General features: G+C 49.7%; 1 protein-coding gene and 1 pseudogene across 1 annotated transcript; both read left to right on the top strand.

Moving 5' to 3' along the window:
• Window positions 1-13,246: 13,246 nt before the first annotated feature.
• Window positions 13,247-65,594, top strand: LOC149336790 (sodium-coupled monocarboxylate transporter 1-like). Its single transcript, XM_089554234.1, has 13 exons — window positions 13,247-13,582; window positions 43,764-43,829; window positions 43,937-43,988; window positions 47,445-47,512; window positions 48,496-48,647; window positions 50,320-50,460; window positions 51,270-51,399; window positions 53,663-53,751; window positions 56,901-57,010; window positions 57,079-57,146; window positions 61,630-61,716; window positions 64,439-64,614; window positions 65,468-65,594. Exons 1-13 carry the CDS (start codon window positions 13,247-13,249, stop codon window positions 65,592-65,594), a joined length of 1,602 nt encoding a protein of 533 aa, XP_089410360.1.
• LOC149336791 (uncharacterized) lies at window positions 60,354-61,381 on the top strand (annotated as a pseudogene).
• Window positions 65,595-72,089: the final 6,495 nt, after the last annotated feature.

Raw genomic sequence — 72,089 nt, 5'->3', positions numbered from 1 at the left:
TAATACGACCCACAACTATGCAACACAATGACAAAGCCATCCTGGCCCTGGATCTGAAAGGGGCTTTCGACAATGTGTAACCCGGAAGTATCCTGGCCAACTTCAGTTCTACCGATTGTGGGCTAGGACCTACGCGTATGTAAGAGATTTCTTGTCTAATCGCCAGGCTTTTCGTCGGATTGAGGACGAGGAATACGGCCCTTACATGATGGGAACACGGGGTACCCCTCAGGGTGCAGTGTTATCACCGCTCCTGTTCAACATTGCTATGATGCGCCTCTCAAGCCAATTGGCCCGGGTGGAAGGCATTCAACACGCGTTATATGCAGATGATATTACAATTTCGACCACTCAGGGGAGCCTTGGGGACATGGAGGACCGCCTTCAGCAGGCTGCTTCCACAGTCGATGCGTATGCTAATGACTGCGGCCTCCAATGTGCTCCAGCGAAATCAGAGCTTCTGCATGTCAGAGCGAACCCAAAGGATAGGAAAGCAATACACATCTCTCTGTCAGGAGGTCCTATTAGAGAGGTGGAGGAGCTCCGTATTCTGGGCCTTTTCATTCACCAGAAACTCAGACCGGACTCCACTATTGCGAAACTCAAGAGAGTAGGCGAACAGGTAGGGCGCATGATCCGCCGCGTTTCCAACAAGCAGGGTGGTCTGCGGGGCAGGGACGCGCTTCGGCTCGTCTATGCCTACGTGACTAGCCGGATCCTCTACGCCGTGCCATATCTCCGCACTACTAAGCAAGACGAGGCGCGAATAGACGCCATCATCCGCAAGGCAACTAAGCGAGCCCTGGATTTCCCGGTGGCTACCTCCAATGCCAAACTCAATGCATTGGGGGTGCTAAACTCCTACCAGGAGGTGCGGGAGGCCCACCTCGTGAACCAATACACGCGGCTCACGCAGACGGCTCCTGGGCGCCCCTTGCTAAACCGCCTACACATCCAACACTTCTGCACTCCAGAGGAGGCGGAGCGTAACCCAGTACTATGGCGCCATATGCTCTGGGTCTCCCCGCTCCCCCATAACATGGACACCGACATGCATGAAAACAGACGACTAGCGCGGGCTCGGGCTCTTGAGAGACAACACGGCTCCCGACCCGGTGTATATTATGTAGACGTAGCAGGGCCATCGCCCATGGGATTTTACTCGGCTGCTGTCGTTCACCAGGAAATGCACGTTGATGGACTCTTCTTTCGAGCCCCGAATTGAATGCGGGCCGAGGAAGTAGCGATAGCGCTTGCTGCCGCCCACGCCAATTCGAGAATAATCATCACGGACTCCCGAAAAGCATGTGAACATTACTTGGCAGGGGAGATCTCCCCCCTAGCTGCTTGTATTCTACGACGGACTTCCACTGATCCAACACCCAAGCGAATCATTTGGGCTCCTGGCCACCAGGGCTTACGAGGTAATGAGGCCGCTGACGCGGCTGCCCGAGCGCTTACTCACCGGGCTCCTCATCCCAGCTCTTCTGGCTCGGAGACTAACCAGCCGCTTCTGCGATTCAGGGAAATATTAACACATTATACCGACAACCACCGCCTATTCCCGGCCCCTGCAAAAGGGCTGAGTAAGACGGAGGAGCGAACTTTAAGGCGCCTGCAGACAGGTACTCTACTCTGTCCTGCAATAATAAAACATTACGATCCTAACACGGATGGGCGATGCCCACACTGTGGGGAGACCTGTGATATCTTCCACGTGGTGTGGGCATGTACTCAAAATCCCCACCTCCCCCCTTCCCCTACCGCTTCCAGAGAGGCATGGGAGACTACCCTCCTCAACTGCTCCTCGCTTGAGTCCCAAAGGGCTCTGGTGAAACGGGCAAGAGACGGGGCCTCGTCATGTGGTGTCCCGGACTAGGGACGCCGACCATGTAGCGGGGCCACTTTGTGGCTCCCAAACTCTTTTTCACAAAATAAAAATTTTCACCACCCACCACCACCACCCACCTCCTACATTTGTGGGAGGCGCGCCGGAGCTTAACTAAACGGTGGAAAAAGCAGAAAACTAATCGCAAATTACGCGACCGCATAGCCAAACTCACAGAGCAGGCTGCAGCGTATGCTGCCGAGCTCTCAGATTCAAATTGGATAGCACGCTGCGACGCCGCAGCTCATCAGATGAGCTCGAAGGGGACGTGGCGTCTCTTTCGCAGTCTAATCGACCCCTCCCAAACGAGAGGGGAGACGCAAAAGCAGCTCCGGCGAGCTCTGCAAGGGTTCCAAGGTACGACGGCGCAACTTGCGGACACTCTGTGCGACAGATATCTCTGTCGTATGGAGGACCCGCCTGGGCCAGAGTACATGTACTCTGGCAGGCCTAATGAAACACTCGATGCCCCTTTTGAGCTGCACGACCTTAAGGCGGCCTTACCAAAAATGCGCCGGGGTACGGCTCCGGGACGGGACCACATAACAGTGACCCTGCTGGCGAACCTACCGGACTCAGCCTACCTTCATTTAATAGAATACATCAACCAGATCTGGGACGGGCGTCCACTCCCTCCCGAGTGGAAAACGTCACTTGTGACGTTTATCACTGAAACAGGTAAGGCCGTGAATACGCACAACCTGAGGCCCATATCACTGACCTCATGTGCGGGCAAGCTTATGGAGACGATGGTACGGAATCGCCACTCTCCATACCTGGAAATTAAGGGCGTCTTTGCGGTCACCATGTTCGGGTTTCGCCCTAACATGTCTGCGCAGGTTGTCCTTCTCCAGCTGCACAGGGATGTAATACGACCCACAACTATGCAACACAATGACATTTCGGGGGACACCTCAACCGTGCCTCAAGGGAAAAGGTAGCGTGTGTGGAAATGTCACAAGGGTTCTCTTAGTGTAGGTGGGGTCCTCAATCCAGGGCCCCAGCGGCCTTTGCAGTCTTGCGAGCCCTGTCGATCAGCTTGAGCTGCTCTTCAGGCGTCGAGCTGGACAGCGCAGCCTCCCACTGCTCCGGTGTTGGTGTGTTGTTTATCGGCGCTGCCTGCATTATCTGACAGGCCCATGTAAGGTGGTAAAGCGTTGGGTGTTCACCGCATAGCGGGCATTTGTTGTAATATGCGGAAGGATACATTTTGCTGTGTAAACTCAGATTGGGGTATGTATTAGTCTGCAGTTGTCTCCAGGCAACCGACTGCTCTCTACTAAGGTCTGTGGGGAGGAGAGTAGGTCCTACGGAGGGCGCGTTGGTGTTCTAAGATGGCTCCATACCGTCTAATGACTGCGTCCAGTTCCCCTTCGGTGCGCGCCTCCCGGTTGGCGTATGCTCGGGCGTTGGCATCCGCATATTTTGTTCCTTTGACAGCCTCATGGCCTAGTGTCCACGTGATGAAGCATATCGTAAAGGTGATTGCCCTCGCCTTGAGTATGTGAATGGCTGCAGTGGATATGCGTCTACTGCTGTACCTTCTGAACGCCTCTCGCGAGTCTGTAATGATGTATGCATGGGGCTCGTCACTCTGCTGGGTAATGGCGAGTGCAACTGCTGCTGCCTCAGCCTCGAGGATGTTGTTGGTTTTTATGGAAGCTCAGTTTATTTCCCTGAGCTGGTGATCCACCACGCTGGCTACCGAGCCATGTCGGTGTCTGTATGTTGTTGTGTCAACGTATAATACGTCTTTTCTCCTGGCGAAGCTTCTTTCATGGAATTCGGATCTTGCCTTTCTTCTCGCCTTATGGATATCTGGATGCATGTTTTTATGCGAAGCATATTACTAGAGCTACACTACAGCCCGTCGAGCGCGGCGGTGGAAAAACCATGGATCTTTAGGGTGACCACGTGACACCACGTGACAACATGACGTCACAGCAGAGGAGAGATGGGCTGCCGGCTCGCGCAGTCGGCCGCGGTGGTGGAGGCTCCACATCAGAGGCGCTGCCTGCTGCTGCTGGGGGTACATCAATACAGTCTATAGGGAATGGTGGCGGTGGTGGAATAACTAAGGGTGTTTCCAATGTACTTTCCGTGGGTGCCAAGAATGCTGTTGTAGCCGGTGCTGGGGCAGCGGTTGTACACTCTGCATTGAATTCACCGATGATCCCGTATATAGCTGCCACGGCAATCGTTGCTACACTTCTAGTGGTTGTATTAAAATGAGCAAGTATTCAACCAATGAAAGCCATGTATTACCAAGCCTAGCCATCAGTATGCTTCGCATCTGACTAGGCTTAACCTTAGCTAAGCCTCAGCCATTTTTTGGAACCGGACTGATCTCAATGATCCTCCTGATTTCATTTGAAACGCTCGCTGTGCTATTGATTTCATTCAAAGCGTCCCTCATGCCCAGCAACCGCAGCGTGTTTCTGCCTGTTTAGGACAGCATCAGTCTTGTTTTCTGCGCTGAAGGTGGGCCTCGATATGTTCTTGTACTGTGTTGTTTATGCCAAGTTTAAGGAATTTCTCCGTCGAAGTGTTGACCGGTAGTCCGAGAGTGCATTTGTATGCTTTTCTAAGAATTGCCTCTAACTGCTCCTTTTCTTGCTCGAGCGGTGTTTGGTAGCGGACGCCGTATAAGATCCTACTGACCACGAGGACCTGTACTAGCCTACATGTGTCTTCCTCCTTCATACCTCTTCTTCTCTTGGAAATTCTTGCAATCATGCTGATGATCTGAGCTGTGGTATTTGCTAGAAGTGATTTGCTAGCTGATCGTGTGATCAATACGACGGTTGCTTTGGATCCACATGCCGAGGATCCTAACTTTCGATTCTTCTGGAACCTTCGTTCCCGCTATGTAGATATCTGTGGAGTTTTGCAGATCATAGCCTTTTTTGTAGACTCTGAGCACCTCGGATTTTTCAGGGGAGCATGCAAGTCCGCAGTGTCGGGCGTATGCGTTGACCGTGTCTGCTGCTCGCTGAAGAATCTCTTGGTTTTCTCCTAAGGATCCCCTTGTAACCCAGATTGTGATATCATCTGCGTAGATGGCATGCCTGATTCCTTCAATTTCTTCGAGCGCCCTTGCTAAGCCAATCATTGCAATATTAAAAAGCATAGGTGATAGCACAGAGCCTCGCGGTGTTCCTTTTTCGGGGGTGTTGAAGGTGTCAGTCCTGATGCATCCTATTCCAATGGTAGCGGTTCTGTTAGTCAGAAAGGCTTTCACATAGTTGAATATTTTCTGCCCGCAACCCAGTTTGCTGAGCCCGTCCAGCACAGCCCTGTGACTGACGTTGTCGAAGGCCGCTTTAAGATCGAGAGCGAGTAATGTGTTTTCTCTATATTTTGGACGGTAGTAAGCACTTCCTCCTTGATCTGCAGGAGAACGTCTTGTGTTGATAGGTATTTTCGAAATCCAAACATAGTGTGTGGCATGAGTTCGTTGTCCTCAAGGTGGGTCTGCAACCTGTGATGAACAACTCTCTCGTACACTTTTCCCAAGCATGATGTTAACGAAATGGGTCTAAGAGTTTACAGGTTTAGAGTCTTTCCGGACTTTGGAATCATTACTATTTCCGCATGTCGCCAGTTTTCTGGGAGCGTCCCCTGTTCCCAGTGTTTATTGACGAATTCCGTGAATCTTTTGACTGAATTGCATCCAGATGCCTTATCATGGCATTGGTGCTGCCATCCTTCCCTGGTGTTGTGTTCTTTGTGACGGACATCACAGCGTGTCTTACTTCTTCTATGGTAAGGAGTTCGTCCAGAGCGGGATTCGCTTCGCCCGTGTATGCCAAGCTGCTGTCGGCGTGTGCTGCATTGCCGATGTAATGCTGCTTGATGTTCAGTAGCATTTCCTCGTGAATTCCTTTGAATTGGTGCGCGATCCTTTGGGTCGTCTTACAAGGTTCGGATTTTGTCGTGGCTGAGTCTATGAGAGCCCTTAGCAAGGCCCATGTCTTGGCCCAACCTAGAGTTCCCTGCAGTTTGTTGCATTTTTGGTCCCAGACGCACCTCGAGAGCTCCGTCGCATATTCTTCGGCTTGTCGGGTGACCTCAGCGATCTTACGCTTGGGCCGCCTATTATGCTATTATGCTACAACCTATGCAGGTGATGGAAGTCGCCGAAGACGGCGTTGCGCCGGTCACGTTTCCAGCCTCACCACAAGCCTTGCCTACTCCTGCATTGCTGCCCAAGATGACTCCACTTCAAGGCGTTGATGACCCTACCCCATTCACCGCGGTTATGCACGGCCGTAGAACCCGCAAGCTTCCCGAGCCACCACGCCATCGACACACGCTCATCTCAATTGGCTTTCATCTCCCTGCCTCACTCATAGATGCACCGGTGAGCCATATCTTCCACCTGATCCCGACTGCCGCACACCTCGCTGACCACGCACGCGCCGTAATTACTGTCCACACCCGTTTGGACCAAAGGCTTATAATTCTTCGGACTAACTCCAACGACACTGCGAAACGCCTTCTCGGCGTTTCATCAGTCTGCAGCGTCTCAGCGGTCTTCGGCGGCTCATCGGGCCCCGGCGTCTCATCGGAAACCGGCGTCTCATCGCTTCTTAGCTCCACTACTCACCATCTAACCCCGTACGAACTCACCCCCGCAAATCCAGCCCGCGAAATATTCCGAATCGACCGCAGCGGGCTCACTCACTCGCAACTCCTGGCTGGAATCTCTTCCCGGACCCACACCATCATCGGTGTACGAATGATGGGATCCACAAACACTGTCCTGGTTACGTTTGAGGGCCGCACCGTCCCACGAACTATCTACTTCGAACAAATAGCGTACCGCTGCTACCCACACCGTCCCCGGGCATTGTGCTGCCTTCGCTGCCTTCAGTATGGGCACAGACAGTTCCAATGCCCTTCCACCCAAGCCCTCTGTCCGACCTGTACGACCACCCTTGTCCACCCGAACGCTACCCATCCCTGTGCGCCCTGGTGCTTGCACTGCCAAAAGGACCACGTTACCTTCGCCGACACCTGCCCGGTCCGCAAGCAGCAGGATCAAGCCCGAGCACAGCCCTCTACAAAGGCGAAACCCGGTGACCCACCACCAAGCCATCTGTCGGGCAACAGTTCTGAAACCCCCGCAACCACTCCAAACCACTCCCCTGGCAGGCATCTTCCCTTTACTATTCACACTGCCACCACCAAGACCTATGCAGATGTCCTGCTAGGACCTCCACGGCCACCATCACAATGCTCCCTGACGCCCAACACTGCCGCACCAAGACGACTCCAAGAACCTTCTTCCACCCGAAGCCCATCCTCCAGTACGGATGCCGCCAGTATCCTGAGCCAAGAACCACCAGCCTCGCGGCAGCATTCAGGTGGGCCACTTCCCACTCCCTCAACTCCCCAACCCGCACCAGCACACTTTGTCACCCCCCACAACAACCCGATAAACCCGATGCCGTAGCACAGCTTCAACTTGACATGCAGGCCCTTGAGACACACATGAACCACCTCACCTCCCACTTTGACACCATACCACAACGCCAAGACGCCCTGGAACAACAAATACAGGCACAAACACTGCAGATAACTCAACTCACAGCCTTAGTCACTACACTCTCCAACGCCGCCGCCAAGCAGGCGGAATTCATAGAACAAATTCAGCATACACTTACAGCCCTCTCCTCCCCATCTGACTCCCCACACCTTAAAAAGAAAAAGTCCTGTGGCCGTCCTCACAGCCTCCACCCAGAGGACATATCAGACTATGACACGCCCCCCATTCCATAGCCTTCTCCAGTGGAACTGCAGATGCATCCGCACGGCACGTACGCCCCTTTCCCAGCATCTCCTCACCCTTCCACACCCCCCCTCTGGTCTCCTACTCCAGGAAACCAGAGGCGAACGCACCCTCCCGGGATACAAAGCGATTCATGCGAGTTCTACGGATCGAACACCGCTGGTCTCAGCATAGATCCGAAGAGACCTCAAATTCTCAGTCCTCCAGATTCCTGATATACTCGCACAGAATCTAGTTGCCGTCGAGCTCTTCCTTGCACCTACATCCCCTCCCACAATTCTCGTTAACTTCTACAACCCCCCCAAACAGCATTTCCTTCTACCCCACCTTTTCGACTTCCTCCAAACCATCACTTCCCCGCTCCTTGTGGCAGGCGACTTCAACGCACCACACACACAGTGGGGCTACACAACCACACAAAAAGCAGGGCGTTTGCTCCACGATCATATATACTCTCGACACTACTCTTTGCTGAATGACTTTTTACGCCCCACTAGACAGGGTTCCTCCTATGACAGAGACCCCACACCCGACCTGACCTTCGCTCTATGCATTCCACATGTTACTTGGCACAGTACTGACACATACCTACTTAGCGACCATTCCATCCTTGTCATCAAAATACCCACAATACACCCCCGACGCAGGGCGAAGGTGCGACACACTTCGTGGTCAGACTTTCGCCGGTTCTCACCCCCACCCCCATCTAACCCCTCCGACTACGCTTCATGGGTTGATGATCTCAGAAACACCCAGTCACGGGCAACACGTGAAATTTCTCATCCTACTCCCCGTGACAACCCTGATCCTCACCTTCTACGATTGTGGAAGTGGAGAAAACGTCTCCAACGCACATTAGCTACACAACCACACAACACACAGCTCCGCGACAGAATACAAGCAATCCGCAACATTATCTCCCACTGCAAGACACTCGACACCGAACACTGGACACGAACATGCGACCGCTTAGACGGAACTTTACATCAAAAATCATCCTGGTACCTTCTCCGCTCCCTTCTCAGACCTCAACCTCATTCCACACCCACTCTTGAACGCCTCTTCGCCTCCCACACTCCAACAGAGGTTTTCACTGACCTCCAACAACTTTATTTCTCACCCTCACAATCCTCTTTAAACTCACCATATCAAGGTCCAGCCCATCCCGCACTAGACATCTCCTTCACGCACACAGAACTTGACACAGCACTCGCGCGTTGTAACACACACTCTGCCCCCGGTGCAGACAAAATCACATACAAAACTCTCAAGAACCTTCCCTCCGAAGCCAACACATTTCTTCTTAATGTCATCAACGACGCCTGGACCTCTGGCACCCTGCCAGTGGACTGGACATCGTCCCTGGTCTCATTCATACCGAAACCCAATAAACCCTCCAGCATCAGTAACCTCCGTCCTATTTCCCTTACCTCCTGCGCGGGCAAGCTCATGGAACGCATGGTACTTGCCCGCCTCACTTCCCATCTTCAAGCCACCGACTATCTCCCCCACACCCTTATTGGATTTCGCCGAGCACTATCCACCCAAGACCTTTTCCTTCTCCTTCAACACACTTTCTTTAACTCAAATGCGTCAGACGCTGCGCAGGTCAAAGCCTTAGTAACCGTTGACATACGCAAGGCTTTCGACTACATATCACACGACCACATCCTCACCACACTAGCTGATACGCAGTGCGGACACAGCATGCACAATTACATAAGAGCTTTCCTCTCCCACCGCTCTGCCCGTACCCGCTACCTCGGCAAACTGTATAACCCAATCCCACTCACTCGTGGCACTCCGCAAGGTGCCGTCCTCTCTCCCATCCTCTTTACCCTAGGCATGGTCCCACTCGCCCGGGCCTTAGCCGATATTCCCAACCTTCATTTCGTCTTCTATGCAGACGATCTCACCTTGTGGGTCACCGCTGGCTCACCGGGAGAGGTCCAAACCACACTACAACATGCACTTAACACCATTTCCTCACACCTCTCCCAAGCGGGCCTGCAACCCGCTCCGGAGAAATCAGAACTTTTACTCATAACACGAGGTAAATATCAAGGGACGATGAACCCCTCCATCTGCCTCACACTTGCCGGGCAGCGCATCCCGGCATCCTCTTGTCGCATCCTGGGTATGCCACTAAACTCCAACACTTTCACCTCTGCCATCAATCAGTCCATACTCACATGCCACTCAGTAACACACTTACTGCGCCGCGTAGTTTTAAAACATGCCGGCCTCTCCGAGACACACGCCAGCCGCCTTGCTCAAGCGCTGGCTCTGAACAAATTCCTGTACTACATACCTTACTGCCCACTTACAAGTACACAAGACAAACTAACCCTGGCCCTCAATACACTATATAAAGCAACACTAGGACTCCCCCCTCAGGCTTCTACAGACACCCTGTACAGAACAGGCCTCTTCCACCCTCTTCAAGCCCTCCTTAACCTGCACCGGGAGAGACAAATCATCCCCCTGTCCAGTACACCAGCTGGACAGTGGATACTTTCCCAGACTCCCTACGCACCCATCTCTTTCCCAGACCGACCGCAGTCTCCGATCTATCCCCCTAACCTCCGCCTCGCACCCATTCCACGCAACATGTCCGCACACACACACACGCAGGCCGTCGCCGGGCATACGCATACAACCACAAGCCACCTTTGGACGCTGCGGCGGTGGCCTACACAGACGCCTGTCTCACGGAAACCGCGGGCTCCACAGCAGCCTTCTTCCTCCACCCTTCCCTCTCTACAACCAGCACTTTCACAACCGGTCCATACACCTCCCCACCCTCCACGCTCGCCCTAGAAATACACGGGATCGCAGATGCCATCACACACTTTGCTACCCTGCCCCCCGCCCCCCAATACGTTGTCTCTACAGACTCGCAGGCAGCTCTGCGTGCCTTCCATGAAAGAGCCCTCTCTTTCCCTACTCGATCGGCCTTATATGCCGCCCTCTTAGCATTAAGCCCACGACCGGTGACCCTTCGGTGGATCCCTGGTCACATGGGCATCCCCGGCAATGAGCTGGCTCACCAGCTTGCCTGCGAAACTATACACCGGGCGCTTGGGATCCCATGGACGAGCCCACCGACGGAGCAGGCAGTCAGGGCTTGCAAACGTACTGTCGACGAATACTAAGCGCAGCAAAAATTGGATTTAGCTGATTTACCACCACCGCACCCATCCTTATTGATCCGTGAAGCTCGCATTCTTCGCCGAATACAGTTTAATCTCCTACATGCACCAGCCAAACTTTACCTATACCGGTACACTTCCACACCTCATTGCTCAAACTGTCCACACACATATGCAGACATAGAACACTGCCTTACACAGTGTCACGCAGCCTTCCAGTCCCCCGCCTATCCTTTCCCCCCACCCCCACCGTGGCCCATCTGGCTCGCCTCCCTGGAACTGAGACTGCAACGTGCCCTCGTCGCCTTGGCCCAGGATGTACTGAACGCCTAACAGAAAGGATGTTCGAATAAAAATGTCACACCACCACCATCGTTTTAGTAGGCCCCGTCTGGCGTCCCGAAGGAGTAAGAGATGTTTGTCCACCTCGGGTGTGTTGGTAGTGAAGGCGACCTTTCGGGTTGGTTGTTAACAGTCTGTCTTGATTCTTGCGACCCAGCCTTTTATGTCGGTGATCCGTGATCTTAGCGTCTTCAGACTGTGCCCTGGATTTCCTATAGGCCTCCCAGTTTGTCAGTCTAGCCAGGCCATGTTGTCTCCTGATCGGGAGGGTTTCTCTATGGATGCGCAAGATGCAGTGGTCACTGCCTAGAGTTTCGCCGTCGTTTTTCCAATCTTGCGTGCCTTACCCCTCTGACAAATGATAAGTCTGGACACGAATATCGTTTGATGTTGTTCCCCACTCGCGTTGGTTGGGTGGGGTCAGTGATGAGGATGAGCCTTCTACAATCAGCTTCTCTGACTAGATCCCTGCCTTTCTGCGTTTCCCGAACGTATCCCCAGCTTTTATGCCAGGCATTAAAGTCCCCCAGAATAACGATACCGTTCTTGCCTGCTGCTTCTTGTGCCTTGCCTAGCAGGTAGCTGATATTGGCTTTCCCATTTCTTGGCGGGCTTTACACGTTAAATAGCAAGGTGCTTTCTTGGCTTCTCCTTTGGGTAATGGTTTCTATGAGGACGTGGTCAATGTCCGTTCCGTCGATGTCGTGTCCGATTGCGGTGACTGCTTTCGCAACCAGCGTAGCGACCTTGCTTTCCCCTTGCCCCTCGTAGACGGAGTACCCCGCGAGAGCGAGTGAGCAGCCGGTTTCCTGTAGGGCGATTATGTCTGGCGGAGAGGTGCAACTTGTGATGTGTTGTTTAAGAAGACTCTGCTTTCGGCGGATCCCGCGGCAAATCCACTTCCTTTCTATTCTAGGACTATTCTAGGGACCATACCCTCATGTTCCAGTTCGTGAAGCCACCCCGCAGCCTGGAAGGTGTGGTCGCGCCATCTACATAAGGTAGCTCCAATCTGTACCGTGTCTCTCCGTTGCTCTTGGCGGCATTAACCACTGAGCGCCGGCCGCCACTCTGCACATTAGTAACAAAGACACTGCAGCTATTGTTCTCGTAGGGGAGACTCAGGATTCAAATCTTGACTCCTGCAAAGCTTCTCGCAATGCATTTAGAATACATGAGGCCTTGCCGGTGTCTTTACTCGTTGTGCCGTTACTCGGCACAAGGGAGCAGTATTCGTGGAGAGTCACCAGCAGTGACGATGCCGATGATGTCTACCGAGCCCTGTGATAAAGATGAATGGGCCCTCTGCTATTGGCAACCTTTCTTGCTTCTCAGCCAAATCTGACTAAGAGTGTACGTAGTGCGGAACAGGGCGATTTTCGCAGAGGGATCTTACAGACGTGCCTTGGCCTGCAGTTCTTGGCGCTGATGGTAGCCAATTTTAGAGTTGTAACTAAGGCGTTTCGTTCAAGAGCGCATTCCTTGGTTACATACAGTAAAGGGAACTTATATGAGATATGGGGTAGCCCTCTGTAGCTTCTTCAAAGCAGTCTCGCCCATAATTTACGTGCATCCAAGATGCACATATAAAGGTTTCCCCCCCACATGTAAAGGTGTGTCCCCGCTATCATTGCCCGTACACACTGCGCACAAAGAACAGATTGTAACAGACTACATTCTCCTGGTCGCAAATGGGTAATACTGCCACTGGGTAAGAGGCGAAAGGAAATAGTTCCAGTGTCACATACTACGATATGTGTACCAATTACCCTGGGGAAATTAAAAAGTGCATCTATCCACGAAATAGGGGACACGAGCTCCGAATATTTAGGTGTATCTAACTGCTTGGATACCAAATTGGGTCGCACATGTCAAACAGTGACGAAGTGTTTCCGCCAGAGTTATTTTATGCCGCCTTCCACTGCCGCAGATAGAGGGCAGCTGCTCGTCCGCGGCAATTAAGGCGAGGAAGGCAGACAGCACGTGCAGACGCAGCTGCTCAGAGCACTTCGTGGCGCCCCTATCAAAACATCCCCAGAGTCCGCAGCTCCTCCGTCTCTGCCAGGAAGCATGGCTAAAGTCGTGGACTACGCCGTCTTCTCTCTGTTGACGGGTGCCAGTCTGGGTGTAGGATGCTACTTCTCCATCCGAAGGAACAAGGCAGCCTCCGGACAGACTACGGACGAGCTCTTCCTCGGCAGCAAGTCGCTGCAGATGCTTCCTCTGGCCGCGTCTGTGCTGGCCACTGTGGGCTCCGCTACCGGCGTCGTCGGAATGCCGGCACACATGTATGCGTACGGACTCCACCTTGGCTGGCTTTGCCTGAACACCGCAGTGTTGATTCCCTTTGCTGTCAGCATCGTTGTTCCTGTTTTGTACCAGCTGAACATCACATCTGTCTTTCAGGTAGGTGAAATGTGGATTGTTCCTAGCGTACGAGTAGCACTAGAATATTTTTTGGAATGTTATCGCTGGCCCCAAAAATGCCATTTAGGCTTTTTGAAACGCTAAGACCATGTGTTCTACCTTCGTGAACAAAAATAACCTTAATAAAGTAAAATTGTAGACTCATTGACGTCCACAGAAATGACTGACGTGAACCAGGTCGTAATTGTTAAAAGGCCGATTTTAAATAGGTGTATAGATACTATTCAAGAATTGACGCAGCATTTACATCTGGGTAGAAAGTAAAAAGGCATGACAAATCTATGCACCCAGAGAACTGTAAAGAGAAAACTATACGCCGTCTCACGAGTACTTGCGGAGTAGTTTCTGTACTTGAAGTTTATATATACCTATACTGCAAGTAGTTAGTATACTTGAAGCGATGTTGTCAGGTTTATCCACAACAGTGATAGGTACTCCCTGTAGGCATAGCCCCAAATGCAGTCATTTCATCTGACAAGTTTGAGTTTGGCGTTTGACAAGTGCGATTTCAGTGTCTAATAGGGGAGGTTTTTGTCCTGTGATTGGCAGCGTCCCGAGGCTTTCAGCTGCCTGGTCATAGCAATACCCGTCTACCGCATCCTGGACGCTGAGTTGTGCAGGGGTGCTTTGCGCCGTGTTGCTTGCAGTGTTGATTTATAATTTATGGCCGTTCCCTTTTTGCTTCGGAGTAAAGTCTAAAGGTGCCGTGTGAAAATCTTACTGGAGGTGATGAAGTAGCCCCGATATGATCGCTGATGTAGATAACGAAACCACAAAGTGTATCAACTCAGTGAGATTCTGAGCCAATTGGTGCACATCTATATTATCAGACTGGCACAAACAGACCAACCTGAAGATAAGGATGTTTATATAAAAAACATAAGGCCAATAAGCGACGCATATTTCGCACAAGGCATGCCCACACAACATGCGCATCTTAAAGGCGGCTATCACTTTGATGCAAGATTAGAGGTGTGTCTCTGATATCTCTGACAGGGTCTTTTTTATTGCGAAAGCAATACTGCTCTCACTTTCGAGCCATTAGCGTGGTCGTGGCGCTTCCCCCATTGACCTTTAGCTGACCCCTGTGGTGACGTCACGCCAGACCGAGAGAGGCAGGGCCCCAGCTCGCGCGGTTAGCATGGGCGCGGCGGAGCTGCCGCGGCGCACTGCCCAGCTGCCGCGCGAGGGCGCGCGCACATACCATTGTCACGTGACCATGTGACGTCGCGCCAGACCGAGAGAGACAGGGCCCCAGCTCGCGCGGTTAGCATGGGCGCGGCGGAGCTGCCACGGCGCACTGCGCAGCTGCCGCGAGAGGGCGCGCGTTGCTATGACGTCACACCAAGGGGATAAAGGTGGGGGAGCAGCTTGGTTGCTCCCAGTGTCCGTGGTGGAGAGAGAAAGAGAGAAAAACTTTTATTTCAACAGGAATTCGGGGCACGCCCCAGGGTCCCCGCACGACCCCACTGCACTTAAGTGTTTATGTTCCTAAGGTCCATAACACTGGCAGCACGGCCGGTGGCGATGGTCTGCACGGCCGGGTCCTCCGAACGCAGCAGGGTCTCCCAGTCCTCCCAGGTCTTGAGGTTATCTAGGTCCCGTGGGGGAGGGTCCGCCGGGCAGAGGGAAAGGATGTGGAGGGAAGAAGCGAAGGGTTCCGGGCATAGGGCACATGCGGGGAGTGGGAAGTAGCTCCACCACGGCAGATGAAGAGCATTCAAGGTAGCACTTCATCTGCCGTGGTGGAGCTACCTCGGTATGTCGGATGATGTGTATAAGGCAAAGCTCCAACGGAATGCAGCAGTAAGGAAACGCCGGCGCGCTGAAGAAACAGAAGAAGCGGTGGTGGCTCGTCTCGAGCCAGTAGGCAGGCCCGTGCATTTCCTTTTCATCCTTCTCCCAGTCACAACAACAACAACCGTCGGCGTAGAGCGGCGGTAGACACGGCGGATGCGAGCTGAAGAAACGGATGAAGTTGCTTTCGAATTTCCGGGCTTAACCAAGCTGAGCCTCTGCCAATTTTTTTGTTCGAGAAAGTAAGCGGTCAGAAGTGCTCTCGACCCTTTATCACGGCCTCGTGCCATAGTGTGCATTATCTCACAGACATCGGTCATTCGAGAAAGACTTCCATTAGACCTGCAGGTAGCCAACACTATAGTGCTATAAAGTATGAACTGAGGTTCCCTTTCCCTGATGTTAATGCTAATGTGCCGGCTCATTTGTCCGCTGTAGACTTTTCCAGAGCGTAGTAACACCACAAACGACACCGAATGTGCAGGAAAAAGCTACCGTGTTTCTTCGCGCATGCTATAAGTGGGAGCTCACTTCGGCTGGTAGTAGCGCCCAGTACATAAAATAAACCGGCGATCATATAATGTGATGCGACAAGCCTGCCTCAGCCGTATGATTTATAGATTTCGCTTTTACATAGAGTTCCTTCCCGTTTTGTCTTTGAATTCGATTTTTCCGTCGATTTTTCCTTCCGCTACTGCGTGCGCATCTTAGCTGGACCTTCTGGAGAGTAAAAGTAGGTGGGTGGAGGCCTTCTGATGAGTGCGGCAGTCGAACAAAATCTCGGAATGTAGAAAAAATCAGACTCTAGAAGTAATTCAATAAAAGAAAATAGCCGGCACTGGGGTGCAAGCCCAGGCTCACTGCATGCCATGTGGGCACGCAACGCACAGGCCACGAAGGGTTTTTTTCATCTTTTTTGCCTGTTGCGACCAGCAGAGAAACACCCCAACCATGCCGGTTAGTTTGATGTCAAAATTTATGGGCTATCATTTTAATAAGAACATCAAATAACTTCAAAGACTTCATTACAGAAACCAATGGTTCCTGAGGATGTCACGGAGTTTACACACATTCTGTACAAAATAACTGCATACAGGATTACGTCAGGATCACAATTTCTGACTGCCATTCGAGACGCCAGATCGCATGCGAGCCATGAAGACAGCCTATCATATGAAATCAGCTCCTTGTTAAAAGCGTGGAACCGATACCTCTGGGTATGAACGGCGGGTCTTTTCTATGAGTACGTTGCAGGACGTCCCAGAAGAATACAGCCTCCCATCAATCGAGAAATGCTTGTTCGATACTCAGTGGTCTTCTGCATACCAGACAGTTAGTCCCCGTGACAGAAACACGCCTCTCTCTTGTAACCAAGTTTTGACAGGCAACGTATGGGGCTGTTGGTTCAATCATGTTACTGGGGTGCCTCGTTAACATGTTGTGGTGCTTATGACTTAGTAACATGTGTTTTGTATTTGTAATGACGTTATAGTAATTTAAAAAATATAACCAACAATAAATATGCTTATGAGGCGGCAGAAATTGCGCGGAATGGGAAGAGAAGGAATGCTTCACTGTACTGAAACGAATGGTGTGTATGTGCTAGAGTGCGCAGTGGCGTAGTGTGCCATGGAGCGAAACCTTAATAGTGATTGGTATTCGATATTTGTGATTGGTAAAGTTATAGGTAATTTGATTGCTGTCCAATAGTGTGATCGGCAATGTGATTGAGGATTGGTAATCAGTTAGAAATGAGAAAGAAAAGGAACGAAAAGAGAAGAAAACGAGGAGAAGGCGCTATCAAATCTGCTCATAAGGCGAAGCTTATGCATTCTCCTAATAGTTTAAGCGTCTTCCCAGTAGTTTTCAAACTCCATAGTGAATCTACAAACACTACTTTCGTACTTTCCAGAGGAAAATACGAAAGTAGGGAAGGGCATTTTGCAGATTACGAATTTTTAAAAGGCTGTAGTTGCCGCCGGACAGTCTGGAAACGTAGCCTGAAGTACTTGATACAAACAATACTTTCCAGAGCATTTTTGAATGTCACATTCCACCTATGCAGGCGGCTGGTCATTAACAGGTGGCGACTAGTTTTAAAAAGAGCATAAAAAAGCATGCATCATCATCCGAAGATATGTTTTTAAACCTCACGTTTTTTTGACGACGGACATACCGTCATCTAAGCGCTTAATCAGCTTGGTGCTTCTCCGAATTGCACAAGCTTCTCGTCCAGTCCGACATGCGGCTGCATACGATATTTGTTAGAAATTACAGCAGCTCAAATATGACAGCCAGGACAGTCTAGGTTCTCAAAATAGAAGTAATAATGCCCTGCCCGATGCAACTGAGACAGCTGTAATGGAAGGTAGCTTTCGGAAGGCATGATAAGCTAACCGTACACTATAGTAGCCGACGCATCCGCGGATACTACCGACCAATTCCGGCGTCCGCGAGCGCGCCGAACGTTTGCCAACACGATGTCGGTCTATATTTTCTTCAAGCCTTCGTAAGTCTACAGTCCACCTAGAGAATCTACGGGAGCACCTCAGGCTCCACGCTTCGAACACGTTATGCTCTAAAATCTTTCGCATCTTTGAATTTTATTGCGAAAGCAATACTACACCAGGTCTAACCGCTCGTCGCGTGGTCCGTGGAGCCCCCTGCTCCTCGAGGAGACGCCGCCATGACTAACAGGTGGTGTGACGTCAGCCTCTCCGTTACTGTGGCGACGCGTGACGTCAGCTTGCTCTCTCCTCCGCAGCCAGGAGGAGCCGGTCGTGCGGCGCTCCTCGAGGAAGGAAGGAAGGAAGGAAAAACTTTATTTTACTCTAGTCCTTTTTCCTGCGGTTTGGGAGCATCTTCAGAGACGTTTTCTCCTTGATTTTACCCCCAGGAGCCTTCTCTGTCGAAGTCGTCCGCCTCTAATCAGTGGTCGGTTGCCCTCAGTCCAGGGCTCCGCTGGCCACTGCCGCCCGTTGAGCTCGCTGCACCAGACCTTGTTGGTCTTCACAGCGGTCGCTGGACAGCAGAGTCTCCCACTGCTCCGCACTCGGGTTTCGTATTTTGGGGACCATGTGTATGTTTTGGCAGGCCCATGTGATGTGGTATAGAGTAGGTTTTAGTTGCACCAGGGACATTTGTCCGTGTATATCGTAGGGTGCATTTTGTTTAGTATATGTAGGTTTGGGAAAGAGCCTGTTTGTAATTGTCTCCAAGTGACAGCTTCCTCTCTGCTGAGAGAAAACTTCAAAGGCGAAAGGAACGCAAAGGCACGGGAACCGGCCCGGACGCCAATCCTCCTCGAGGAGTCTCGCCATGAAAGTCACCGACGAAGAGTCTATATCTTGAACAAGGTTCTCTACTGCTTCTTAACAGTTTAACTCTAAGGCGACAGTCAAGCAAGCTAGGAAGAATGCAAGAAAGAGGTTACAACGTGTTCAAGAAACGGAGGGACAACGAGAAGAACGACTGCGGAAACGACGAGAAGCCGAAGAAGCTAAACGAGCTGTATCGAGTTCAGAAAATGGGATTAGGCAGGCTAAACGGAATGAAGCTAGGAGAAAAAGACGTGCCGAGGAAACAGCAGAACAACGGGCCCAACATCTTGATAAGCGGAGGAGGAGAGGATTTCGCAACCGACCAGGTTTAGCCAGAGCTAAACCACACATATTTTTTTTGCCATCAGCACAGCTGAAATGAGGACCCCGCCCATTAGCTCACACAACTTCCCTTCACTTTGATAAAGTTTTCCTCGTCCTTTTTTCCTCCATTTCATACATATTTCGCTGCATTATTCTCGATTTAAGTTGAGCCCTTTTTTGTTAGCCTTCACGTTTATGCCTCATAGGTGAGTACCGTAAAACTTGGCTGTGGCTTAGCTAAGGTTTATCCTGGATATCTCGAAGCGAAAAGCTGCGGCAAGGCGGCGGAGGAGCCGCGCGTGTAGTGAATATGGTGCTGTCTTAGAAGGTTGCATTAGAGACTTGTACTGTGGCGTGCATTCCTCTCGGGTGTACAAGATATGAGACAGGCATTTGCTTTCCTTAAAAGCAATTTTCATTTCATTTCATTTTCTTTAAGGCCCTTACGGCGCGGTTCGGGTATCAACAGAGATATGAGAGAGGCAGGAGTCGTTTCCATTCCTTAAAACCAATTCTCTTTTCCTTTTCCTTTCCTTTCGGCGCGGTTCGGGTGTCCACCGAGATATGATAGGTTCCACAGGCACTTCTTGTCTTCTCTTTATTTTTTTATTTGTGCAGCGTGTGAGGTCACTGCTTTCGGGTGTACACCGAGATATGAGAGACAGGCGTCGTTTCCTTTCCTTAAAACCAGTTTTCTTTTCATTTTCCTTCCCTTAAGGCGCGGTTCGGGTGTCCACCGTGACGTCACGCAGTTCATGCATGCACACCTGCGGCTTTTTCTGACTAGAGAGAGAGAAAACTTTATTTCAAGAGGAATTCGGGGCACGCCCCAGGGTCCCCGCAAGACCCCACTGCACTCAAGTGTTTATGTTCCTGAGGTCCATAACACTGGCAGCACGGCCGATGGCGATGGTCTGCACGGCCGGGTCCTCCGAACGCAGCAGGGTCTCCCAGTCCTCCCAGGTCTTGAGGTTCTCTAGGTCCCGCGGGGGAGGGTCCGCCGGGCAGAGGGAAAGCATGTGGAGGGAAGAAGCGAAAGGTTCTGGGCATAGCGCACATGCGGGAGTGGGAAAGGATGGATGATAGTGGGCTAGGTTAAGGGGTGAGGGGAGAGTGTGTGTCTGTAGTCTGCGCCAGAGTGTTGCGTGTTTGTTATCTAGGGAGGGGTGGGGCGGGGGGTTGAGCTGGCGTGGGGCCCACGCTAGCGTCGGTGTTGACTAGCCTAGTTTATCTTTTCGCTTCAAAAAGTTACTGAATTCTTCTTTCACTCCTACCTTCCTCCCTTCCCTTACGGCGCTGTTCAGGTGTACGCCGAGACATGTGAGACAGATACTGCACCATTTCTTTTCCTCAAAAAGAAATTTATTATTATTAAAGGAAATGACGCAGCAAGGCTCACATATCTCGGTGGACACCCGAACTGCGCCCCGAGGAAAGGGAGGGAGGTGGGAGTGAAACTTGAAAGAGAGAAAGATGTGCTGCAGTGGAGGTCTCCAGAATAACGCACACTAGCGCCCTTTGCGCTCCGCCGCCATCGAAACGCGGCCGCTGCGGTTGGGTTCGAATCCGAGTACTCCGGCTTGGTAGACGAGCGCCTTGACAACTAAGCCACCGCGGTGGATAATCCCATCAACGAATTTGGAAAGTCTCAGCGATGACCTTGAATTTCTTGCCACACGCACACCGAGTATAAATATATTAGAGGGAGACCCCCCGGACACTTTACTTGTTCTTGGCGCCGAACATTCCGGACCACAAGCGCTTCAAGCCACTACATGGAACGCTCGAAAGCTCACTGCCGTCTCAAGCAAAAGTAGTGCTTTTTCATGGCTTACTCTCTTCACCAAGGTTACATGACAGAACCTGCATCTCACGTCGGGCATAAGCAAAGTTAATGTTTATATATTATCGGCCTATGTCAAAAAATTGAACGAACATTGCAAGAATGAAGAGCAGATTTTTATGACCACCTCTTTTTTTTGTTTTCGAGGAAAGGAAATGACGCAGTAGCTGTCTCACATATCTCGTAGAACACCCCAACCGCACTGCAAGGGAATGGATGGAAAACTTTATTGAGCAAGTGAGTTTGGACCGTACAAGGTCTCAGGGCCACCGCACAGCCCTCACATTACGCGCATGTGTCCAGGCCACGTAGGGCCATGGCACTGGCACCCCGGTTCACACAGCGAAGTTGCGCGTCCGGGTCCTGCGACGCAAGGAGGGCCTCCCATTCCTCCCATGTACCGATGGCGGGCTGTCCCTGCGGGGGAGGATCGGCAGGGCAGCCAAAGAGGATGTGGTCTAGGGTGGCGTGCGGTTCTCCGCAGAGAGTGCACTCTGGGGAAACATGGCGGAAGTGGGATAGAAGCTGAGGGGTAGGAAGAGTTCGGGTCTGGAGTCGCCTCCAGACGATTTGTTGGGAGTGGGATAGGCGGGGGTGGGGAGGGGGATAGAGTCGACGGGCAAGGCGTGCTTGTTGAGTTAGTTCCGAGAACGTGTGTGCCCAAAAATTTCACCAAAAATTTCACCACCCACGGATCTGCGAATGTGAGCGCTGCGCGCCATCAATTTTTGGCCCGCCTACGCCCTTTTTCGGGCACCCACGGCCCTTTCTTCTCTGTGACCACTCCGCCTGAGCTAGGCCTACTCCGACGGACGCTTCCGCCACCAACGCCATCATGGAGGTGCAGGTGCAGGGAGAGGTTCTTAACCCCAACGACTACGACCCAAGGGACTGGACGCACATTCTTAGTGTGCCTGCTCGCTCCAAGGACGTCCTTTCAACAACCCGACGCCAGGAGGGCGCAGCCTCTGCTACCGGTACTCCCAAGTCTCCATGCCTTGAAAAGTCAGCGCACCTGCAAGCAACGCGCACAGCTGCGCAGCGTTCGCGGCAGCAGCCACCGCTTCCTGCTGCAGATTACAAGATCGTTTTTAGATCACGAGGCGGGCTGCAGCTGGACCTGCTTCCACCCCGACAACTACGAGAGGCCATCCTCCAAGCGGCGTCCCAGCTTAAGGAGCCAGCGCGTACCCAAATCAGGGTACACCCGGTCAACAACACCTGCATCGTAAGCACGCCCCTAAAGGATGACGCGCTCGCTCTGGTTCGGGTGAACACCATCACACACCAAGGCAAGCAATTCGCCGTAGCACCTTACATAGCCCCGCCGGACGGAGCAGTACGCGGAGTCATCTCCAATGCTTATTGGAATGAGACCCCGTCAGAGCTCCTGCAAGACCTGCTCACCGGCAACCCAGACGCCCTCATCGTGGACGCCCGCCGAATGGGCTCCACGCGTTCCATCTTAATAACTTTCCGGGCTGGACCTGTCCCACGCGCCGTCCTTTATGGAGGAGCCCTCCACAGGTGCACACCATATCGAGGGCATATAGACGCCTGCACTAACTGCCGCGTCCCTGGTCACCGGGCAGACGTGTGTGTTCACCCAAGATCCCATAAGTGCCCCCGCTGTGGGCAGTCCCACCCAAAGGAAGATGTGCCCTCATGCACCCCCAGCTGCATTCTCTGCGGAGGCCCTCATATGACCGGCACCGGGAACTGCAAGGGACGGGGCCGCAAACTAGCGTCCCCGAAGAACGCTCTCTCTCCTCCGGGTGCATCGCGGCTTTCCCGCTGCGATCAACCAGGCACAGCCAGCAGACGCAGCTCGACGGCTTCCCGGTCGCCTTCTACAAGCCGGCAGAATGGCAGCAAGAACGCCACGCGTCTCACCTGGGCAGACCGCGTTTCCGGCAAAACCACCCGTCAACCCCCACCACCCCAGTCCTCCCAGGCAGACCCGAGAGACCAGGAACTCAAGGCCTTGCGTGACGAGGTAAGCCGCCTTTCCTCTCTCCTAAGCACCCCCGCCCCCTCCATGCCCCCTCAACCCGCACCCCCTGTCATTAATTCGAGCTAATCATCCACAGACACTTCGAGCACCCCTCCTGCAAAGAAACAGCGCACCACAGACGCCACACCCCCTCCCGTGCCCCCAGAAATAGACGCTAAATTAGCAGCACTCGAAGCAAAATTTTACCATAAACTAAAGGAGCTAGACGCCCGCCTCGAGGCCAGATTCAATCACCTTGCCGCCGCCCTCACCCAAAAACTTGAGCAGCGCATGGACGCTATGCTTACCAAGATGATGGAGCTCTTGGAGCATAATCTTACCCATCGCTTCACCCAACTTCAAACCCCCTCCACTCCCCCCATCCTACCTCCACAAGCACAAAACACCTTCCCTGAGCCACACATACCAATTGACACCCGTCTTAATACCCTCCTCAATCCCCCCAACATCCAATATGGCGGGGGGGAACACTAATTATCTCCCCATTATAACTTGGAACTGCCGCGGCTTCCGGGCAAAGCGCGCACCTCTGCAACTTCTCCTTCCCACCATCACACCCACGCCACACATACTTCTTCTCCAGGAGACTGCACACCGAGCAACCCTCCCCAGCTACACATCTACACACTCGGATACCACTAACACACCCAGGGCGTCCACACTCATCCACCGCAGCCTCACCTACAAAACTCATCACATTACGCCTGAGACGCCCTGCGTGATCACGGAAATTATACATCACACACATTCACTTCCTTCTATATTTATAGCAAACATATACCACCCCCCGTCCCTGCCGATGGCCCCGCTAGAATCACTTCTGCGAAAGCTACACCATATAGCAGGGAAACATCCCCTAATCATCGGTGGGGACTTCAACAGTCAGCATACTGACTGGGGATACACAGCCACGACACATCGAGGTCGCAGGCTCTGGCTGCTCCTGCAGAACCGCCAACTCACTGTGCACAACACGTTTCAGACGCCTACGCGGATCGGTAACAGTGTCAGCATGGACACAAGTCCGGACCTGACGCTGAGCCGCTGTGTCCGCGGCGTTACCTGGAACAGAACACAACATACACTGGGCAGTGATCATTACATTATACAAATCACTGTCCCATACAAACCACCCCGTCACGCAAATATGACACACGAACTCATTAACTGGGATGCCTTTCGCGCTGCACGCACCGCCCTCCCAGACACTCCCATCGCAGACATCGATGCATGGGTGCAATCACTCAAGCATGACGTTCACCACAACACACGACACATTGAAACTACAACCGAAACACCGACCCTTGACACACGCCTAGCCCACCTCTGGGAGGCTTATCACAGCATCCTGGAACGCTGGAAAGGCAACAAACACAACAGAACGCTTAAAAAGCGGCTGGCCGCGCTGCAGACACAAATCCAACAGCACTCTGAGGAGCTCTGTCGATCCAACTGGGGACAGATATGTGACGGCATCGCCGGAAACCTGTCCAGCAAACGTGCATGGCAACTCCTCTGACACCTCATTGACCCCACACGCACCAAATCAGCAGCACAGCACCACGTGACACGCCTCACACATGAACACATTGACGATCCCGACACCCTTCTAGACACGCTTCAAACCATGTACACATCTCCAGGCGGCCCCATACCTCTACCGCACTACACAGGACAAGCAAATCCAACACTCGACACCGACATCACGGAGACGGAAGTCAGAGCGGCCCTCCTGACTTTCCGCGCCAACTCCGCACCTGGTGCAGACCAAATCACAAACTCCATGCTCCGTAATCTGGATGACCAATCGATCACCCACATTACGAAATACTTCAACCAGTGCTGGAGGGAGGGTAACCTCCCGCAGTCCTGGCGCCACGCGAAGGTAATATTTATACCAAAACCCAACAAACCACTCACCATTCAAAACCTTCGCCCGATTTCGCTGACCTCATGCCTCGGGAAGCTCCTCGAGCATGTTGTGTTAGCGAGACTCACAAGTCACATGGCGGACAACAATCTCTACCCGCATAGTATGGTGGGATTCCGCCCTCATCTATCCGCACAGGATGCCATGCTGCAACTCACACACGACCTTTTTGACCCGCTTCTTCCAGGTCACACCAAGGCAGTCTTAGCTTTGGATCTCTCCAAAGCTTTTGATCGCATTGAACATCAGGCGATCATGACTGCTCTATCCCCATTGAATGTGGGTGTGCGCACGTATGCCTACATTCAAGCATTCCTGACTGACCGCACGGCTGAGATACACTTCGGGCCTCTGTCTTCCACCTCCTACACACTTCAGAGTATCGGCACCCCTCAAGGGTCCGTCCTTTCCCCCTTTCTCTTTAACATAACCCTCATACCCCTCGCCCGGAAATTGGCAACTATTCCCCACCTCAAGCACACTCTTTATGCCGACGATATCACCCTGTGGACCACCCACGGCAGTGACGGCGACATAGAGAACACCTTACAGGAAGCAGCCACCCTCACCCAAATTTACGCACGGACCATCGGACTGTCTTGCTCCCCAGAGAAGTCCGAACTGCTCCTCATCCGGCCTAAGAACCACCGCTGTCCCCGCTCCCCCATTGCATTGAATTGAATGGTTACCCGGTACCTGAGGTTGGCACCCTCCGTGTATTGGGCTTGCACATCCAGAAGGATGGCAAAAACACCACTACCCTCAAGAAACTCAAGCAGGTTGCAGGCGCGATATCGCACCTCATCCGCAGGGTTTCGGGACATCATAGAGGCATGAAGGAGCGCGACCTATGTCGCCTCATTCATGCCTTTGTCCTCAGCCGTGTACTGTACACTACCCCATACTTACAACTATCCAAACATGACATAAACGCTTTGGATGCTTTGATTCGCAAGGCATTCAAGGTAGCACTTCATCTTCCCCTCAACACACCCACAGACAGATTACTAGGCCTGGGCCTCCACAACACGATCGGGGAACTGGTGGAGGCCCACCGACAGGCCCAATACATCAGGCTCACAAAAACTTCCACAGGTCGGTATATCCTGGACTCCCTGGGAATCAAAATACCGGCCAACGACCCAACCCTTCTCGCCATCCCACGATCCCTTCACCGAGAGCTTCTCATCAGGCCGCTCCCGAGGAATATGCACCCGTCCCACCATGAGCAGCGCCGCAGAGCCCGTGCGAAGGCACTCAATCGAGCGTACGGCCCCCAGCCGGACGCCGTATGGGTGGACGCTGCCTGCACGGGTGATGAAGCGACAGCAGCTGCGGTGGACTCCTCTTCATCCACCCTCTTCACACTACCTCTCCCTCCAGATACGTCCCCAGAGGCTGCAGAGGAAGCCGCCATTGCACTTGCTATAACCCGCACGGAAGCCCGGTATATTTTAACTGACTCGAAAACTGCGATTCTAAATTTTGCTCGAGGCCGAGTTCATGTCCCTGCTTTTGGCATACTGGACTCGCCCGATGCACCCCGCCCCGCCAAGTGGAGCTGATATGGGTGCCTGCGCACTCCGGGAATCCCGGAAACGAGGCCGCCAACCTTTTAGCCCGAGGTTCTTTAAACCGGGCTCAGGTGGCCTCGTATCGGGGATTCACGAAGGATCGCATGCACTCATTCAGTGAGCTGACCCAGGCATACAGAGCCTCTCGCCAGCTCTACCCTCCGCCCCACCCCTCCCTAGATAACAGACACGCAACACTCTGGCGCAGATTACAAACACATACTCTCCCCTCGCCCCTTACCCTAACCCACTATCATCCCTCCTTCCCCACTCCTGCTTGCGCCCTATGCCCAGACCCCTTCGCTTCTTCCCTCCACATCCTTTCCCTCTGCCCGGCGGACCCTCCCCCGCGGGACCTAGAGAACCTCAAGACCTGGGAGGACTGGGAGACCCTGCTGCATTCGGAGGACCCGGCCGTGCAGACCATCGCCACCGGCCGTGCTGCCAGTGTTATGGACCTCAGGAACATAAACACTTAAGTGCAGTGGGGTCGTGCGGGGACCCTGGGGCGTGCCCCGAATTCCTTTCTAAATAAAGTTTTCTCTCTCTCTCTGTGCCCGCTCCCTCGAGAAATCCCGGCTGGGGTCGCCATTTGCCCGGCAAATAAGTCCTCGGGCTATGTTATCGGCGGCCTCATTTCCGGGATTGCCAGAGTGAGCCGGCACCCACACGAGCTCAATACGCCTATCGGGATTTAGGGTGCACATTCTCAATATCTGCCACGCAGGAGGATGGACGCGTCCGCGGGCGAAGTTAAGAATGGCTGTTTTGGAATCGCTTAGTATATAAGCCGCATTGGTTTGGGCAATGGCTATTGCTATAGCTGCTTCCTCTGCTTCTTCCGGGGTACAAGGTGGGTCTATGAAATGGGTAAATGGGGGGGCTGCTGGAAGATAAGCCACAGCTACTGAACGGTCTGTACCACACGCGGCGTCCACCCAGCGCCAGGGTTGCCAGATGGCACCGACCTCAGGTAGCCAAATTGACCTCCGTAGTAGCCCAAACGTAGCCAAAAGCGAAATTTTTGCGTAGCCCAAAAGTAGCCAAAAATATTTGTTTTTTTTTGACGACGTTTCTTAAGCATATTGAATTAATTTCCGGCAAGAATATTTACATATTAGATTTCTTTCCCACAGATGATGTCTGAGGGGGTACACACGGCGTGTTCTTTGCGTTGTTACGTTTCGCATCCGTCATGCGCGCTAACCAGTGCGGCTGCGCTAACCAGGTCCTAAGGATGGGGCCGCAGTTCCACTTTGCAGGCGCGGCAGTAGGCCATATCACCTGAGGCGGGTGACGCCAGCCAGTCTGCACGCGGAAAAGAACGGCGGCGCTAAAAAACGCAATTGCAGCTCTAGTTTAGGAATATTTCTGATTTTAAATGTTCGCGCAGATTAGACACATCGACAGTAAAAATACCTTACTGTATACTTACGCAGCCTCACATTTCAATTGTATGCTTTCAGAGAAAAGTTCTCACTGAGAGCGTCACCTCAAAGCATCGAGCATGCGCCTTCTTGAAGCTACATTCTACGATATGCATGAGCTCAGAATAAATCAAGGATATATGCCATTAGATGATAATCTATGTCGATTATATCTTCAGTCTAACAGCACGTTCACAATATTGAGGAAAACAATTACCCTTGAATTCCGGCTCCTTTTTCCATTTCTTTTTGTAGTTCCGGATGTACATCGCCCACTTTCCCATTCTCGAAGTTCTCGTAGCGACGGATCTAATGCCATGTCATGCCACTAACTTCCGCCGCCCTCATTTGTTACAGTGGGTTCCGCGCCGCGCCGAAAGATGGCTCCAAGGCTCCGCATGAGTGCACGCAGCTTACGCAACGGACACGGCGCTCTCGCGTCGCTTGCAATGAATCTCGAGGGCTGCACGTGTGCCGCTTGAGGCTGCAGAAAAAGCGTAGGCTCTTGCGAGTGGCGCGCTTGCTGTGTCCACCATGAGAATAGGAAGAAACAGAAAAAAGACCTTATTAATGCGTAAGCATTACTTGCCTCATGCGTATCTTGAGCAGAATGTGTCCGCAGAACAAGACAACAATACAATACAAGAAAAGAACATGCCTGGCGGTGGGTTTCCAACCAGCCACCTACCGCAGCCGAAGCGGACGCCCAAACCACTAGGCCACGTCTATGGTTAACGGTTAACACGTGAGGATCACGAAACCAGGCAACAGAAGCGAAATAGCAGCATTTAATGCTTACGCATTCACACCACGTAGGAAGACTTAAGTTCTCTTAATGTTTTCTCTCTATTCTGGTACCATGGTTGTCATGGTCACCCGAGGTACACCGTCAGTGGGAGAACGCTCACATGTGCAGACGGCAACAGTCTATATTCGGTGGCACGCGCGCGCGCGGGTGGCGTTAGTTTGCGGATTAAGTGGAATCCATAGGCCCTGAAGTGTTTCCGGGGGGCAACTTTCACGTAGTGTCCAATCTTTATAAAAGAAATCGAAAGGCCATGATCCTTGACCGCCTGAAATACAAGTTTTCTCGAACACAGTGTTTACAAATCGTCATTTTGTAGCAGACGCGCTCAATACTGCATTTTGATTCCAGCATGCCTTTTATTTCTGTCACTGTATAATTGTAACAGAGCACATTATAACTACTTTAACTTTTTTTTTTCACGCATGAAAAAGATATAGCCCAAAAGTAGCCACATAGCCAAAACGAAATTTCTGACGCCAACTCGGACGACAAGTAGCCCAATTTGGCTATTAATAGCCCAATCTGGCAACCCTGCCCAGCGCACATCCTCTAAAGTGCCATATTCTTTATGGAGAGCTTTGGCTCGCGCGACTCGGCGGGATTGATGGTATTCAGGGTGGACATTCTTAGGAAGGGGTTTCAGGATAAGCGCGGAGTGTATGGCGCGAGGGAGAGAGATGAAGTCTGTCGTGTGTGCCGGTATGCGAATTCCCAGAGAATCCAGTATATATCGTCCAGTTTCCGTGCCATCCAGACGAAGGTACTGTGTGTAGCGATGTGCATCTATAAGTTCTTGTATAGTGTTGTGCATTCCTAATTTTAAGAGTCTGTCCGTGCTAGTGCTCTTTGGTAGGTTTAGCGCTGCTTTGGTAGCCATGCGGATAAGAGCATTGATCTTGTCTTTATCCGAACAGGAGAGGTTTAGGTAAGGAGTGGCGTAAAGAATGCGGCTAAGCACAAACGCATGCAGCACCTTGAGATTATCTGCTTCATCTAGACCGGCTCGTGAATGTGAAACCCTTCTAAGAAGATGGATGACGGAGTAGGTGGACTGTTTTAGCGCTTTCAGTGTAAGGTTGTTTTTCCCCGTGTCCTGTAAATGCAGGCCAAGAATGCGGAGGGTAGGTGTTTGCGGTATGGGAGTGTCATGCAGGTAGATAGTGATGGGGGAGGTAGGGACGCGCCTCGGGCGGATTATGAGGAGTGCTGACTTTGTGGGGGAGCATTCAAGCCCAATGTTTGCCGCGTGAGTAGCGATAGTTGTAGCGGCTTCCTGAAGGGTCGATTCTATGTCGCCATCCGAGCCGTATGAGGTCCAAACCGTTATATCATCCGCGTAAAGTGTGTGTCCTAAGTGCGGGATGCGGCTGAGAGCCTTGGCCAGGGGGATGAGGGTGAGGTCGAAGAGGAAGGGAGATAACACCGCCCCTTGCGGGGTACCAATGTTACCAAGCGTGAAGGGGGGGGGGGGGGGGTCTGTATATCATCTATATGCAGTGAGGCTGTGCGACCGTTTAAGAAGGCCCGGATATAGTTGTAGGTCTTAGGCCCCAACTGCAGCTCTTGGATGCCCTGCAGGATGGCGCTGTGCGTAACTTTGTCGAATGCTTTGGTGAGGTCGACTGCCAGGATTGCTCTGGTGTGATGTAACATGTCATTGAGGATAGGGTGTGAAATCTGCAGTAGGGCGTCCTGTGCCGAGAGGTCGGATCGAAATCCTACCATAGTATGTGGATATAGTCCATGGGATTCCATGTGTTGCGTGAGACGGGTGAGGATGACATGCTCAAACAGTTTGCCCAAGCACGAAGTCAGCGAAATGGGACGGAGGTTTTGGGCGTTAATGGGCTTGTTTGGTTTACAAATGAAAATTATTTTCCCGTGCTTCCATTCAGCAGGTAGCGCCCCCATTTCCCTGCACTCATTGAAGTAGTCGGTGAGAAGAGAAATTGAACGGTCATCTAGATTTCTGAGCATGACATTTGTGATTTGGTCCTCCCCAGGGGTTGAGTTTCGGAGCTTGATAAGGGTTGCTCTGACTTCAACCTCCATAATGGGGGCGTCGAGGCAGGGTTGATCGGGGCCGGCATAGTCGGGATATGATACAGCTTGGCCCATAGTGGTATAAGTTGATTGGAGTTGGCGTAACAGTGCTTGATGATTTTGACGGTTTTATGGGTAAGTGTTTTCAGTGTGAGCCGAGTTTGCTTTTTAGCTTGAGTGGGGTCTATCATATGTCGCAAAAGATGCCAGGCCCTGGTGGATGAGAGATTACCTCGTAATCCGTCACATAATTGGGGCCAGTTAGACTTACTGAGTGCGGCACTGTGTTCTTCTATTTGTTTCTGTAGTTGCGCTAATTTTAGCTTAAGTTTCCGATTTTGCTTCTGGGTTTTCCAGCGTGTGAGGATACTGTTTTGAGCTTGGAGTAGGTGCGCTAAGCGACTGTCTGCAACGGGAGTCTCGGGGGTGGCGTCTAATGTTTGCGTGAATGCCTGGACATCCTGTTTCAGCTCTGTCATCCATGTGTGGAGGTTAAAGGGGGATTCTAATGTTTTGGCCTCTCTGTGCTTCCGAAGATTATCCCAGCTGGTAATCCTGACACGGTAGATTTTAGCTTTTTTGGCGAAATCAAGCTTTATAGTTATGATATAATGATCACTGCCCAGGGCCTCATTTGAGTTTGTCCACACCAGTGTGGGAAGGTTGCGACCAAAAGTAAGATCTGGGCTTGTGTCGGCAGTGACACTATTACCGATTCTTGTAGGTGTGCTCAGATCATTATATATGGACAGGCCGTGCATCTGAAGGGTGTTGCGCAATTCCGCTCCTCTCTTGTTAGTGCGTGTGTACCCCCAGTCTACATGTGCGCAGTTGAAATCCCCTAATATAATGAGGGGGTCGTTTTTTGCAGCGTTGGAGGCGGCTTTAATTAGGGAGATTAAATCTGAGACCGGTTGCCTCGGAAGGAGGTAACAGTTCAGGATGAAGAGGGGTTGAGATCTGTGAGTGGAGGGGATTAATTCTAGGAATGTGTGAGCTACCGGCGAGGTTAGTACATGACAAGTGTATGGTACGAAATGTTGGAGATACGTGGTAACCCTGGGGTTTGGAGTGGTGTCGGAGGGTACCAGAGCGTATCCTGGTAGCGATAAATTTGTGCCAGCATCCTGAAGTGCTACTATATCAGGGGGTGTGGAGGAAGCAGAGAGGAGCTGCTGCAGGGGGTCTCGTTTGAGACGAAACCCCCTGCAGTTCCATTGTAGGATGCTTAATTGGAGATTATTGCCCGTCAACTGGGCCATGCTGGAGGGTGGGGGGGGGGATGGGAGCAGCTATGGGGTTGCTAGCTGGGATATGTGAAGACATTCCAGCAATTATTTGTGGAATTTGTTGTAGAATAGCAGAGGTTACCTGACTGATAATAGTTTCTGTAAGCTTAGTGATGGCGGCTTCAATGTAATTTTGAGTCTGAGCCAGAATACTGGCTTCGAGCTGTTGGGCAAAGTTTTGTAATTTAGAATCCATGTCTGGAATGTCTTCTGGTCTGCGTTTCTTTTGTGGAGGGGGTGTGGAGGGTTGGGGAGTAGGGGAAGAGGTTTGGGGTGTTGGTGAAGGAGTGGGTGGAGAAACGGTAGGTGGGATGGAATTAATGGCTGCCCTAAGATGCCTTACCTCTTCCCGCAGGAGAGCTATCTCTTCCTCCCGCTGTGAGGTTTGGGGTGTACTGGTGGGTTTGGTCCAGGCTCGCTGGTGATCTTGATGAGGCACTAGCGGTGGAAAGTCCTTTGGCGTGGGCACTGGTTGCTTGGGTTTCGGCGCGGTCTGTCTACGAGGTGGAGGGGTCCTGGCTTTGCACGAGCCGGTACCGGTAAGGTGGGAACCACCACAAAGAATGCAGCTTGGCGTGCATGGGGTCTCTTGAGTGGTGTGCTTCTCGCCACACCGCGAGCAAAGTCCAGCCTTCGGGAGAGGGCACACGTCGTACCTGTGTCCAGGCTTCCTGCAGTTTGTGCAGGCATCGGGGCTTCCCTTGTATTTGGTGCAGCGGTGTACCACACACATATATTTAATTGTGTGAGGCACGGGACCTGAGGCAAAAGTTATTAAGATGGACGTTGTTTTACCCATGCGTCGGGCCGCTATAATGTTAGCGTCCGGGTTTCTGTACTGTAAGTCAGTTAGGATTTGTTCTGGTGTCTCGTTCCAGTAGGCCCGGGAAATTACGTCCTTGACTGCAGCTGGAGGGGCCGCGATGTACGCGGCTACCGGGTATTCCCTACTGAAAAATCCGGTATGAATTTTAAACCGGAACCGCATACCGGGTTATTGTACAGGATTTGTGATACCGGATTACCGGAATATCCTGTACAAAACAGGACAGTCCTGTATAATACAGGACTCTCCTGTTTTGTACAGGACACTCCGGATATCCGGTATCGCAAATCCTGTACAATAACCCGGTATGCGGTTCCGGTTTAAAATTCAGACCGGCATACAGGACAGTCCTGTATTCTACAGGCTAGGCCCGTATTATGCAGGAGGGCTCTGTATCACAGGAAAAAGGCAGGAATAAAATGCTTCAAATATATCCCACTTGGACTAAATCTGCCCAAAAACTGGGGCCATAAGTGTACATGCCAAATGCTGCAATATACAGAGCCTCAGAAACTGGTAATCTGCGATTATCAGCGACTCGTATTGCAGTCGATGTGCAATTGTGTTATTTGCTCCCAGCTTTTACCAAGTATTGGTAGCTTGGTGAGTATTATAATGCATCAAAAACTCCAAAAGATGTTTATTTTTTTCGCATGCCTTGAACCAGCTCACTGAGGTAATAATTTAACTCTTCGCGACGATCTACCGGCGCTGGGCTCTCTACAGGGTGCTGGCCAATGAAGTAGTCAAAAGCACCTGCAGAAAAGAAAATATGATTGGTAATACATACTGCCCCCAGCTTATCATTTAATTGGGCACTGACACACAACATAATGCATTGAGCACTGTGACATGCAACTTACGGCCAATGGCTTGTAGCTTTTCAGGGGTCATTGGCTTTCTGCCCACTGTGGAGGCTTTTGACTTCAGGTTCCGATGGCAAGCTTGCCCTGTAACGCTCCTTTCCAGGAGTTGTGGAGCCGTCCAAAGGCTGCGCCCTTGCAGAAACGCGAATCTTTGGGTGCCACCATAACAGCTGCCCACGTTGCCGAAGGAATAGAAATTCCATTCCCGAGGTGGACCTGTATGCAATAATTACAAATGCATACCCCAGTAGCACAAACCATGCTCTGAACTGCGGGCCCTCGTGGGGCCAGACAAGCCACAGACAAGCCAGGCGTCTCAAGACGCCGGGCCCTGAGCATTGGCAATGCTCAGTATCGTGAATGCACCTCACGCCTTCCATATTTGAATCAATAATGTATTGCAAATCTGCGTCGTAACATTGTTGGTGTGTAGACAGGTTGCTCGGACGATTCCGGTGCTTGCGTGATCATCCTCCATTATTTACGGCACATACCGCAGCATCGATGCGATGCGTGATGTTTTTTCAAGGTCTTGAGCCGCTCCCCCTCAGGACGCTTATCGCTGATTGCTCTCGCACGTATACACGATATGCCTCTGCAAAGAAAGAATACAAACCATAAAACTAATTTTAGTCGTGTTATCATGAAGGACAAGCAATTTCGGTATGTAGCTGAAAGAAAATTTTGAGCTATTTCGTCCCTCTACGCTGTGCAATCCACAAATTGCTAGTTAAAAAGACACTGGACAGTTAGAACGTTTCTGTTGACGCCGAGCATATAACCGAGACGGAGGCAGTACTTAAAAAACAGGGTGATTTGAAATGCGTACTTACGTCCTAGCAGCACGACGTCGCCTTCATAAAATCCGCCTTCACCGCCGTGGCCTCCACCGGTCAAATGTCTGTAAATATCACTGCACCACTCACGTCTTTCGGAGCGAAGTCATTCAACACTGAGAGAAGGACGATAGGGTTCCACCATATTTGCACTGGACGTACGCATGGAAGGCGATGTCATCTTCGATCGTGGATTGATCAAGCAACACGATGAAAGGCTCAAAAAACTCTATAACACAAATTCAACAAGGACTAGCGAGTGCCAACGTGTTTTCGCAGCTACCTTCATCCCTTGACACTCAACCCAACCGCAGGAAAGAAAAACCTGTTCCAAACAAACGCGGCCGGACACAGTGAACAACAAGTAAAATCGGAGCCCCCTCTCCACTACATGGAGCGTCGCGGGGAATGTGGTAGGGAGGGCGGCTTAAAATGTTCGGTAGTGGGCTGTAGAGTGAGTGCCTCCTCGCCATTTCGGGGAAGGGGGCTGGGAGGGACAGGACAGACACAAAGGAGACCTCGGGGAAGGAACAAAGGCAGACAGAAAAAACCAGGGTTGAGCAGGTTTTTTTTTTTTTTTGAGTGTGGATCCAGGAAAAGCAGGGAAGGCGGTGGTGAGAGGAAAGAAAAAAACTTGAAAAAAAAGTGCGCAATGACAGGTTACTCGTGTGACGTTTCTACGGGAGTTTGTTTTTATTTTGTTCTCTCTAGCACTGTACCTTTTCACTAGCTAACCTTTTCTTGTTCGTCGATAGAAATGTTCTCGGCGATTTGTGATTAGTATCTCTTCCTGATAGAGTGAAGAAATTAAGCAAACAAGTGAAGGGGTATGAGGGGCTCGTTATAAATATGAGAGAAGCCAACAGCCACAGAAACCAAGGAGCACAGGGGATTTTTTTTAATTGATTAATTTTTTTTTAGTTATCAATGGGCAATCACTTGACGAAGAAGAAGTGCAAGGAATTCCTGCACGAAAACCAAGAATTTTTTTTCTTCATCGATGTGTCGCTACAGACTGCCGCTAGCGAACAGCTGCTGCAATGAAGGCGACAGTAACAAACCTTTTGGAGCCTCTGGCGCAGTCACCGGAGGCTCGCCATGTTTATCAGCCAGTCGTGAAGTTCTGCACTGTGAAATCCAGAGTAATCTGCGCAGGACTTACGAAGGCTGCTGGAGGATGTATACTAGCTGTTTGCCCGCACACTGCCGCCCTGGTTTTGTCAGGGTGCTGCACGGGAAGCCAATATGGCGGTTGCCCGCAAAACCCCTTCATGCAGCCCCCGCCTTTCATGCACAAACTGCATGTTTTGCCACTGAGAAGCTCACGCTTAGCCCTTTTCTTTTCCTAGCCCTTTCAACAAAACCATGTATGTGTTGATTATTGCACTTATGCGCACGCTGACCCCCCCCCCCCTTCCCCTAAAAAACATCTGCTGGCGTACAACAGTCAATCTGCAGACCAAGCACCAAAACCGCAGTACATATCGCTCTGAATACAGGCTGGTATGTCCGGTTTGAGCTCCATACCGGACTGTCTGTCCGGTTTGAGCTCCGTACCGGACTGGTCAGTCCGGTTTGAGCTTCGAACCGGGAATAGACGGTCCGGTATGAGCTCCGTACCGGAGCGGTCTGTCCGGTTTGGGATCGATTCCGGACCGGTATGAACCGGTATAGCCATCAAACCGGACGGGTCTCGCCGGTATGAGAGTGATACCGGACCGGTATGAAACCGATATGTTCCGGTAAAATCCGGTTTGCCGCCATACCGGATTTTTCAATAGGGTTGTAGTCCATCTAAGGTAATTTGCTGAATTTTCACCAATGCCAGAGCTGTTGCCTCCGCCACCGTCGCCACTGTGAAGGTGTTGTTAGTTGGGTGTATTCTTATGTGCAACTCGCCAATCACTGAGCAGCTGAGCGTTGAGTGAAGTGCCTGCAGGATACTGGGAGCCGGGATCTTCTCCAGGGAGAGGCCGCCTCGCGGGCGAAAGACGACTCTGATTGTACCCGCCGGCAGTGCGGCGAGTTGCTTGCTTCTATGGACGACGGCGCGCGTCATGCGTAGGAGCTGTGGCGTCTCCTTGAACGCGCTTCGGGTGTTCCCAGATGCAGCGTCCGGTGGCGCGCCGGCGTTGCTGGCGCTTGGTTTAGGTTGAACGGTGGCCGATACCGGGTGTTTTGGGGGCGAATTCGAATCCGTGGTCCGATTACGGTATGCATGGAGCACAGTTTTCCACTCACCAGGGTGGCTGTCCAATGGGTTCAAGGTCTCTTCATCCACGGGCTCCTCCATGGCTGTTGGGGAGTGAGGAACGCGGCGCGCCGGCGAGGCTCGCCTCGATGAGGCGAGGCTTAGCGCAGCGGCGTGGCTGCCAGAGACATTTTCAACAAGTAGCTCACCGAGGTCATTGGGCACATCCAAAAGATGGTAGCGATTGGGGTCCGTGAACCTTCCAGGATCCGTTGAGGGCCTTGGTGGGTCCTAGAAAGAACTTAGCTGGGCACAGGAACCAGAAATTGGCGGAGCCGATAATAAACGCGTCCGCTCACTCGGGCCCCCTAGCGGCCAAAAACCTGCAAGGGAAGTGATAAAGAAGGGGGGGAGAATAAAGCAAAAAAGAGGTGCCACAGTGGAGGCATCCGGAATGATTTCGACAACCTGGTGGTGGTGGTGAAAACATTAGGAAGGGACAGGAGGTATGCTTGGATCAGCCCGTAAGTGATCTTTAACGTGCACCGACATCTCAGAGCATAGCATGGTGGGATTCCGCCCCCATCTATCCGCACAGGACGCCATGCTGCAACTCACACACGACCTTTTGACCCGCTTCTTCCAGGTCACACCAAGGCAGTCTTAGCTTTGGATCTTTCCAAAGCTTTTGATCGCATTGAACATCAGGCGATCATGACTGCCCTATCCCCATTTAATGTGGGTGTGCGCACGTATGCCTACAATCAAGCATTTCTCACTGACCGCACGGCTGAGATACACTTCGGACCTTTGTCTTCCCCCTCCTACACGCTTCAGAGTATCGGCACCCCTCAAGGGTCCGTCCTTCCCCCTTTCTCTTTAACATTACCCTCATCCCCCTCGCCCGAAAATTGGCAACTATTCCCCATCTGAAGCTCACTCTTTATGCCGACGATATCACCCTGTGGACCACCCACGGCAGTGACGGCGACATAGAGAACACCTTACAGGAAGCAGCCACCCTCACCCAAAATTACGCACGGACCATCGGACTGTCTTGCTCCCCAGAGAAGTCCGAACTGCTCCTCATCCGTCCTAAGAACCACCGCTGTCCCCGCTCCCCCCTTGCCATTGAACTGAATGGTGACCCGGTGCCTGAGGTTGGCACCCTCCATGTATTGGGCCTGCACATCAAGAACGATGGCAAAAACACCACCACTCTGAAGAAACTCAAGCAGGTTGTAGGCGCGATATCGCACCTCATCCGCAGGGTTTCGGGACATCATAGAGGCATGAAGGAGCGTTACCTATGTCGCCTCATTCATGCCTTTGTCCTCAGCCGTGTGCTGTACACTATCCCATACTTACAACTATCCAAACATGACATAAACGCTTTGGATGCTTTGATTCGCAAGGCATTCAATGTAGCACTTCATCTTCCTCTCAACACACCCACTGACAGATTACTAGGCTTGGGCCTCCACAACACGATCGGGGAACTGGTGGAGGCCCACCGACATGCCCAATACATCAGGCTCACAAAAACTCCACACGTCGGTATATCCTGGACTCCATCGGAATCAGAATACCTGCCAACGACCCAACCCTCCTCGCCATCCCACGATCCCTTCACCGGGAGCTCCTCATCAGGCCGCTCCCGGGGAACATGCACCCGTCCACCATGAGCAGCGCCGCAGAGCCCGTGCGAAGGCACTCCATCGAGCGTACGGCTCCGAGCCGGACGCCGTATGGTTGGACGCTGCATGCACGGGTGATGAAGCGACAGCAGCTGTGGTGGACTCCTCTTTATCTGCCCTCATCACACTACCTCTCCCTCCCAACACCTCCCCAGAGGCTGCAGAGGAAACCGCCATTGCACTCGCAATCACCCGCACGGAAGCCCGGTACATTTTCAGTGATTCAAAAACTGCGATTCTAAATTTTGCTCGAGGACCGAATCCATTTCCCTGCTTTTGGCATACTGGACTCGCCCGATGCACCCCCGCCCCGCCAAGTGGGGCTGATATGGGTGCCTGCGCACTCCGGGAATCCCTGAAACGAGGCCGCCAACCTTTTAACCCGAGGTTCTTTAAACCGGGCTCAGGTGGCCTCGGATGCGGGATTCACGAAGGAGCGCATGCACTCATTCAGTGAGCTGACCCAGGTATACAGAGCCTCACGCCAGCTCTACCCTCCGCTCCACCCCTCCCTAGACAACAGACACGCAACACTCTGGCGCAGATTACAGACACACTCTCCCCGCGCCCCTTACCCTAGCCCACTATCATCCCTCCTTCCCTACTCCGGCATGCGCCCTATGCCCAGAACCCTTCGCTTCTGCCCTCCACATCCTTTCCCTCTGCCCGGCGGACCCTCCACCGCTTGACCTAGAGAACCTGAAAACCTGGGAGGACTGGGAGACCCTGCTGCGCTCGGAGGGCCCGGCCGTGCAGACCATCGCCACCGGCCGGGCCGCCAGTGTTATGGACCTCAGGACCATAAACACTTGAGTGGAGTGGGGTCGTGCGGGGACCCTGGGGCGTGCCTCGAATTCCTGTTGTAATAAAGTTTTCTCTCTCTCTCTCTCAGAGCAGTCGAGAAACTTATGTGTTTCGCCTCCGTCGAAACGCGGCCGCCGCGGTCGTATTAAAACCCTGGTACTACGGCTCAGTAGACGAGCTCCTTAACCACTGAGCCACTGCGACGGGTATGGCCACCTCGTAAAATTGGTTCTGGGAAATGAAAGGTACAGTAATTGCCTATCTTCTCGGTGGATACTTCAGCCGCGCCATGAGGGGCAGGAGGAAGGTGGGAGTGAAAGATAAGGTGAAACGGTTACATAGTGGAGGGCTCTGGAATAGTTTCGACCAATTGGAGATATGTAACATGCATTGACATCGCACGCCAAACGGGCGCCTTTTGAGTTTTGCCTCCATCGAAGCGGGCCCGCCGCGGTCGAGTTCGAACCCGAGTACTCCAGCTCAGTAGCCGAGCGCCCTAACCATAGAGCCACCATGACGGGTAACAGAGAAAGACGCCTGTGTGCTGCGCGATATCTGTGCACGTTGAAGCATCCAGCATGAAGAAGGCAGCGATCACATTAGCCGCAACCCACAGCGAATCCTTATGTATCGTTACTGACTCTGAAACCGGCTATCAAACATGCCCGGCAGTTTACCTTCCCTTGCCTGCAAAATCTCAACCCAAGCGAGCCACCAGGCCTCACACAAAGAACTCATGGGTATCTGGTCATCAAAGGGTAGAGGGAAACGAGAGTATCCGCTTTGCAGCCCGAGCATTAATCTCACGGGACCACTCATCACTCCTCTCAGATAACCACCCCAGAACCCCTCAAACATATTGTGAGATAGTTGAAACTTCGTTCAGCGCGAAAGACGAACACAAAGAAAGGAAACGACACACACGGAGCGCTACTAACAACTGATTTATTGATATATATATATAGGTGCGCAGGCTTTTGGCCGCAGGCTTCCCTTGCTCGGTCCTTACGGCAGTAGCCGAAACCCTCGTGAAGAAGTTTCGTCCTCGGCGAAACGTGGCTGCAACTGAACGCGCAAACCCCAAACCTGAGGTGATGCCTTATATTCATTAGGTGTCACATAATCTCAAAAATGTGGCCAGCAGGCACAAAGTGCCTCTTGTATTCTCCGCACCAAATAAGTTGGCGAAGCTGTGCCCCCGCATCTGAGGCGATGGTGAGCGCGGTTAACATGAAGAAGCCTTCGTCAAATGTGCTTTAGGAGTGGTTTACAAGATCCCCCTGTCCTGTGGAAAGTGCTATATTGGGCAGACAGGGCGTTGTATCAATGACCGTTTAAGGGAGCATGCTCAAAATTTGATACATCAAGATAAGCTTGCGAATCTTGTTTCGCACGTAGTGTTGTGCAGCTGCGCACCACGGTTCAAAGAAGCGAAGGTTTTAGGCAGGAGTAAAAGCTCAACATCAAGAGTCATTTTGGAGGCCTTTCATATTTATAAAAAGTCTAGCCAGTGCATCAGCGAACCTTCCATAAGTTTGTACTCTGCTGAGCGTATGTTTTTGGACAACGTCATATAAGGTCTTGTAACTTCCTGGCCCGTGTCTTTTTCGTCTGTCGATTCTCGAAATGTTTTGGTCATATCCCATCCATATATTTTTTCCTTTTGTCATTGTCATGTTCAGATTTATCTTCCTTATCTGGTTCCCGCGCTTTTTTCAGTGACATAATGTGAGCTTAGATAAGTGTGAGCCATCTAAAACTGTTCAAGTTGCCTGGAGCCGCCCGATTGTGCGCATGCGTGTGAAGACCATAAATGTGTTTCTTCCATATATCAATAAATCAGTTGTTAGTAGCGCTCCGTGTGTGTCGTCTCCTTTCTTTGTGTTCGTCTTTCGCGCTGAACCAAGTTTAAACTATGTCCCACCAACTAGCCCAGCACGAAGTTTTGTTAAAGTATATTGTGAGATACTCCAACACGTTCGCTTGGCTATCTCAAAAGTTCTCGTGACCCCTGATTGGTTAGATAAATCAGAGGAGCGGCAGCTCAGGAGCTTGCAAATCCTGTCCTGCAACAGCCCAACTAGACTACGCGCTATTAACTCCGAATATTTCTCAGCTCAATGCAAGTTCTTTAACCGACCTTTATCACAGGGTATGGATTGCCAAGACAGCAAAGCCATGCCATTTATAGCGATTTCAATGTTACCGGATTGGGAGCAGCCATGTCCAGCTGTGACCTCGCGGCCCAAAGGCCATTGGTTCAGAGAGCTCCGGCAGCGACTTCGGCCAACGGAGTCCCGGACTGAAGACACGAGAAACCCCTCCCACTGCACCTCTGACCCGTTTTCGGTGAAGAAACGCTTTCTGCTACCACAACCACAAGGTGGTCAAAAATAATCCTGAGGCCTCCATTATAGTGTTTCTTTCTCTCTCCGTTTTTTTTTCACTCTCTTTTTTATCCATACCGCAAGGGCATGGTTCAGGTGGCCATCTAGCTTGAGACACTTACTGCTCCTTTCATTTCCAAATAACCAATATTATCTACATAGAGTGGGCACTGGTTCAAGCCGGGGGCGTGACATGCCAACTATTTGGACGAAATGCACGCCAGTGTTAAATTACGTTGGGGAGTGTCAAAAGCCCTCGTCAAAGACTGTTCTGAACCGCGCTGCTTCACCTGGGTAGTCTAGGATGCAAATATGAAGAGTGCTGCATGGGCCGGCTGGATTAACTGTGTGTCCTCTAACTTCAATTCATGCAACAGCAGCCAGAGTGCGGCACGATGCAATTCGTCAACCGCTTGCGTCATACGCCAAACTTGTAGAACACGTAATCGTCTTAGTACTTTTAAGCCCTCACTACGTATATTAAACTGCCCCGTTTGCAGGCTCTGGAAACGGAAACAGGGTAAGTGCAATGATTTGCTTTAGGTCCTTGCAAAGGATGCTAAAGTAAGCATTCTTACTGTGACTCTAAGCCGTCATTGTACTATCCGTCTTTTAATCCCCAGCCATTTGCGGTCATTTATCCACTATGTATTCAGCCACCACCATTTTTTCCGCTAATAAAGAACCTGAAGTGATGGTGAACGTAATTTCGCCCTCTGCTGGTGTCACTTTCGTGCCGTAATTTCCCCCTAACAACATACAGTGAATCCTCCTTTGTTCGAAACCACGCACAGCGCTTTACATCTTATTTACGCTACAACGTTGATATAAATGCCACAGAAATCTCAACTGTGCTCTTCATGCCACGAGCATCGAGGAGTGCCAGAGAAGTGTTTCTCTGGCACTCGAGTTTCTCTTCGGAAAAGCGGCACATTTCTCATCATGCAGTTTCATGGCTGACTGCTCCCCGGGGCTAAACCGCAAATATCCTTTGCAACTTCACCCGAACAGCCAGAAACCTCTATGGCAATAAAAATCAGTACTGTGTGAGAACTTTCAGGCACATCGGTCTGTTCCTGATGAGGACCTCAAAATATGAGGACGCGTAATATGAAGTACGACATCTTTTCTGATACCTCTGGACCTGAATTGGTAAACTTATCGGTGCATTAAGCCTAGCGCCACCGCAAGAGGTTAGCCTGGTCTGTTTAACTGCAAATACCTGGCATGTAATTTTTTGTGCACACATTGCGCACCACCTTGCCTTCTTAACTCTTAAATGAATCTGATTTTGAACTTGGTACTTTGTGAACTTTTTGTTGCGCAGTGCGCAGTGTGTGCAAAGTGGAATGCGCATGCTTTCATAGCAGCCACAATAAGTGACGCAGTCACAAGAAGTTTTTGTTAATGGTAGTTGTGGCCATTCATGAGGACACATTTTTGGTCATAACAAACTTTTCTAGACGTACTTTGCTGACGTCCAATGATAAAAAATTGGCCACTCTGATAATCTGTATAAAAAAGTAAGACAATCGAATTTGTTGGAAGCGAGTGTCTTGCACTGCGGCGTTCAAATGTTAGGGTGTGCATGCATGGATCGGCTCACCTGTGACCAAACTAGTGTGCAAACCAAGCGCATAGCAAAAATGACGCCGTTTCTATAGACCTTTACACATTTGCCTCTCTGGGCGCATATATATTTCCACAGGGCTGTGTCAGCAGCATTCTCATTTGCAGATTTTATACAGGCATCTACTACCCTTGCACGGCACAGTATATCACGCACGAGAGCTCAATCAAGCTTTAAGCATAAAAGGGTCTATAACTCCAGATATGTCCTTCATTTTTTGATACTCTCTTTTTCATCCTGATGTTTCTTAATGCCTGTATTCCAATCAGTAAAGGACAATTGCCTCACTTAACTTTATTCCTCCCATCGTTGGACTCGCGAACTTAGCAGATGTAACCGCCGGGCTTTTGTGCACGCAATGACAGCCGTTCATGTTAAAACTGTTTCAGGTAATTTCTTCGAGAACTTTGCAGTTGAATACAACCTTCCAAGTTTAAATCTGCGTTCATTGTTTACAACTTGGGTCGTCAATAATATAAAATTGCTAATATAAACAACATATTGAGCAATGCTTTTGTGTTCTTAGTGTTTATTTGTTATTTTTGTTCATGCAGTACGTCCGGATGCGCTACAACACGGCTATCTCCGTCACAACCGCTATCACTTATATTCTGCTGTCGGTAAGTGCACTGCAATTTTTCAAGCATGCAGGAAGGACGCCAGTTCCTTTCCAATTTATTTCCATGCTTTGCAAAGGATTTAAAAAATATTTTTCTTCATATTTCAGCAAATGGTGGGAGCAATAGCAATTTACGCGTCGTCGGTGGCTGTGTCCACGGGTAAGCTGGCGCCACTTTTATTTTTTCGATATTTGTCAATGTGTATCCAAACGAGTGAAAAACGGTAACAGACAGGACGAAAGAGAAGAACACAAACACATGCGCTGACTAGCCACCAAATGATTTATTGCAACAGGGAAGGCTGCGATATAAAGGAAACATGGCAAGCAAAACACAAAGGATCAAACACACCGGGGAAAGTCCACAATCAGGTACTATCAGTGCTGTCATTGGATAAGATAGGCAAGTTGCTGTGGAATCAGGGCCATCGTCGGCTGGCTGACACTCGTGTTACGGTAGTTATTTATGTTGAATGCTTCACAGATAAGCCCTGACGTTTGATCTTTATGTTTTGCGAGGATAATGGTCTTGATAATGAATGCTTCATAGTCTTTGCAGTCCGCACAATCTATGGTCATGTTATTTTTGTGTGACTGATTTTCTATGTCTTTCGCATGCTCGCGTAGACGCTTATCGATACAGCGGCCCGTCTCCCCGATATATAATAGGTCACATAACAATGATATCTGATATATTACAGCACAAGAACAGCTGACAAACTTCTACCGGTGCATTTTTCTCGCATACTTGGTTCCTATTTTCTTGACTGACACGCTTGCGCATCCGTCTCAGTTTGTTCCTGGCGGAGAAAAGCAGCTTTGTGTCAGCTTTGCTCACAGTGTGTGCACCAACGCTGATGAGTCAGCAAGAAGAAACAACGCATGTATTACACATGTATACACAAGGTGTCGCACAATCTGAAGAAGATCGTGAGAAAAGGTGGCGTAAAACTGCTTTCCTCCGCCAGGAACAAACTGGGAGGGATGTTAACACCTTACACAAAGTACAGTAATGGTTGGTCTGACAATCCCTTTCTCGTAAATGTATTCGTAAATGTATTGATACTCGTAAAGATCAGTAATTTGTTGTGTGAATATTAATAAAGCCCCTTGATAATGAAGGAAGAAGTTTCAGCATATCTGATTTAAGGCGGCCTTCTGAGGAAGGTGCCTGGTGTGAAATGAGCATTTCTGTGCCTTAATTCTTGAGGGAAACATTTGACAAGATCAGTGTCGCTGCTCAGCATTGTACTGTCTCTAGTCTGAATTGGCTCGATTTGGAAGGGTGATTAATTTCACCATCATAAGCCTGACTGCGCCCACTGCAGGGCAAATGCTTCTTCCATGTCTCTCCAATTAACCCCGTCCTTTGACAATTGCGTCAGCCTATCCCTGCAAATCTCTGAATCTCATCTGCCCATCCAGCTTTCGGCCGCTCCCGGCTACGCTTGCCTTCTCTTGGAATCCACTCCGTTACCCTTAAGGACCAGCGGTTATCTTGCCTTCGAATTACGTGCCCTGCCCAAGCCCATTTCTTCCTCTTGATTCCGACTAGGAAGAAATGGGCTTGGGCAGGGCATGCAATGCGAAGGCATTGGTTTAGAGGCTGTATTTTGTGTGGAACATTGTTCCGGGCTGTTGATTTGCTTATGTGACATAGTCAGGCTATTCTTTGGAATTCATTGGGAAAACTGCTTCAAGAGTAATGACTCTAACTGGCTCAGATAAGCACATGGAAACGCCGCACACATCGAAATACACGAAACCTTGTTCTTTAGACAAGACACATGTCATAGACACAACTCATCTTCCTGGTCATCGTTGTTCAACTAAGCAAATGTTTCCCATCTGCCGACTCAAAGCATATCTCTAAAATTAAGGCTCCAAGCCCTCCAAGAGCAAAGTGACAAGTTTGAGTTCAAAATGCACGTCATTCTATTTGTGTCTTGCGAAGTGTCATGCAACATGCCAACTTTTTTCTCCGTTTCATCAGGGAATACGCGGCTTCAATTAATTAGGCCTGAAACGTCTCCACCACTCCCGGCTCCCCTCCTTCTAAAAAAAAAAAGAAAATGTCCATACACTGACAGCACGCTTCTTGATAGAGTGGTCTGTTTCAAATGCCCTCAGCGCGACTCATATTCAGGAGTCGTAACGCTGTGTACACGTACACCTATACTATATGAAAACAAGGGGAAAACAGCGTTCTTTCTAAACTGTCACCCATCATTTCGAACACAACTGTCATTCTATAATGTTCCAGGGAATGGTGCAACATTCATTCATTTTAATTGCTTGATAGAAAAAACTTATAAGAGGGAAGCTGGAAGCAGCTGGAGTGGCTTTTTGTTTTACGCAATACGGTGTTGCATACATAGAGTACAATGATCTGGACGATAGACGGAGAATTAAACAAATACTCTCTTCAATACTGTTCATTTTTGTTCATTGTACTTCAAGGGCACAGTTCTCCAGTATAAGGTCACATGCACCGCTATGTAACCGAACACTACGGAACTGTGCTCCTGAAAAAAAGTTGTACCACCACGGTGGCTCAATGGTTAAGGCGCTCGTCTAAGGAGCGTCTAAGGAGCGTTTTGATGGAGGCGAAATTCTAGAGGCCCGTGTACTGTGCGATGTCAGTGCACGTTAAAGATCCCCAGGTGGTCGAAATTATTCCGGAGACCTCCACTACGGCACCTCTTTCTCTCTTTCATATTTCACTCCCTCTTTTATCCCTTCTCTTACGATGTGGTTCGGTTTGATTGATGGAGGGAGAAAACTTTATTGCTGATAAATTTCAAGTGTTCTTGACCCTTATGGGTCACTGGGCGCCGCGGTCGATCCTTGGTCAAGGATGCCGCACTTGACTGCTGCCATCGTGGCTCGGCGTACGAGAAATCGTTGCGCTTCCTCGTCCTCGCTGGCCAGCAAGTGCTCCCACTGCGGTGGTCTATTCTACGCGGTTCGGTTGCCCACCGAGATAACGTCATTTCCTTTCCTCAAAAACGAAAAACTAAAAAATGCTGTGAATTAAATGTAGAAATTTAAAGCCAGGGGGCGCTCCTGTTTTGCAAGCATTCTTTGCAAAAGTGGAAGTTAGGAAAAAGCGATTGGAGGATTGGTGGCTGAAAAGCAGAGATGTGGCATAAGGTTAGAATTTTAGGAAACCGCAGGTAAAGATGATGGCGAATCTTAATGAGAATTGCCAATACAGTAAACAAAAAATAATAAAGAAAGAAAAGCTGAGCATGGTGGCAATTGCCACCACCCCGTTTCAAAGGGGGTGCTCCTATCCATCCAACCATACGGTCACCGCGCGCGCGCCCAAGTGTAGCAGATACAACTATAGACGCGAGGCGATCCCGGGAAGACGTCGAAATCACATGTGCAGACGGCGAAATCACGTCGAAATCAACAGCGCCTCTTACGTAGAACCGGATAAAGCAGAAACACAATAAGGGATAGTGGGCCAGCACAAACCCCAGCTTTGGAGTTTTTGGGTAGAAGTAAATATGAAGACGTGGTTTTCCATGCAAATGAGCAAATGGGCGTTCTAACGAAAAACAGAAAGCAAGCGGCATCTGTTCTAGGTCTTCTTGTTTTGCCGTTCTAGTATTCAACGTTTCGGCGATCTGGTGCTCCGTCGTGATTGGACTGACAGCAACAGCATACACAGCCATGGTGAGTACGAGAAGAATAAACATTGAAAGAATTGCGCACCGGTGCTGATTAAGTCGTCGGAGACTATCTGGCGTGCCAAGCCGTCCACAGGTGAAAAAATGAACAGTTTTGAAGAGTCACCGTCTTTTAGCGTCCGGCACAGATACAAAAAATTTTAGTTTATTTCAAGATTTTGACTATATTTCATGTCAATTTATGCAGTCTACGCACGACTGTCATATGAGCGATTGTGTGATTTTTCACCCTACTTTTTCACAGCGTACTTAACGCATTACTTTTTATTTGCATTATTCCCATCGCTAAGAGCCAAAGAAGGAACCAAAGAACAAGAAAAAAAAGCAGAATGGGCGAGAAGAGAAACACAAGTTAACGGCATCCTAGCCGAACTCAAGAGAAAGAAATGGCCTTGGGCAGGGTACGCAATGTGAACGCGAGATAACTGATGCTCGTTAAGGGCGACGGGCTTGTTTCCAAGAGAAGGCAAGCGTAGCAGGGACCAGTAGAAAAGCAAGTGGGAGGATTAGGTTAGGAACTTTGAGAGGATAAGGTCAGCGCAGCTGGCATAGGAGAGGATTAATAGCGGGTATACCGGAGATGTCTTCATCCTGCAATGAGCATAGTTTCGCTGATGATGATTAAGGTGAGAGATGACTGCACTAATGGGTCTTCATTAGGGCCTAAGGTAATGCCGAAATGTTTTGTTATTTGCACATTCACGATGAGCACGCTATATTTCCCCAGAGAAAAGTCCATAAAGAACGTTTCCCGCAACAGCGCACACTCTACACATATTATTCTTTGCGTTTCACTGCTTACTGTGTTTGTCATATCGCACTGTCAAGTATTCACGATTTTATTCCACCAACTAACCCTACAAGAAGTGAATCAAAATGTGCTGTGCAAAACTTTAGTCGACAATGACTGTCTGGAGCAATGCGCTGAAAGACCTCATGTGATATGTTCTTGCTTCTCTCAAAATGGAGGGCGGCCTTCGCAGCGTCGTGTGGGCTGACTGCCTTCAGGGGCTCCTCACGCTCTGCGTGCCTGTCTTGATAATGGCCAAAGCCAGCTACGACGCCGGAGAGACCAGAGCACGGCCCTTCAGCGAATTGAACCCACACAAGTACTTCCTCAAGTATGTACCGTGTGCTCCCCCTATAGCTTCCGACTTTGTCTGGAATCCTGCCCTTGGCAGGAGTTACCACGCTGTCGCCCACATTCGACAGCTGTGCGAAGCTTTCTTATTTAAGTTTATTAATGTTGGGCTCCTGTGCCGCTGTCGTATAGCGCGCATGAGGACCTTAAGAACATTTGGTTTCAATACAGGAATGATTTCTAATACCTGCATGCAGCGTTTAACACGTTTTCGCATCCACACTTCTAGTTAACACTTATATTGTCCCCACAGCTCACCTCGACAACCATAACCAACAAACGTGTCTTTAAAAGTGCTCTCTTTATACTTTACCACTTATTATGTATAGCTATATGAGTGGCTGTCTGCGTTAGATGGTACAAGTTAAGTAAATTTTGAGGTGAAAACTTGGCAGGATAGTATTATGAAGAAGAAAAATTGCATAGACACAATAAAGAGCCCAGACTTTTGCCGGTATTCGGTGGGGAGGAACTTCGGCGGAAGTTATGCGTTATACTTTTCGCGTGTGTATGCAAACTGTTATCTTGTGTTACGGAGGTCGTTAAGTATAGAGCGAGGAGGCTGGTGCCTAGAGAGAGTGAGTTAGAAAGAGCGACATAGGGAGAAAAGGGAATAATGTTAAACGCACGCAGGCAACATTCGCTACACGATGTACACATGGGTAAACGATTGAATGGAGTGAAAGAGCATCAAGAGAATGGAGTTTAGGTGGTGCCTAAAAACGCGTAACGTTACAGGGCTTTCTTTTTTTTTTTTAGTGGGAGGGGGAGGGGGGTTATGGTTAATCTACGCAACCTGTGAGAATACTCAGAGGCGCGTGTGTGTTTCCGATGTCTGCAAGAGAACGAATGGCATTTTCCACTCTTTCATCTCCACTCTGAGCTCTTAAAGCAAGTCAGGCTCATGGGACTCTACCAACCCTACAGGAACCTACCTTCGTCACTTGTAATTTTGTAGTGTAGAGAAAAAATCTTTCCCTCACTCGACAAGGGCTTTACACAGCAAATATTCGCATACGTTCAGTGGTCGCAGGCATCATATGCAGTAGTGCGGCACCGCTTTGCCGCAGGCGACTGTAAACACGACCCTAGGATTCGAAGTTTGTCAATTATTAGTAGGCGTCTTTTCGTTTTTTGTTCATGCATAGTTATTGTGTTAGTAGATTTTCAGTGCATGTTTTCAGCCTGACTGACATCTGCACCGACATATGCAAAATAGGCTTAAGGATTAGCCGTGTCTTACTTGGTGCAGCAACAGTGGGAGCGGGTCGTGCTGCCGTTACTGCGGCTTATGCTGCTCATAAAATCTATGTTATGTTCAGTTCACTCGAAGGCGCTTGCAATGCGAAGTTCTGGCGGTTCGGCATGCCTAAGGAATCACATTTTCTCTTTTTCTTTAAGCGCTACTATCTCATTGTTTGCCTGCCTTCACTAGTTCTGTGTAGTGAATACACAAGAGGCCAAGTCGTCGCGAATGCGAAATTTTCGTGAACGCGTTCAAGTAGCCGTACTAACCTTTTGGTGATACCACGCTCGATCTGGTACTAAAAAGTGAAGCCGCGCTTTTCGGGTTGATGTCATCGATCTTCTCCTTTTGATGATTGCTTTCAGCTGTGAACGAGGCGCCACATTGCGCGTTTCGTACATTTCAGCACAGCTTTTGACCTTACGAAAGACGAAACCGTCTGGGCAGTTTTGATAGCGTCATCGCCGACCTTCTTTAACCGCATATGCCTGGACCAGGGCACTGCCCAGAGATACCTCGCTTCCAAGACCCTTGTACAGGCGAAATGGTGAGCGCGTATTTTTACCATTCGTTGATGTAATTAATGCTCTTTTCTACGATAGCTCTGACCGCCTAACGCTTAAGCGCTCTAGGTCTTAGTCCCAGTTTACGTGATAGATAGAATGTCATGAATTCAGTAAAAAGCTTGTTGCCAGTGCTTCACTCTCACACTGCAAATACAGCTGCTTGGAAAAGTGGCAACGACGGTCACAAACGTAGCCAAGCGCCTTAATTCTTGTCAAGGAATAAAATTCACGTCCCGGCGTACATGATGGTGTGTGTTTCGCGAACGGTACGGGCCGTGAACCTTATTTCTTTGAGGGTTGGAAGGTTATACGAATTCCAAAACTATTTACTGTCCCAGTCAATCTTCGTGAGCACTCATAGACTTGTGTTAGAACAAACTACTACTTGCCTTTGAGAATAAACGCTTAATCAAACTATGGCGGACTAGTAGTGGTGACATTGCGGTTTGAGCATCCGCCTCGCATACGGGAAGTGCGAGGTTCGATCCCCAGTGCTGCCGGGTACCCACAGGTGATACAATGAGTAAAAGCTTTCCAGTGTTCTGGTGCTCGGCTTCGTTAGGATGAAATGCTTCGGAAATTGGTCTTCGAGCCCACCTTGAGGGAAAGAAAAATATCTTGTGTCTTGGGGCTCTATAGCCCCAGATGCCCTTGCGGTATAACAAATCACAGTCATCACAGCACACGTCGGGTTAGCGGAGTGGTATTACCTTTGCCATTAAGGATGTATGCTGCCATTAAGTTAGATTTTTTTTCTCTAATGTACACGGACGCAACGTGTGCCTTGCAGGACCGTCACGATAGGCGCACTCTTGACCTGCGTGTTCTACGCCCTCCTGGCTGGTGCCGGGGCAGCCCTTACTTCCAGGTACCGAGGCTGCGATCCAATCCTTGCTGGGTCAATTCAGAGATTCGACCAGGTGAGACTTTGAGCTTCAGCGAACATCGTGGGCACCTGGTGTATGTGTCCGAATTAAACTGGTTCCTCCTCCTTTTCTCTGGTGGAAGCATGGAGAGAAAATTCACACCTTAGCATATGTTCAAAGCTGATATTTTTGCTTTTGTTACACCACTTAATGACACGTGAAAAATACATTGTTATGTAATCAAGATACCTAAAATTTGACACATTTCTTACGTTTAAGTGTTATGCAAGCGCCTAGGGTAAATGTAGCCTGATTTCGTTGACCAATATGTCATATTAATCTATGCATTGACAGCATTACCGCGACCGAAAATTTTGGTTGCTATTTAGTGATAGCAAGAGCTTTGCGCGTTCTGTTCGATCAAGTCCATGGCCGAAGGATGTATGGCGTATTGATAAGCTCAGAACGCCAAAACAGCCATGGCCACATCATCGTACGGACGCCGTCCCTACTGCTTTCTTTCGCTCTTAAAAGTCCGCACTTAAACACACACATGCCCAGTTTTTTAGGCGGCATGCCGATGTTAATGTGTAGTGGACGACATTTTGAACACTCCATGACGAAGAGTAAGGGTGTTTTTTGCCATCTAAGCGTGAGAGGAGCCCATCTCGCTGTCCTGCGGGCGCCCTAGGACGAGATAATCGTGAGGAACACGAAACACACGCTTAGCTCATTGCGAGCACGCGAACTCCTTTTCTCCATCACCCATGTACACAAGTGTAAGCTCATCTGAGCAGCGGTCCGACTTCGCTGGATCCTTGGCCAGTACGCCATATTGAGTAACATGCGCTACATTACCCACCTCACATCGAGGATAAAAACAGCACATCTAGCTGCATTGGGTGGGTTAGCGGGGCGTCGAGTTCACCCATACGGCGCGCCGTCAGAAATCGAGAACACGTTCAATACATGCGAACGGCCCACAGCCACCGACCACCTACGATGGTATTTCGCATGCAAAGTAAAGCCCTGCAAACAGACAATCACACGATATGGCCCACAAATGTTCTTTCACTGGCAAGAAGCAGAGTTTTTTTCAGTGGTATGCTCGTTATTGGGAGCTTTGACTGTGTAAAACATCGACCGTTCAAGCAGAACATCCTCAATGCAAGTTCTAGGCCAATTCGTGATCTTTGCGTTTCAATGACGAGAGAATACATTCGACTTTAATTTTTAAAAGATGTTTCGCTGATTTTCGTATTTCTGATAGGATTGTCACCGTAACATTATATGCAAACAACGCTGCAATGAGAGGAATGCTGATGTCTCCGGAGGTGAAAATGAGAAGGAAACAAACTAGGAGCAGCATTCGATTAATAAACGTTTATTATCAAGCTGTAGACTCTATCAATCTGTGCTCCTCCAAAAGAACAAAAAGATTATTCTCTATTCAACCACTGATAAAGATTAGTCACGGATGAAGCGCATTTTTTTTGTAGGACCAGTTCTCTGTCTTCTGTTTTAAGGTCAAACAATGGCCGTCCCTGGTCAATGGTTACAAGCCGTCTCTGCGTTTAACAGCACATGATTTCCGAAATAATTACTCCTGGAACAAAAATTCGTAAGAGCTTGCGTTCATCTCGAAGTGAGGTTTCAGCATTTTCGTGTAGCCCTTTTCAAAGCCGCCAAAAAATTCTGCTAACTCACACACTGCAAGATTATTAGTGGAATCAGGCGAATCCATGTAAGCTTCTCTGTCACTTGGTACTGGCTTGTATGCGGCCGCGCGGATTAAATTTTTGAGTGCGAAAAATAGCTGCCCCAAATATATAAGTGCGACTTTGATCTTTGGCTTTAAGTAATGTTCCTGAGACTTCTCCTACAAGGTCTTCTCATGTTTTTGTTTTTTGTGCGACTAATGTGTCTTCAGCATTGCGGGAGCAACAGTCACACATCCTGAAATAAGCTAGTTTCGAGCACACAGAACCTAGGGTGACCACTATTTCAAGGCACAGCCATCAGGCCTCACGAAATGTCTTCAACCCGAGGCGCTATGTTTTAGAAGCAAACACCTTGGGTAGCTCACAGGTAACACTGACCGCGCTCTATTCCAAGTCCTCAAAAATGTGCATACTACAAGAACAGCCAAGATTCCAGGCCTGGTTTTATGTGAGTATTATCTACTTTAAATTTTACCACATTTGTCAGCATGCGTTCACAAACCTGACGCAAAGAACAGGCAATCATTTTGCACAGGCCATCATCTCGCACAGGCCATCATCAGCACAGGTCATCCCGGCACTTTTTCTTGTGACAGCTCGTGCCCTTCTACGTTGTGCAAGACTTTCACGGCTTTCCTGGACTTTCCGGTACCTTGCTGGCTGGCGTTGTGAGCGCTTCAGTCAGGTAATTCTTGTTACCAACTGTTTCGTCGTTCTGAAATATCAAATCATGAATTTCGAAATTTAAATGCATCATCCCTTGCGGACCAACTATATCCTCGTTAAAAGGCAGTGCCCAGCCTTCGTTTTATTCTGGTGACCTCTGCGAAATGAAGCATAATCATGCGCAAAGAAACAAATACCCCTGTCACACGGGCGCTTTCGATCCTCATTGAGTCAATGCTCATCGAACTCAATGCAGATCGACGGTTGTCACACGGCCACTTTCAAGCGCAATCGAGCTCGATCCTGCTTGACTCGATGCCGGCCCCTCAAGAGTGCTTGAGGTTCCAAGCACAATCGAAAGCACTCTCGCTCGCACGAAGCTATGAAAATAAACGCTAGTTAACAAAACAAAACTACAACTGTTGTTATTGTAAATGATTAAAATGCAAGACAGAACAGTTTCAGGCACTATGCCTGTTATATGCAAACATATTTATAAATAATCTCGAGACCACGCTCCAAGCTTCGCCGTCAGTGTAAACAACAAAGATGGCGTCCTCGTGCTCGTCGACGCGCAAACTGTAGAGCGAGCGCAAGACAGCCGCTCTCATCGACTGCTGGCTAGACCGCCTAGATAATTTGCGGCGCCAGAAGAGAAACGCCGTAGTCTACGCAGAAATCGCGGAGGCGTTTCGAACCCTAGGCTCATACAAGCTTTCATAATAAGTAGAGTCAGCTACGCTACGCCGTACCTAAATCTCAAAGCAGCAGAGAGGAACAAGATCGACGCTCTCATAAGGAAGTGCGTTAAGAAAGCTCTAGGCCTGCCCATGTGCACATCCTCGGAAAAACTCCTATCACTGGGCATACATAACACGCTTACAGAGCTCGCAGAAGCAGTCCATACATCACAGCTAGAGAGACTCAGCATAACACATGCCGGAAGAGCCACACTAGCCAAAAGTCGGACTCAAAACAGATAGGGGAGCAAGACAGAGGGAGGATATCGACTTGGAGATTAGGAGCAATCTCAGGATTCCCCCCTTACCCAAGAACATGCACCCAGAAATAAACAAGGAAAGAAGACAAAAACGGGCACAGGTGATAGACCGCATCTACGGTGACAAGCCTGAGGAGGAGGTCGCCTACGTAGACGCAGCGGGTGATATACGTAGTCAGTACACGACCGTCGCGGTAGTGAATGGAGCGGGTATTCTCATTACGGCCGCAACCGTCCTAGGGACAAACACTGAGACGGCGGAGGAGGTCGCAATAGCACTAGCTTGCGTCGGTTCCAAAGCTAAATACGTCATAAGCGACAGCAAAGCTGCAGTCCAAAATTTTAGTAGAGGGAGAGTCTCTCCCATCGCTGCCAAAATTTTAAGACAAGCGACACTGAATAGAACAATCAATATAATCTGTCCGAGGCAACTAGGCGGTCCACGAGGTGGCTCGAGATCTCTACCACCGAGCTGCACACGACGGTCCACCGCTCGCAGATCACGGGAGAGAAGGGCGACTAATTTCCTGTCAGGAAGTTACAGAACATTATAGACAACATCGCAGGTACTTTCCCCCGCCTAGCATAACACTCAACAATCAACAGGCGGTGGCGTGGAGGCGTCTACAAACAGATGTCTACCCACACCCAATTCTATGCAAACATAATTCCTGAAATAGAAGACGATAAATGCGAGAAGTGTGGAGCGAGAGGGTCCCTCGACCACATAATATGGGAGTGTAGCCAATCCCCAGGCAGGGCAAAGAACATTAATAGTAGAGACGCCTGGGAGACCTTGCTCCGGAGCTCGGACCCTGAGCTCCAGCTCACCGCCGTCCGACTGGCTGAAGAGGCCGCCGGGATACAAGAGATCCCGGCCAGCATCTGACGCGACTACCCCATGCGGCCGGATCTCTCCTGATCCTCCTCCCTCAACTGAGGGTATGGGACAGGGGAGGTCTGGGTGAGGTAGTCTCATTCTGTTGGACAATAAATGTTTTTCACTCACTCACTCGAACCCTCGGGTTCCATCGCACAACAGCAGATACAGAGGTGCTCCGCCTGTCTGGCTACGGATTTGGATGCCGCTGCCCCCGACTGCACAGTGTTGCCGGACATCACCTTGTTATGGCTGTTGGAGGAACATTTTTTTATTTATTTATTTGGAAATACTGCAGAGTCGGCTGACTCCAAGCAGGAGTGGACACAAAAAAATACAATTACAAGAATCAAGAATACAAGAATACAAGAATACAAGAAACAATACAAGAATACAAGTACAACTTCACCCCAGCATTTTTAGGTTTTTAATGAACTCTTGCGCACTGGGATTGTCGACAATATTCTTAGGTAATTTATTCCAAGCGCGTATGGTTCTCGCCACCTAACACACATGCGGGAAACTTCTCAAGGAGCATTGAAAATGCCCGTGTAGCACCGGATGTTTCAAGCGTGCTCGAAAATCTCGATGCAGATCGAGTTCAATGAGCATTGAAAGTGCCCGTGTGACAGGGGTAAAAGACACCGATGCTTTGAATGTTTTAGTTTTCCTCCAGAGCCGCATAGACACGCCGCTGGGGTTTATTGGCTGGGCCACTCAGGTGCTTTCCCAAGGATGCGCTGGTGTGGCACCGTTCGCGGCGGCTGCGTTGGGATGGAGGCGAACTGTTAGGCGCCCGTCCTCCGTGCGTACTCAGTGCACATTAATAAACACCAGGTTTTATAAACTCCTGCTCTATAGCACCCTTGGAACCCTTTGTGCCGCCTTAGGTCGTTAAACCACCTCTACCTTGAATCCGTGGGGCTGCGTAAGCTGCCTTGGAGACCTACCACGCGTAAATTACGATTCTGTTCACACTGAAATCTTATTGCACATGTTAGCCGCCGCTGTGGTCCAGTGTTTATGGTGCTCCGCTGCTGCTCGAAAGACACGGGCTCGATCCCGGCTGCGGCGACCCCGTTTCGATGAAGGCAAAATGCTACAGCTCGGTGTGTACTCTGCGATGTCTGTGAACGTTAAAGAGTCCCAGGTGGCCGAAATCATTGGCAGCCTTCCACTACAGTGTCCCTTATAACCTAAGCTGCTTTGGGACGTTAAACCGCACAAAACCTAACCATTTCAAGCGTTATCTCTTATTCATACTGTTTTTTTTTTATTTCATGTTCAGCACAGTATCTTCGATGGTGAACTCTCAGGCAGCCGTGTGGTACTTCGACGTCGTGACGCCATTCTTCACAGTTGCTGGCGACCGTGGGGATTGCACCATAAAGACGATAGGTGATGTGCTTCAACTCAATCCGCCACGTTTGCAGTACTAATTAACACTGGCTTCTTCTAATGAACAGCCTTCGCAGTTGGGGGCATGATGATGGCTCTCAGCGTGCTGATTCCGTACCTAGGGTCAGTCATGTCGGTAAGTGCATCAAATTCTTTTTTTTCTCACCCGTGTTATACTGTCATGTGTGTTATTTTCCACTTAACGTCATCTTCAACCAGCGGGTAGCCAATCGCCGGCAAAGAGGAAGAGGCTCGGTGGGAAATCGCTCGTGAGCCCGGCCGCGACCGCTTGGACTGTCCCTGGCGCCTGCTCTCCTGTGGTCTCTAGCGTCCCCACGACCCGCGTCGTTTGAACGACCCGTGACAATACAATCCCCGTCCTAACAACCCGTAGGACTCGAATGAATGCAGGTCTCCAGCTTTCTAAAGAGGCAGTAACGATTCTGCTATAAAATCGACGCCTAAACGAGGAAATACATCGATATGAGTAGAGTCGGAACCAAAGGTAAAGAGGGCAAATCGCTTGCCTATAACACGTTCTGGTCGTGTTTCGGGCTGAACACGCGATATCTAGCGATAATATTTGGTTAAAAATGATATGGGTGTAAGCATGTCCAGATAAACTCGTAGGATTTCATCGTCATTTTTTGCCTTCCTGGTGGCAGCGGCTTTGGGAGCGGCGGAACACACAGTTCGGCTGTTCTAGACGCGTTTTGCCCTCTGTACAGTGACTGAACGTGATTGCAGCTTAATATAGAAGCATTCGGTACAACCAAGCACACGTTGCGTGCTCAAGTGTGGTAATTATCAAGGCTGGATGATTTCACAAGTTGTCCACACCAAGGCAATCCTTCACCAGGGTTAACGCTACATCCCACACGTTGGACTTACCATTCCTCTCCATTGACGGTAGTAGGCTCCCGGCACCTCCTTGGGACATATCCACCGCGACTTTGTATGGGCTTTCGGGGGTCCATACGCGAAGCTGAACTTTCCTACACACTATCAATTTCGGACCAACGGTCCAAGGACCTTTGCCGTCGCGACGTTATTAAATAAATATAAGATCCCACCTTATATTACCTCCAAGTGCCACCCACTCTTTATTTAAGCTCACAAGCCCTCCAGCCGATGTCACTCCGTAGTATATTGTTTTAATACATCTTCTTGAACCATCGCACTGTACAATTCTGAACGATCGTTTTACTCACTCCGTCTGACATGCGTTAGAGGTTACGATATAGCAACAGGAGAGCTGAATCTCACAGGTCACTAAAAATGCGAGTGCCCAAGTTATCCGCCCCAGGCTATCTACCATCGGTGCTTGGTACCATGCTAAGCATATCAGTTCCAACCGATGCAGCCAGGTCGCACGCTCAATCATTTCGACAGCCGATGCCCAACTCCGTTCACTTCTGTCCAAACTGCACTTCTTAGTAAGGCAGTGAGTTGATTATTCGCCGTTCTAACAATAAAAATAAGGCGGTTAAAACGCCTTAACTTCCGCACATTCTGTCAAAATGGCAACATGGATGCGTAATTTTACAGTGGGCCACACTTTTATTTCACTACCCGCTGGTTTGTGATTTTTTAATATGGGGCTGCCTTTTATTTGGTTCACCTTATAATTGGTTCATGGGTACAACATGGCGTACATTAACGTTCGCGCTTGAAGCTAACTGCACTCTTCAAGAGAGGGCCACCCGAAGACATTGGCTCGGGAAAGCTCTTGCTCGAAGCCACTAGACGTAGAGAATTTCTGAACTCATTTAAAATTTAAGTTTAAATTGTTTTTTTGGAAAAGAAAATGGGGCAGTATTTGTCTCACATATCTCTTTGGACTCCTGAACCACGGCGTAAGGAAAGGGAGAGAGGTGGGAGTGAGAGAAGAAAGGAAGGAAGAGGTGCCGTAGTGGAGGTCTCCGGAATAATTTCGACCACCTGAGGATCTTTAACGTGCATTGACATCGCACAGCACACGGGCGGTAGTAGCGCCTCGCCTCCATCGATGCGCTGCCGCCGCGGTCTCCTTCGAGCCCGGGTACTCCGGCTCAGTAGCCGAGCGCCCTGACCACTGAGCCACAGCGGCGTGTGAACTCAGTTGGGCAGTATAATTTCTGCCCAACTGTGCACTCAAAATCTATTATTCAACTGCCCGTGCTTGCGCTTTATTTACACTGTAGAAGAAGGACGTCGAGGACGGCGTCGAGGTCGGCAAGGAAGCGAGGCGATCTAAAGAACACGATCTGCGCGATGGCAATCCCACAACTGTTTCTTCTTCGTCGGCATCCAGCGAAGAGGTCCATTTTCTTCTCCACAATGCCCACCAGAGAAAAAGGAGCCATCCTGGCGACTTAAAAGGACGCAGATACAATGGGGTCGTAGAACGGCTTAAGGCGCAGCACATGTACAGTTTCACGGCCACGGCGCTGAAAATCAGAAGGTGGCGTAAGACGCTCAACGATGTAATTTACTGGCGAAGTGCACTCGACGACACGGTAGGGCCCATGGTACTTGGAGAGCAGTTTTGTTGAGAGGCCGGGGCTGCCGGATGGAACCCATAGCCACACGAGTGAGCCTGGCTCGAAGTGTAGTGCATTCGTCTGACTGGTGTCATGGTGATTTTTTTGGCGCCATGAAGAGTCAGTCGTGAACGACCGGGCAATCTGGCGGCATTCTTCGGCGTGCTGTTCAGCTTCGGCAGCTGTGGCCCATTCAGATGCGTCAGGGTTGTAGGGGAGCACAGTATCAAGGGGAGCAGATGGATGCCGACCGTAAAGCAAAAAAAAATGGAGAGAAACCCGTGCTGGATTACGTAGCAGTGTTGTATGCATAGGCGATATAAGGAAGGACAATGTCCCAGTTGGTGTGATCGGATCCAACATACTTCGCGAACATGTCACCGAGGGTGCGATTAAATCGTTCAACAAGACCGTTTGTTTGCGGGTGGTAGGCGGTGCAAGTGCGGTGAATGATTTTGCACTGAGCGATCAGGGCTTGAACGACGTCAGATAAGAAAGCACGGCCTCTATCGCTGATCAATTCGCGAGGAGCACCGCGACGGAGAATGAAGTTCGTCAATAAGAAACCGGCCACATCACGGGCTGCTGCAGCTGGGACCGCGGCGGTTTCGGCATATCTCGTCAGATGGTCGAACGCGACAATGACCCAGCGATTGCCGGCAGCTGCATACGGAAGAGGGCCGTAGAGGTCAATGCCAATGCGGTCGAAGAGATGCAGTGGACGTATGCGAGGCTGTAACTCACCAGCCGAACGGTGAGAAGCAGGTTTGCGGCGTTGACAAGCCAGACACGATCGAACGTACCAAAGAACGTCCTCAGCCATGGTCCACGTGAGGTCAACGCCAAACAGCCATGGCGGCGACAGCTTGCGGAACACTGACGAGACGGCAAAGCCGGTCCTCCCCGACCAGGACGCTATTACTGAACAGGTTTATTCGCTCAAGCTCTGCGAAAAGTCTGACGAGACATTAGAAGGCAGTAGCAGCATCGAAAGCAATCTCCCCAAGCTGCAAAACAAACGCAGGCAGAATCTCTAGGAAGCTCGTAGAATCCAGGAACTCATGGACGTGGTCGAAGTCCTCCCGGACCCGGACGTCGACGAGGAACAAAACAAAGGCCCCCCGCAGAACTTGGGGTTCATGTACAAGCTCCGAGAAGTTTCTACCGGATACATCTGGATGGTGTGTTGTCCAAAGGTGCAGCCAACTTCTGCTCTTACACGTTCGGCCTGGTGATTGTAGACTACGCGCATGGGAATGGAGTGCTGGGCCAAAAGGCTCCTCTGCTGCCCATGCTGTTCTCCTTGGGCTGCCTCACTGCGACGCTGCTCACGGGACCAGCCGTGGACCGCAGCTGGGTCTCCAAGTACTCGGCGATGCTGCTCAGCTGCATTGTCCAGGCAGCCGCCCTGCTGTCCGCGAGCGTGTGGAGCACCTTCCTGGTGCTGGCGGTCTGCTCCTTGTTTGGCAGCGTCGGACGCGGAGTTCGCTGCTTTCTCTTCCTGGTGCTCATTTCTGACCGCTGTTCGCTGAACGAACTGCCCGCTGCCCTCTCCATCATGAACGCGGCCTGCAGCGCGGCACTGTTCCTGAGGACGCCGGTCATTGTGTTCATGCATGACTACAGCGGGTCGTACGCAATGCTGCTGATGAGTCTGGCTGGCGTCAACTTCGTCCAGCGAAGGGTCCATCTTCTTCTTCACAACACATTAAATAGCCAAGTTGTTCACCTTGGCCGATATCTCCAACTCCTCCAACCAGAAATCTTTAACTTCGTCCCTGCTTTTGAACTTTGCGCCATTCAGCACACGGCACCACGTCTGCCCTTGAGGTGTGTAGATATCAGCTGAACAAGTCATTAAAACCTTTAATTCAGTGGCTATAATTTTTCTAGAGCTGCGCGCAGCCATTGCTAACCTTGTCGTGGGAGACGTACTTCTACAGCGGCGAAAGAGAAGACTACTCTATACGGCAGTGCTCGGTGAAAACTCTTTTTCGAGCCTTGCAATGCAATGTTCCTCGTAACCGACCTCTATACTTTCGCCGTAAATGCCTAAATATTTAGGAGTGTTCGTGCCCCTCTGTCACCCTGCCGCAGATGTTCATGGCCGTTAATGCTGCCATCACCGGCCCATTTGTGGGGCTTCTTGTACTGGGCCTCACTGTCCCGTTCGTCAACACCAAGGTAAGTCTGCTGGTGATATGCGGAAGGGACGAAACGAAAAGAGCTTCACTCAAAGACACGTTTTCAGACGGCCTCCACAAACCACCTCCTCATTTTTGGTCGCTCTATACAATGGAAAGTGCTGAAATAATAAACAAAAATTCTGGAAAATACCAAAAGCGTAGTGACTGCGATGTTCCTGCGAAACATATCTGCGCCGCCGAAAGGGTCTAAAAATGTGCTAAGCCAAACCTGACCGTTTTACCGGTGGGCACATTACAAGGCCCAGCACTCCCGTTGCGCCGTCGGCAGACGCGGATGCTATTTACTTGTCAGCAGTGACCAAGAGAGAGGAGTTGGCTACCACCACCCGTGCTGGCTACAAGGAAGAAAAAAACGCAGGAACTTCTCTTATAAAATTGATGAAACAGAATTAAAATCGGTGGATGAATATCAATACCTTGGTGTTTTACAACTGACTTCCGACTTAAATTGGAGGAAGCAGGTCTCTTACATAGCAAGTAAAGCTCTTACCGCCCTTCTCTCCTTGAAAAGATCTATCCTGTCTCCATCCCCTACTACTAAGTTACTGGCTTACACATCCTTGATTTGTTCTATACTTGAACGCAGCATTATCTGCTGGTTCTCTTACACAAAACAACTAATCACGAAACTAGAGGTTGGTTAGTTTATGGGGTTTAACGTCCCAAAGCGACTAAGGCTATGAGAGACGCCGTAGAGGAGGTCTCCGGAAATTTCGACCACCTGGGGTTCTTTTACGTACACGAAACTACAGGATGTCCAGAGGTGGGCAGTTCGATTGATCTATAATAAGTATAGAAGAACCGATCTGCTTAATCAAGCTTGCCTTCCCACTAACAGTAGTCGAGCCCGTTTCTTACGCCTGAAGGAGTGCGAATAAGAAGAGAGGTGAGTGGCGCTGTGCCGAGCGCCCTCGGTGCACATCGACACAAACTAGTACTTACGCCAAGCGCCGCTCTACTGATGACACGCTTTCTCCTTACTGGAGGCTCTAGCTTCCAGTGACTCAAGATTCGGGGCGTCCTGTATGCTCAGCGGAGCGAAATAGTGCTAGCAGCGTTCGTTGCAGGGCGCTACGATCGGTCGCACCACGAGTGACATCATGGAAAAAAGGGATATTTTTTAAGGCTAAGACAAAATGAAAGGGGCTAAGAGTGGCGCATACGTGAGCTCGACTCTTGCAGTGTGCCGTGGATGATCGCGGCCTTTGAAAGTCTCTTGATGAAGCTGCGAAACGTTACGCCAGAGCCTAGGTTCGACGGAAAACGTCATCTGTGTGAACGTGGCCTTTTGATGAGTGTCATGTTTGCCACAGAGCTGACGCTCTTGAAATTATGTCAGCCCTGGTCAGGTCCTTCAGATGGAATTGTGGATTGAGGGATACGTAGCGTACTATCGATGATAGACCCTCCCTTGGATTGTAACCCAGATTGGCTTGTAATCCAGATTGCTTTAAAGTCAACGATTCCAAGAAGTGGGAATGCAACTGGCTCTTCACATACGATACCTAAGGGAAATTATGGGAAATATTCCATAGTTTCCCTACGGCAAATTAGAGACCGCACCTAAAACTGTATGAGATTGCTAAAAGGGTACAGAATTGTTATGACGTGTAAGTATGCCTTTAACAGCTGTGCTCGCGTATTGTTCGAAGTTTTCTGTCCAATCGTCTTTGATGCGGAGTGTTTTGTGCTCCGACGGCGCTCTGGAGAGTGTTCCGCTCGTGGTCGTTTCTTCGTCTGCGAGGGAGTAGTACTCAAGGACACAGCGTGCGATGCCGTACAGCTATTAACCTAATAGTTCTGAAAAATAGTTGTCATATCGACTCCTATGGCAAATAGGGCCAAATTACCAAAGCCGCCGTGTCGGCAGCCTGTAAGGAGCGTTTATCGGCATCCCATGAGTGAATGCTATCCTGCTCTTTTTAATGGTCGTTGGACTTATTTAGTACCTGGGAGCACTGGTCACACACTTTGGTGGTATTATTGCTTGTATCTTTTGATGCTTTAGTGGGCTATTCTGCGACGTATAAACTCACGGCCTCTTAAGGGAGCAAACGTTTTTCTTGCCTTGAATAAATAATGTATATCCTCCTTGAGAGGCATGTTCATGTAGAGTGCAGCGATGGAACTGATTTTGAGCCCGTCATTATGATTAAAAAAATGACAGTGATAGGATGACAGCATTGATGTAGTGCCACCGAAAATCAATCTTCAATATGGAAAGCCTCCCTCTTTGCAATACAACTTGCACAAAGCATGCCGATGTCGCTTTGACATTCTAAACAAGTATCTTTGGACCGTCTTCAAAAACTAGTTTTCTCAAAGTCAAATTTGTGCACAAGGTCCAGCAATATTACAGAAAAACTGTATGTTAGGGAGTTAACATAAACCTTAAAAGCCTCAACTATTGTAACGTGGCGGCCAGCCGAAGAATGAGGCGTGGTGAACAATGAACGAGAGATGATTTAATGGCCGCTGGCCTAGCGCGAGCGCTCCGTCCCGCGCCACTGCCAGCTTCGTCTTCGTCACACTATCAGCAACAAGACCGTTGAAACGTATCGCATGCTTTCAATGTCGAAGCAGTCAAACACGCGAGGGCTTTAAATGCGTAACCTGCCCGCACATTTCTTCAAGTCCAGAGGGTGATACGCTGCAAACTTCTTTCCGTTCCGCATTAAGAGCGTTCAACTGTTCCGCAGGGTGCCGGCGTCGTGACGCTTCTCATGGTGACCTACCAGCTTGCTCACATGTTCGTCAGGGTGAACGCCGGTGTCGCAGAAGAGCGAATGCCTGTCAGCTTGGACTACTGTCCAGAAAACATTACAGAGTTAGCGGCGGGAAACATGAGTGTCACCGTCAGCGTTCACACGGAAAGGTACTGTACTCGATTCCGCTACCCGCGTGAAGCATGGGGAATCGTTTACCCACAGTTTTTTGAATTAGAGACGAAAAAATGGTTTCATTTGAGAGCGCTCATCAATTTCGATAAACCTAGGAAAATTTATCATTCTGTCATAAATGTGTCGTCGGCAGTGTTGAAGTCTTTATTATTCTTAGTGGAGTGACCAAATATTGTAGTTCTCGAATAGAGGACAATTAGTCTGCGTAATTTTGCTTAATTTGAAAGTTGAGCGAAGGCTTCTAAAGAAATAAAAGATATCGGGTAGATAAGTGAGTTAATGCATACCGTTTTCTTAAGTTGGCCGTGGCAGTGTTGAGGCGTTCATTATTTTTAATAATACGTGATTGATAAAATATTGTAGTTCTCAATGAATGGCCAATCAGACCCCGTAATTCTGCTTAATTTCAAAGTTTAGCGAAGGTGTCTAAAGAGATATAAAATAATGAGTAGATAAGGGAGCTAACGCAACGATTTGCATAAGTTGGATGTGGGATATCTGAATGCTGAAATTCAGTTTACTTGTTCCTTCATGGTTCACACACAAAGAGCAAGTTAGTGGAAGTCCATTCATGCAGTAATGAAGCATGCAACACCTGCAGGAAACGCGAGAAATGTAATAAAACGCTCACACGATATTTGATGCGAAGGGTTGACTCTGAGTAGAGGTGCAACAGAACTCCAGATGCCGAATTTCCTGTAAAAGTTTGCTTACTTAGCATATTTATTATTTTCTTGAGCAAGTTCGCGCCGCGCGTTCTTTGCCCATGTTGTGCAAGAGAAGCTCTGCGATCAAGCAATAATTCTATTGTTTACGTGTGTTTCACAGATCGCCTGGCGTGTTTCCTGTTTTCCGTCTGTCCTCACACTGGAGTAGCTTCTTTAGCACATCGGCTACATACTTTGGAGGACTCGCAGTCAGCCTTCTGTTAGGTACTCTTCTTCATCATATGTAGGCAATTTGTGCACCCTGCATTACAGTTTTGCTAGAGCTCTGGCGTGCTCGCTTGGGTTATTCAACTGGCCATTCCATGGAGCGCTTCCCTGCCATGCACAAAAAGGACATCCGATGTGTCTCAAGTTCTAAATGTCTCATTGCGTCACAGATGTAACTGAATTTCCGAGGAGAAAATTTCAACTCATAAAACATCACAAAATAAAACTTGCCTTCTCTTTGCTGGAAACAAATACTCAAAGGCTACAGAAACTTCCCAACATGCAACAGGGAACCTCTTCGTTAGATCAGTGAATTGAAGATAGTGTACAGAACTGCCAAAAGATTTTCAAAATAAATGCGACTTAACGGCAGTATTTATGGAGTATTACTCTTCTTAGTTACGCTGTGTTAAGCAAGCTGCGGCGACAAGCGCCATCTAGCTGTGCTTCCAATCGCTAAAGCTTGCTTTGTAGAGGGGTTATTATGGTTACGCTTGTGGAATCCCACACCACTGCCTTGAAAAGTAAAAATTACGAGGAACTTTAGCGGCTAAAGTGGTGAAAGGCGAAAGCCTGAGTGCTGGATTCTGCTACGCGATTGTTCACTTCCAATTCTATTGGTGCATCACTTAACTGCCAATTAATGACGCTTAATCTTTGCCTTTAGTAGTGGAACGCGACAGCGTGTTGTAGCGCTGCCAGGGAGTCCACGGAACGCCACCACCTGTTCGGCGCGATGCCTTGCCCTTTGAACGCAAAGCTTTTTGAGGAAAGCAAATGGCGCAGTAATTCTCTGTGGAAGTGAAAGAAGAAAGAGAGAGAGGGGCCATAATGAAGGAACTGAAAATTGTATTTGAGGAAAGGAAATTGCGCAGTAACTGTCTCACTTATTTCGGTGGACACCCGTCAAAATTCGCGCGCAGTGACGTCACGACCATTTCGACCAATCTGAAACGCGGAAAAATTTGCTAAAACGTCTTGGTCACGGCAGTATGAGCCATTAAAGGCTTTCGCCTTAAAATGGGCGTCATTGTCGGTACATTACGAGTCCGTCTTTACGTCATCTTTAGGTTTTATAAGAGCGATATTTATAATGTTCCCAATAGCTGCCCCCTCTCTTCTCTCCTTTTGACCCTGAAATAATTTATTTGTATAAAAAAATGCGATTAAATGTGTGCTGACGCGCACGATCTGCGCTAGCTGTTAGATTTTCTTTCAGTACTGCGGCCATCCATGAATGTGTGACGATTTTATTTTGATTTTGACTGAGTTGAACGAGCGCGTTAAGCACGGTGTGGGAAATGTCTTGGCATATACTTGATCATGTGGTCGTACAGCTCATTTGTGGGCAGAATACCGACAGCACCCGTCCCCTATTGAACAGTCCGCGCGTTGGCGGGTGTGGTCTCCCGCGTACGTACGGTGTTCACAGCATGACGCTATGCCTCGGCTGCATCTATGGCCCTCGCGGAACGCATCAAATGTTCCACGTCATTCGCTGGCTGCTTTGTCGGAACGGTGGCTTATATTTTGCAAGCGCGCAAGATGCCGTGCCAACTGGTCATTCAAGAACGTTTTGTTTAGTGCCACCTCAGAGCGCTGGTTCTCACGAAGACGAAGTTAGTGCATGGCGTGGTGCACAGACTGTTCGCATATATCCGCCAAAAGCTGCTAATCCTGTGAGCACAGTCGCCTAAGTCCTATAGTCTATTGTTATGCAGTCTGTTACCGCTACCCCCATATGAGTCTCTAGCGAATAGAACAGTGTATGCGAGTGAGCGACCTACAAACACTGCACGTAGATTTGTGGCAGCATCGAAGTGGTCGAAGCTATCAGACCACCTGCTCGATAAATCCAAGTGGCGCCAAAATTAGAAATTTTGGCGCCAGACTAGACTTGCTAGATTTGCTAATAGGTGCGAAACGTTTCTTTACCACGAGCTGTAGAAAGAAAAGTTTGTAATTGTACCCCATCCCGTTTCTGCAGAAATATTTGAGCGGATGTGAAATGAACGAGGGTTTTAAAATGTTATAACGGTTTGACACTCCATTAGTGTTTCAATTCTCCGCTGCGTGAAATATACGGATGAAAATATAGGCCCAACTACGAAAATCTCGACAAACGATTTAAGTTTTCGCTGTGGCTTGACGCGCTGAAGAGTTGTCAACATGCAAAAGTGCCGCTGGATGTTTCATTCTTTAATGGATATAATTTATGTTTTGCTGCTGTCAGAGCTTGTCGGTTCGAATGCGGGGACCTTTTCATCAGTCCGATATTCTAATAGTAAAGGTAGACCATAAGTATCGACATGTGCTCACAGCATCTCACCACTCATTTTATTTTTCTCACAATTACATGTGAAAATATCTATATTCACTTAAGCCACACCTTTGTGCTTGTTGTCTATGTATGGCTCTAGTTGGCGCTAGTAGTAATTTCCAAGAAAGCAAACCTTGAACAAGTTAAGAGCCAAGTAGAGCTTAAGAACAGCAGGGTGTTTCTCTTGGAATGATACAATTGTCTGAGTGCTTACCTAATCGACTGTATTAAGCACATATACAGTCATGAAACTTCCGTCATTCACTTTCATGCTATACGAGGCAAGTTCGAGACAAATTTCACACCTGCACTAATAAATTCGATTTCAAAATTCCGTCTCATTGCTTTATTCAGGCAGCAGTGACATTTCGGCCGGTGGCAAGCAGAACCTGACGAGTGGTCTTCTTATGCCACTGTGGCGAAAATTTGGATGGATGCCGCCTCCAAATGACAAGGAGGTAAGGGGCAAAATGGATATGTGGCTCCAGGCAGGAGGAATCCCTTTAAAATGAGGTTGCTTAGCTAAGCAAAAACACTGTAGCTGAGTCTTTTTTCGCCCCGCCGCGGTGGCTTAGTGGTTACGGCGCTCGGCTACTGACCCTAAAGGCGCGGGTTCGATCCCGGCCGCGGCGGCCGAATTTCTTTGGAAGCGAAATTCTAGAGGCCAGTGTACTGTGCGATGTCAGTGCACATTAAAGAACCCCAGGTGGTCGAAATTTCCGGAGCCCTTCACTACGGCGTCCCTCATAGCCTGAGTCTCTTTGTGACGTTAAATTCTAATAAACCAAACCACGCTTTCGCTGTCTCTCATTGAAAATGGGTGGCAAAGAAGGAAATGATGCCAAAGAGCTCGAGGAACCATGAAGACAGGTGGAAGCATTTTAACCTGACATGCGAGCAGAGTTGGGAGAAGTAAAATACAATGTAAAACATCGCTCTGCTGATACGTGGGGTCGATTGTGTGGATTGAGAGAGGAGTTCCTATCCTAACGGATGAGATTAAAGAGCTTGTAAGTGAAAACTCTAACCTGAAGGCCGAAAATGAAAAGTTAACATGGAAAGAAGCAGAGCTGCAAATGTTATAGGAAGAATTACCTAGAACTGGAGTCTCTGCAAGAAGACCATGCCCGGAAAATTCTTCAGAAAGTTGTTAAAGCTATTGGTAAAAGCATTCAGCAACGTGCTTTAACACGTGTTATTTGGTCCCGGCGCCAAAGGATTATGTACACAACATTGTCGTTCGCTCGAGCAGTGAAAAGAAGCGTGATGAGTTGCTCGCCAAAGCTAGAAGAAAAAGGTCGACGTGCAAAGAACTTGTTATTATTTTTAAATATTCTGTACATGTCATTTAACTACTGACATCAAAGACTACAAGGAACTGCTCGCAGTTTCGCGTCAAAACAAGTCGAACATGAGCAGGCAGTTCATTTGAAAATCAAATAGGCCGGAGCTTGCAAGAAAGAGTGAACGTTCACCGATACCTCACATAGCTTCGCAAAAGGATTTCTCTCAAATGAAACGTGTGATCTAATAGGCCTGATAGAGCTTACTCACTGCTTGGAAAACCTTTTTAATGGGACATATGATTCGCACAGTGACACTTATGACGACATAACACATCTGAACAAAGAAATTTCAGGCTTAAAACATTTTCGACAATTTATATTAGTGCGAGGAGAAAAGTAGCAAAGAGATTGAAATAAGTGACCTGGAGCGTCAATAAAAAATGCGTTATCTTTCGCAGACACAGGTGATTTCCAAGCTCTCCGATTCTTCCTTTAGTGGTTAAGCTCACAGCCCTTAACTAGGACAAACCAAAGGTGCAGCTTTGTTTTAAAAGGAAAGGCTACGTTTTGGCGTATTGCAAAAAAATTCTATGGCGGCCGATGATTGCTTGTTCCTTGTTTTACTGTACATTTAGGAAAGGCCACAGCACATTTAACCTATATAGCTACTTCAGACAAGTGGAAAGTAATTTTTTAGCTGATGTAGTTGCACATACGCCCCAACTCAAAGTGCACAACCAAAATTGCCCTTTCCCTACTTAGCGGACCGATACCTGAACACGAGGAGATCCGGGTACTGGGGCTTTTCATTCATCATAGGCGCAAGATAGACACTACCCTAAACAAGCTACGTAAGGTGAGGGACCAGGTGGGTCGGATGCTCCGCCGGGTGTCCAATAAAAGGGGGGGACTACGATGCAAAGATGCCCTGCGGCTGGCCAATGCATTCGTGACCAGCCGGATTTTATATTCGGCTCCCTACCTCCACCTACGCAAATGCGATGAGAATGCCTTAGAAGTAGTTCTCCGCAAGATTTATAAGAGAGCGCTCGACCTCCCCATAACGACGTCCAACAAGCGTCTCCTCGGTCTGGGGATGACCAACACCTTTGGGGAGTTACGAGAAGCTCATCTTAACAATCAATACTTGCGCCTAAGCAAAACACCTGCGGGGAGCCGCCTTCTGACCCGCTTACACATATCCTACGCAACACATACAGAAGAACGGGTCCGCATCCCTGAAGCCTGGCGCTTTGCACTCCAGGTGCGACCCCTTCCGAAGAACATGACTGCAGACACCCATGATGGTCGCCGTCTCGCGCGGGCGGAGGCTATTTCTCAACAATATGGCCATAAGCCAGGTGTCTTCTATGTGGATGCGGCCGGCCCACACCATGGTGGTTGGTACACCGCGGCCGTCATCCACCAAAACACTACAGTTCAGGGCCTTACTTTCCGTGCCCCAAACATTACATTTGCGGAAGAGATCGCCATTGCACTGGCCGCCGCAGATCCAGAGTCCCGAGTCATTATTACGGACTCCAGGGGCGCCTGCCGCAATATTGAGCAAGGGTATATTCCAGACCGTGCTTTCAAAATTCTCCACACATGCGAATACACAGGGTTTCCGACCCATCGTACCATCGTGTGGGCTCCGGCTCATGCGGGTCTTGAGGGGAACGACGCAGCAGACGCTGCCGCCCGCGCGCTTACTCACCGGGCGTCGCCTCATCCGCAGCCTGATCCGGAATTCAATTTCAATCCGGCCATCACCTTTAAAGAGGTCACCTCTCTTTATCAAAATTTTCATGGTCTCTATCCCCCTCCCTGTAAAGGCCTCACCAGGGTGGAGGAGCGCTGGCTCCTCCGCCTCTATACCAATACTGTACTGTGCCCGGCAGTACTTAAGCACTTCAATTCTTCTTTCTCGGGCGCGTGCCCACACTGTGAGGAGGAGTTTTCGGACACCCTCCACATGGTGTGGGCATGCCCTTCCAATCCTGCCTACCCACCCCACCTCCACCCCACTCGAGAGGACTGGGAAGCTGCCCTGCGCGGCTGCTCCGAACTCCATGCCCAACAGGCATTGGTAGCTAGAGCCCGGGCCGCTGCGGAAGCTACAGGGATCCCGGACTAGGGATCCCTCCTAGTGTTTGTAAGGGGCGGGCCCTTCCGGCTCGCCCCATCGACCTCTCACTGTAAATAGAAATAAAAGTTTTCCTCCTCCTCCTGCCTGCATGGGACTAAACGCTGCAAAAACTACCCGTATTGTTACGGCGGTGACCTTGGATAAAGGAGATGACGAAGTATGGTGCTTGTGCGGTGGAAAGGAGGACGAAGTGTATTTGGGCACTCGCCCTTATGTATGGGTCCTTGGCGGTCTCTTGTGTGCATATCTCCAGACCCCTTTTCTAAAAATATGTAGGCAATTCTATCCGTTACAATGTTATCGTCAGGCTGGTAAGAAAAAGACACGAAATGATAGAATGGCCTAATTCAAAGTGACGGTAAATGAACGCGTTAAGGAACGAAATTTTAGGCGTCTGATTTGAAGAACGTATTTCTCGGAGTCCACGTATGAATTATTTATGTGGCTATGTTTCGAAGTCTGTTATTGTCATTCCCTGAATAAGCCAGCTGATTCCGCTATCCCTTAAACAAAAGTTACAAAATGCCTGGTGTTTCTACTGGCACGGCTACTAAGACTAACTACAAAAGTTCATTGTTTTTATGAAAACGAGCGCTTTATCTAAATTGATATAACCATGGTCCTTATGTGTAACTCAACACTGCTCCGTTGATTTTGAGCTGTTCCATACTTTGTGCAGATAAAGTATGCGGTAAGAATGTTTTCTTTACCTTAAATATGTATAACTTTTCATGAAGATGGACAATAATAAATCATCCCG

The sequence above is a fragment of the Amblyomma mixtum genome, chromosome 7 (assembly GCF_055824585.1).
Source record: "Amblyomma mixtum isolate Tamu chromosome 7, ASM5582458v1, whole genome shotgun sequence".
Classification (NCBI taxonomy): domain Eukaryota; kingdom Metazoa; phylum Arthropoda; class Arachnida; order Ixodida; family Ixodidae; genus Amblyomma; species Amblyomma mixtum.
Note: the sequence above shows the minus strand (reverse complement) of the source record. Positions and strands in the feature narration are given on the sequence as shown.

Bases quoted from the DNA above. Each gene is read 5' to 3' on its own strand.
- LOC149336790 (XM_089554234.1), top strand. From the start codon at position 13,247: ATGGCTAAAGTCGTGGACTACGCCGTCTTCTCTCTGTTGACGGGTGCC. The intron at 61,717-64,438 runs GTAAGTCTGCTG...ACTGTTCCGCAG, and splicing joins TCCCGTTCGTCAACACCAAG to GGTGCCGGCGTCGTGACGCT. The intron at 64,615-65,467 runs GTACTGTACTCG...TGTGTTTCACAG, and splicing joins GTCAGCGTTCACACGGAAAG to ATCGCCTGGCGTGTTTCCTG.